The following is a 72,089-nucleotide window of genomic DNA, read 5'->3' as shown; positions in this document are numbered from 1 at the left end:
ACATCGCCGACACCTAACTTCAATTATTAACCCCTAATCTGCCGACCGAATCTCACCGCTACTCTAATAAATGGATTAACCCCTAAAGCTAAGTCTAACCCTAACACTAACACCCCCCTAAATTAAATATAATTTACATCTAACGAAATTAATTATCTCTTATTAAATAAATTATTCCTATTTAAAGCTAAATACTTACCTGTAAAATAAATCCTAATATAGCTACAATATAAATTATAATTATATTATAGCTATTTTAGGATTAATATTTATTTTACAGGCAACTTTGTAATTATTTTAACCATGTACAATAGCTATTAAATAGTTAAGAACTATTTAATAGTTACCTAGTTAAAATAATTACAAAATTACCTGTAAAATAAATCCTAACCTAAGTTACAATTAAACCTAACACTATACTATCATTAAATTAATTAAATAAAATACCTACAATTGCCTACAATTAAACCTAACACTACACTATCAATAAATAAATTAAATACAATTCCTACAAATAACTACAATGAAATAAACTAACTAAAGTACAAAAAATAAAAAAGAACTAAGTTACAAAAAATAAAAAAATATTTACAAACATAAGAAAAATATTACAACAATTTTAAACTAATTACACCTACTCTAAGCCCCCTAATAAAATAACAAAGACCCCCAAAATAAAAAATGCCCTACCCTATTCTAAATTACTAAAGTTCAAAGCTCTTTTACCTTACCAGCCCTGAACAGGGCCCTTTGCGGGGCATGCCCCAAGAAGTTCAGCTCTTTTGCCTGTAAAAAAAAACATACAATACCCCCCCCCAACATTACAACCCACCACCCACATACCCCTAATCTAACCCAAACCCCCCTTAAATAAACCTAACACTAAGCCCCTGAAGATCATCCTACCTTGTCTTCACCTCACCAGGTATCACCGATCCGTCCTGGCTCCAAAATCTTCATCCAACCCAAGCGGGGGCTGGCGATCCATCATCCGGTGGCTGAAGAGGTCCAGAAGAGGCTCCAAAGTCTTCATCCTATCCGGGAAGAAGAGGCGATCCGGACCGGCAACCATCTTGATCCAAGCGGCATCTTCTATCTTCATCCGATGACGACCGGCTCCATCCTGAAGACCTCCACCGCGGACCCATCTTCTTCCGGCGACGTCCAACTGAAGAATGACGGTTCCTTTAAGGGACGTCATCCAAGATGGCGTCCCTCGAATTCCGATTGGCTGATAGAATCCTATCAGCCAATCGGAATTAAGGTAGGAATATTCTGATTGGCTGATGGAATCAGCCAATCAGAATCAAGTTCAATCCGATTGGCTGATCCAATCAGCCAATCAGATTGAGCTCGCATTCTATTGGCTGTTCCAATCAGCCAATAGAATGCGAGCTCAATCTGATTGGCTGATTGGATCAGCCAATCGGATTGAACTTGATTCTGATTGGCTGATTCCATCAGCCAATCAGAATATTCCTACCTTAATTCCGATTGGCTGATAGAATCCTATCAGCCAATCGGAATTCGAGGGACGCCATCTTGGATGACGTCCCTTAAAGGAACCGTCATTCTTCAGTTGGACGTCGCCGGAAGAAGATGGGTCCGCGGTGGAGGTCTTCAGGATGGAGCCGGTCGTCATCGGATGAAGATAGAAGATGCCGCTTGGATCAAGATGGTTGCCGGTCCGGATCGCCTCTTCTTCCCGGATAGGATGAAGACTTTGGAGCCTCTTCTGGACCTCTTCAGCCACCGGATGATGGATCGCCAGCCCCCGCTTGGGTTGGATGAAGATTTTGGAGCCAGGACGGATCGGTGATACCTGGTGAGGTGAAGACAAGGTAGGATGATCTTCAGGGGCTTAGTGTTAGGTTTATTTAAGGGGGGTTTGGGTTAGATTAGGGGTATGTGGGTGGTGGGTTGTAATGTTGGAGGGGGGGTATTGTATGGTTTTTTTTACAGGCAAAAGAGCTGAACTTCTTGGGGCATGCCCCGCAAAGGGCCCTGTTCAGGGCTGGTAAGGTAAAAGAGCTTTGAACTTTAGTAATTTAGAATAGGGTAGGGCATTTTTTAGGTCTTTGTTATTTTATTAGGGGGCTTAGAGTAGGTGTAATTAGTTTAAAATTGTTGTAATATTTTTCTTATGTTTGTAAATATTTTTTTATTTTTTGTAACTTAGTTCTTTTTTATTTTTTGTACTTTAGTTAGTTTATTTCATTGTAGTTATTTGTAGGAATTGTATTTAATTTATTTATTGATAGTGTAGTGTTAGGTTTAATTGTAGGTAATTGTAGGTATTTTATTTAATTAATTTAATGATAGTATAGTGTTAGGTTTAATTGTAACTTAGGTTAGGATTTATTTTACAGGTAATTTTGTAATTATTTTAACTAGGTAACTATTAAATAATTCTTAACTATTTAATAGCTATTGTACATGGTTAAAATAATTACAAAGTTGCCTGTAAAATAAATATTAATCCTAAAATAGCTATAATATAATTATAATTTATATTGTACCTATATTAGGATTTATTTTACAGGTAAGTATTTAGCTTTAAATAGGAATAATTTATTTAATAAGAGATAATTAATTTCGTTAGATGTAAATTATATTTAATTTAGGGGGGTGTTAGTGTTAGGGTTAGACTTAGCTTTAGGGGTTAATCCATTTATTAGAGTAGCGGTGATATTCGGTCGGCAGATTAGGGGTTAATAATTGAAGTTAGGTGTCGGCGATGTTAGGGAGGGCAGATTAGGGGTTAATACTATTTATTATAGGGTTAGTGAGGCGGATTAGGGGTTAATAACTTTATTATAGTAGCGGTGCGGTCCGCTCGGCAGATTAGGGGTTAATAAGTGTAGGCAGATGGAGGCGACGTTGTGGGGGGCAGATTAGGGGTTAATAAATATAATATAGGGGTCGGAGGTGTTAGGGGCAGCAGATTAGGGGTACATAAGGATAACGTAGGTGGTGGTCGGCAGATTAGGGGTTAAAAAAATTTAATCGAGTGCCGGCGATGTAGGGGGACATCGGTTTAGGGGTACATAGGTAGTTTATGGGTGTTAGTGTACTTTAGAGTACAGTAGTTAAGAGCTTTATGAACCGGCGTTAGCCCAGAAAGCTCTTAACTACTGACTTTTTTCTGCGGCTGGAGTTTTGTCGTTAGATTTCTAACGCTCACTTCAGACACGACTCTAAATACCGGAGTTAGAAAAATCCCATTGAAAAGATAGGATACGCAATTGACGTAAGGGGATCTGCGGTATGGAAAAGTCGTGGCTGAAAAGTGAGCGTTAGACCCTATTTTGAGTGACTCCAAATACCGGAGGTAGCCTAAAACCAGCGTTAGGAGCCTCTAACGCTGGTTTTCACGGCTACCGCCCAACTCTAAATCTAGCCGTACCTGATTAATCCATTCACTGCTGGGAATAATAAAAGTGTGGTGCGCAGCTGCAATCAGTGGCCTTCTAATTACCAAAATGCAATATCAAAGCCACTATGTCTGCTATTTCTGAACCAAGGGGATCCAAGAGAAGCTTTTACAACCATTTGGGCCATGGTTGCACAAGCTGTATGTAAATAATTTCAGTGAGAAACCCAAAGTTTGTGAAAAAGATAATGATTTTTTTTTATTTGATCACATTTGGTGGTGAAATGGTGGCATGAAATATACCAAAATGGGCCTAGATCAATATTTTGGGTTGTAAATATATAGTTTTGATAGGTAAATCTTCTGTCATTTAAACTAAAAAAGAGAAGGTGTAAACCTGCACAATATACACGGCACTACACAACAGGCTGAATGCTGCTGTAAACACAATATAGTAACACATTTGTCTATGCTTAAAGGAACAGTCTACTCCAGAATTGTTATTGTTTAAAAGATAGATGATCCCTTTATTACCCATTCCCCAGTTTTGCATAACCAACACGGTTATATTAATATACTTTTTACCTCTGTAATTACCTTGTATCTAAGCCTCTGCAGATTGCCCCTTTATTTCAGTTATTTTGACAGACTTGTATTTTACAGAGATAAAGAGGGTGCCTCAAAGTGTAGTGTATCCCAAGTGGGTCTATAAACTTATATGGTAAATGAGCTTACCAGAATCAGATGCACCGTGCTGTGACCGGTGTCAGCAGGCAGGCTAGCACTCAACAGTGGCTAGTACACTGGTCAGGAAATCCCCAAAGTATTTGGCAACTGGATATCAGCACTACGCAAATCCCAGAAAGACTGTGGGCACTCTCTCTGTTTCCCGCTGAGGTCAGTGGAATAATAAAAGCAAGAGTACAACTTCCAAACGTTTAGCTTTCAACAAAGAATACCAAGAGAACAAGGCAGATTTGATGATAAAAGTAAATTTGAAAGTTACTAGTGAAGAGGAAGGTGCTGCTACAGTGATCATCCGCCAGGCACAGGAAGCAGAGCGGATCAAACCATGTATGAGCAAGGGAAATGGTGTGGAGCCAACCAAAGGGTAGCGGCGGACTACCGCAAAAAGTGCACAAAAAGAAGGAGTGGAAGGCTACTGAGCAACAGTAAAACGGTATGTTTATTTCCAATATTAAAAAATACACATGAAAGTGAACAGAGTCACAACAAACAGGGAAGGAGACAGCAGTCTTACATGTTTCACGCACACTTGCGCTTAATCATAGAAGGATCTATGATTAAGCGCAAGTGTGCGTGAAACATGTAAGACTGCTGTCTCCTTCACTGTTTGTTGTGACTCTGTTCACTTTCATGTGTATTTTTTAATATTGGAAATAAACACACCGTTTTACTGTTGCTCAGTAGCCTTCCACTCCTTCTTTTTGTAAATTTGAAAGTTGTTTAAAATTGCTGTCCTATCTGAATCATAAAAGTTTAATTTGAACTTTCCTGTCCTTTAAACTCTGAAAATTGTAGGTTTTCCAATCATCTATAGTATACTATAATCGCATTTGTAACGCGTCTGTCACCGTTGTCAGTTGTGCACACAGCCAAAAGAATGTAGGCTGCGTGCGCAGCCAAACAATGCGTTAACAAAAAAACACCTAACCCCTCCCACAAAATATTAACAAAAAACACCTAACCGCCAGCATCAAATAATAACAAAAAAACAACTAACCGCATGCACAAAATATTAACAAAAAAACACCTAACCCCTCGCACAAAATATTAACAAGAAACACCTAACCGCCAGCATAAAATAATAACAAAAAAACAACTAACCCCTCGCATGAAATATTAACAAAAAACAACTAACCCCTCGCATGAAATATTAACAAAAAAACACTAACCACTACATGAAATATTAACAAAAAAACACCTAACCGAACACACAAAATATTAATAAAAAAACACCTAACCGCTCGCACAAAATAATAAGAAAAATACACCTAACCCCTCGCATGAAATATTAACAAAAAAACACCTAACTGCCCGCACAAAATATTAACAAAAAAACACCTAACCCCTCGCATGAAATATTAACAAAAAAACACCTAACCGTCCGCATGAAATATTAACAAAAAAACACCTAACCCCTCGCATGAAATATTAACAAAAAAACACCTAAGCACCCGCAAGAAACATTAACAAACACCTAACGCATGCACAAAATATTAACAAAAAACACCTAACCGCTCGCATGAAATATTAATAAAAAAACACCTAACAGCTCGCATGAAATATTAACAAAAAAACACCTAAGCACCCGCAAGAAACATTAACAAACACCTAACGCATGCACAAAATATTAACAAAAAACACTTAACCGCCCGCATGAAATATTAAAGGGACATAATACTCATATGCTAAATCACTTGAAACTGATGCAGTATAACTGTAAAAAGCTGACAGGAAAATATCACCTGAGCATCTCTATGTAAAAAAGGAAGAGATTTTACCTCACAATTTCCTCAGCTCAGCAGAGTAAGTTCTGTGTAAAAAGTTATACTCAGCTGCTCCCAGCTGCAGGTAAAAAAATTAAAAAAAAAAAATGAAGAAATGAACAGCAGCCAATCAGCATCAGCAGTGCTGAGGTCATGAACTCTTACTGTGATCTCATGAGATTTGACTTAACTCTCATGAGATTTCATAGTAAGCTTCCTTTACCTGATTGGTGAAATAAGATGAGAGTGCACGATGCTCATCCCTTCAGATGTCCCAGGACAGACACACTAAAATGCTGCTTAGAAATCCTTTACAATGGGAGGTGGCTACTGAGGAACTTTTGAGGTAAAATATCTTTCTTTTTTACATAGAGATGTTCAGGTGATATTTTCTAATCAGCTTTTTACAGCTATGCTTCATCACTTTCAAGTGTTTAAACATTTGGGTATTATGGCCCTTTAACAAAAAACACCTAAGCACCCGCAAGAAATATTAACAAACACCTAACGCATGCACAAAATGTACCTCTAAACTGCCAACCCCCACATTGCAAAATAATAAAGTAATCAACCCCTAATCTGCAAATTAAACAACATTGCAAAAAACATAATTAAAATATTAACCCCTAAACCACCAACCCTCACAACGCAAATAATTAATCTAATCACTAACTTAACACCCCCTAATTTAACCCCAATTATATAAAATAGTTTTTTTTACAAAATTTTTAATTAAATTTAAAAAAAAATGTTACAAAAATGAAAACAATTTAACATAACAAAAACAAACACTAACATTACTAAAAATAAAAAAATCTCAAATTACAGAAAAAAAATAAACGTAATTCTATAAAATAAAAAAATGTAAACCTAAACTAATACCCCTATAAAAAAAAAACACAAATAAAAACAACCCTTAATCTAACACTAAACTACCAATAGCCCTTAATAGGGCACTTTGTAGGACATTGTCCTAAAGCAATCAGCTCTTTTACCTAAATAAAGTAGCTCTTTTAACCTAAATAAAGTACCAATTACACCCTAAAAATAACCCTACCCCCCCCCCACACACAAAACCCTACTAAAATAAAAAACCTAATCTAAAAAAAACCTAAGCTACCCAGTGCTCCTAAAGGGGCCTTTGTATGGGCATTGCCCTTAAAAGGGCAATAAGCCCTTTTACTGCCCATTAAAATAAAAAAGCCCTAATCTTAAAAAAAAAAAAAAAGTCTAACCCGAAATAGGCACTCACAGTTCCTGAAGTCTGGCGGGGAAGGTCTTCTTCCGGGCGGCTCCATCTTCACCCAGTGCAAGGACATCTATCTTCTTCCTGGAGGTGCAGAGCGATCTTCCCTGATGTGCGGATCCGGAGTGGCGGTCTTCAGCGGCGTGGAGGCTAGTCTTTATGTGATCATACGCTGCACACTGAAGATTGAATGCAAGGTAGCCTATTTGTATTGGATTAAATTTTTAAATCAGCCAATAGGATGAGAGCTACTGAAATCTTATTGGCTGATTAAAACAGCCAATAGGATTTCAGTATCTCTAATCCTATTGACTGATTTTAAAATTTCAGCCAATAGGAATGCAAGGTACCCCAATTTAAATGCGGTACCTTGCATTAAATTTTCAGTGTACGGTGGAGATCGTATGAAGAGGATCCTCCATGGTGGATGTCTGCACGGCCGCTGTTGCTGCTCAGCGGCAACCTCTGCTCCACACTGCCTTCACTACGGATGAAGATAGAAGATGTCCCCACGCTGGATGAAGATGGAGCCGCCTAGAAGAAGACCTTCACCGCCTGACTTCAGAAACAGTGAGTACCTATTTCGGGGTTAGACTTGGTTTATTTATTTTTTTGGGCTTTTTTTTATTTTTTAATGGGCATGTTTAGGGCAATGCCCATACAAATGGGTAGCTTAGGTTTTTTTAGACTTAGTTTTTTTTATTTTGGGGGGGTTGGTTTCGTGGGGGGGTTTACTGTTAGGGGGTAATTGATTAGGTAAAAGAGCCATTTAACTGTTTAACCCTTCACTGGCACAAAAAGCTGCACAGTGTGTATTAACCCTTCACTAGCACAGGGATCTGCACAGTGTATATTAATCCTTCACTGGCAGAGAGAGCAGCACATTGTGTATTAACTAGGGTTGCACCGATACTAGTATCGGTATCGGTACCGATACCAAGTACTTGCATGAGTACTTGTACTCGTGCAAATGCACCGATACTTAAACCGATACCTCCACTTACTACCCATATGCTATCTTGTGGTGTTTTTTTTAAACTGCATGTTCCCATTTCATTTAAAGCTGGAGTGGAGACTAAACTAAAAATTGCTTACTACTGTTCTGCCAATACAAATTGCTCTTATTTGTATTATTGTAGGAGAGATCACTTTATCTCGTTCAGACAAACCCCTGAAGTACTGGGCAGTTAATAAACTGAGATTTCCAGCTCTGGCTAAAATGGCACAAAAATATCTTTCTGCCCCATGAAGTAGTGTGGAAAGTTGAACCTCCTTACTGATAGCAAAAACAGACTTATAGCTGAACATGCAGAGATGCTTCTGTTCTGCTCCTTAAAAAGAACTTGCCACTAACTTTTGAAAAAAATATTCTAACTGCTAGATTGCCTTTTATACTGCTAGTTCTCATCTTGCACAATTATGTTCAAAACATACTGTACTCTGAGGAACATCTTAGCTTATATAATTGCAGGAAGACTACTCATAGGAAAAATTAAGTTAATCCCAATGAACACTCATCCTGCAATTATAGGACTAGATTTAGATTACATTTGATTGGTAAGCTTTACCAATGCTCTGTTCACATTTCCAACTCCATAGCCTTTAATGGAGTAGGACGTGTAATGAGAGCATTGGTAAAGCTTACCAATCAAATGTAATCTAGCCCATAGTGTTGTTCACCATGATTAAACAGTATTCTGTTCTATTTTTTACTGTATGGCACTTTTGGTTGGTTGCAATTTTAGATTTGTTATTTATTGTTGTTGTTAATATATTTTATTGTAATATTTTTATTTCTATACATGTTCTGTGAACTTTGTGACAAATAACACCTGTTTTATTATTTCATAATGTCTTTTGAGCTACAGTCCTTCATAATTATAAAGAAGGAATCTTAAATAATTAGTCTGTATTGTGCTTGGTAAACTGTCACATGACATAAAAAAAAGTATCGGTAATTGGTATTGGCGAGTATTTGAAAACAAGTATCGGTACTTGTACTCGGTCTTAAAAAAATGGTATCGGTGCAACCCTAGTATTAACCCTTCACTAGCACAGAGAGCAGCACAGTGTGTATTAACCCTTCACTAGCACAGAGAACAGCACAGTGTGTATTAACCCTTCACTAGCACAGAGAGCAGCACAGTGTGTATTAACCCTTCACTGGCACAGAGAACAGCACAGTGTGTATTAACCCTTCACTGGCACAGAGAGCAGCACAGTGTGTATTAACCCTTCACTGGCACAGAGAGCAGCACAGTGTGTATTAACCCTTCACTGGCACAGAGAGCAGCACAGTGTGTATTAACCCTTCACTGGCACAGAGAGCAGCACAGTGTGTATTAACCCTTCACTGGCACAGAGAGCAGCAGTGTGTATTAACCCTTCACTGGCACAGAGAGCAGCACAGTGTGTATTAACCCTTCACTAGCACAGAGAGCAGCACAGTGTGTATCAACCCCTCACTAGCACAGAGAGCAAAAGTGTATATTAACCCTGCACTAGCACAGAGAGCAACACAGTGTGTATTAACCCTTCACTAGCACAGAGAGCAGCACGTTGTGTATTAACCCTTCACTAGCACAGAGAGCACAGTGTGTATTAACCCTTCACTAGCACAGAGAGCAGTGTGTATTAACCCCTCACTAGCACAGAGAGCAAAAGTGTATATTAACCCTGCACTAGCACAGAGAGCAGCACAGTGTGTATTAACCCCTCACTAGCACAGAGAGCAGCACAGTGTGTATTAACCCCTCACTAGCACAGAGAGCAGCACAGTGTGTATTAACCCTTCACTAGCACACAGAGAGCAACAGTGTATATTAACCCTGCACTAGCACAGAGAGCTACAGTGTGTATTAACCCTTCACTAGCACAGAGAGCAGCACAGTGTGTATTAACCCTTCACTAGCATAGAGAGCAGCACAGTGTGTATTAACCCCTTCACTAGCACAGAGAGCAGCACAGTGTGTATTAACCCCTTCCCTAGCACAGAGAGCAGCAGTGTGTATTAACTCTTCACTAGTACAGAGAGCAGCACAGTGTGTATTAACCCTTCACTAGCACAGGGAGCAGCACAGTGTGTATTAACCCTTCACTAGTACAGAGAACAGCACAGTGTGTATTAACCCTTCACTAGCACAGAGAGCAGCACAGTGTGTATTAATCCTTCACTAGCACAGAGAGCAGCACAGTGTGTATTAACCCTTCACTAGCACAGAGAGCAGCACAGTGTGTATTAACCCTTCACTAGCACAGAGAGCAGCACAGTGTGTATTAACCCTTCACTAGCACAGAGAGCAGCACAGTGTGTATTAACCCTTCACTAACACAGAGAACAGCACAGTGTGTATTAACCCTTCACTAGCACAGAGAGCAGCACAGTGTGTATTAACCCTTCACTAGCACAGAGAGCAGCACAGTGTGTATTAACCCTTCACTAACACAGAGAACAGCACAGTGTGTATTAACCCTTCACTAACACAGAGAACAGCACAGTGTGTATTAACCCTTCACTAGCACAGAGAGCAGCACAGTGTGTATTAACCCCTTCACTAACACAAAGGGTTGAACAACACTTAGTATCCCAATAAGATGCATTAAAAGATTTATAACAATTATAAAACTATTTAAGAAGACTAGAAAATGACTAAAACGTTTTATCACACAATACACACAGCCTGACTCACTCACCCAGTAGCAGCTGCACAGGAAGTAAATGGAGGGGAACAAAGCTCAGTTCAATACTGAACTACATCTCCCAGAACACACGCAGAGAAGTCACATGTTAAGCAGCAGCCAATCAGACAAAAGAAAAAAATACAAACACTTCAAAGACAAATTGGATACTTTTTAACATTGTTTAAATGCTGCAACTTAATATAATTAGTGACTGAGCCCATTGTCACTGTCATATCCTCTACTAGTGCATTACAGCTACACTATATACATAAAGCTACACAATATATATTAGCACTTTCACTAGCACTGAGCACATTGTCACTGTCATATCCTCTACTAGTGCATTACAGCTACACTATATACATAAAGCTACACAATATATATTAGCACTTTCACTAGCACTGAGCACATTGTCACTGTCATATCCTCTACTAGTGCATTACAGCTACACTATATACATAAAGCTACACTATATATATTAGCACTCTCACTAGCACTGAGCCCATTGTCACTGTCATATCCTCTACTAGTGCATTACAGCTACACTATATACATAAAGCTACACAATATATATTAGCACTTTCACTAGCACTGAGCACATTGTCACTGTCATATCCTCTACTAGTGCATTACAGCTACACTATATACATAAAGCTACACAATATATATTGGCACTTTCACTAGCACTGAGCACATTGTCACTGTCATATCCTCTACTAGTGCATTACAGCTACACTATATACATAAAGCTACACTATATATATTAGCACTCTCACTAGCACTGAGCACATTGTCACTGTCATATCCTCTACTAGTGCATTACAGCTACACTATATACATAAAGCCACACAATATATATTAGCACTTTCACTAGCACTGAGCCCATTGTCACTGTCATATCCTCTACTAGTGCATTACAGCTACACTATATACATAAAGCTACACAATATATATTAGCACTTTCACTAGCACTGAGCACATTGTCACTGTCATATCCTCTACTAGTGCATTACAGCTACACTATATACATAAAGCTACACTATATATATTAGCACTTTCACTAGCACTGAGCACATTGTCACTGTCATATCCTCTACTAGTGCATTACAGCTACACTATATACATAAAGCTACACAATATATATTAGCACTTTCACTAGCACTGAGCCCATTGTCACTGTCATATCCTCTACTAGTGCATTACAGCTACACTATATACATAAAGCTACACAATATATATTAGCACTTTCACTAGCACTGAGCACATTGTCACTGTCATATCCTCTACTAGTGCATTACAGCTACACTATATACATAAAGCTACACAATATATATTGGCACTTTCACTAGCACTGAGCACATTGTCACTGTCATATCCTCTACTAGTGCATTACAGCTACACTATATACATAAAGCTACACAATATATATTAGCACTTTCACTAGCACTGAGCCCATTGTCACTGTCATATCCTCTACTAGTGCATTACAGCTACACTATATACATAAAGCTAAACAATATATATTAGCACTTTCACTAGCACTGAGCCCATTGTCGCTGTCATATCCTCTACTAGTGCATTACAGCTACACTATATACATAAAGCTACACAATATATATTAGCACTTTCACTAGCACTGAGTACATTGTCACTGTCATATCCTCTACTAGTGCATAACAGCTACACTATATACATAAAGCTACACAATATATATTAGCACTTTCACTAGCACTGAGCCCATTGTCACTGTCATATCCTCTACTAGTGCATTACAGCTGCACTATATACATAAAGCTACACAATATATATTAGCACTTTCACTAGCACTGAGCACATTGTCACTGTCATATCCTCTACTAGTGCATTACAGCTACACTATATACATAAAGCTACACAATATATATTAGCACTTTCACTAGCACTGAGCACATTGTCACTGTCATATCCTCTACTAGTGCATTACAGCTACACTATATACATAAAGCTACACAATATATATTAGCACTTTCACTAGCACTGAGCCCATTGTCACTGTCATATCCTCTACTAGTGCATTACAGCTACACTATATACATAAAGCTACACAATACAGGTGGCCCTCGTTTTACAACGGTTCAATTTACACCGTTTCAGAATAACAGCCTTTTTTTTCAGTCATGTGACTGCTATTGAAAAGCATTGAGAAGCAGTGCATTTATTAAAATAGCCAGTAGGTGGATCTCTCCGCTTGTGTTGCAGCAAAGCCAAGCAAGCTGAAATTAATCAGTTTAACCAGACCTGAGATATCGAGCAGATTTCGAAGGAACAAGATCTTCCTGTCTATAAATCAGTCCAGTTTGGAATGCATAGAAAGAACTGTTTGCAGAAAAATGCAAGTGAAGTCTGTGTTGTGTGATTATTTTATTAGGTTTATAATGCTGTTTAGCATTTAAAGTCTTCCTTTCAAAGCTTTAAAAATAATGTATTAGGTGTTACTTATGACAATTTTGAGAGGGGCCTGGAACCTATCTCCCTCACTTCCCACTGACTTACATTATAAACTGGGTTTCAATTTACAACGGTTTCGATTTACAACCATTCCTTCTGGAACCTAACCCGGCGTAAACTGAGGGCTACCTATATATATTAGCACTTTCACTAGCACTGAGCACATTGTCACTGTCATATCCTCTACTAGTGCATTACAGCTGCACTATATACATAAAGCTACACAATATATATTAGCACTTTCACTAGCACTGAGCACATTGTCACTGTCATATCCTCTACTAGTGCATTACAGCTACACTATATACATAAAGCTACACAATATATATTAGCCCTTTCACTAGCACTGAGCACATTGTCACTGTCATATCCTCTACTAGTGCATTACAGCTACACTATATACATAAAGCTACTCAATATATATTAGCACTTTCACTAGCAATGAGAAGAGCTGCACAGTGGTATTAACCCTTCACTTTCACTAGAGCAGCACAGTGAGTATTAACCCTTCACTAGCACAGAGAGCAGAACAGTGTGTATTAACCCTTCACTAGCACAGAGAGCAGAACAGTCTGTATTAACCCTTCACTAGCACAGAGAGCAGAACAGTGTGTATTAACCCTTCACTAGCACAGAGAGCAGCACAGTGTGTATTAACCCTTCACTAGCACAGAGAGCAGCAGTGTGTATTAACCCCTTCACTAGCATATAGAGCAGCACAGTGTGTATTAACCCTTCGCTAGCACAAAGAGCAGCACAGTGTGTATTAACCCCTTCGCTAGCACAAAGAGCCGCACAGTGTGTATTAACCTTTCACTAGCACAGAGAGCAGCACAGTGTGTATTAAGACCTTCACTAGCACAGAGAGCAGCACAGTGTGTATTAACCCCTTCACTAGCACACTGTGTATTAACCCTGCACTAGCACAGAGAGCAGCACAGTGTGTATTAACCCTTCACTAGCACAGAGAGCAGCACAGTGTGTATTAACCCTTCACTAGCACAGAGAGCAGCACAGTGTGTATTAACCCCTTCACTAGCACAGAGAGCAGCAGTGTGTATTAACCCCTTCACTAGCACAGAGAGCAGCACAGTGTGTATTAACCCTTCACTAGCACAGAGAGCAGCACAGTGTGTATTAACCCTTCACTAGCACAGAGAGCAGCACAGTGTGTATTAACCCCTTCACTGGTACAGAGAGCAGCACAGTGTGTATTAACCCTTCACTAGCACAGACAGGAGCACAGTGTGTATTAACCGTTCACTAGCACAGAGAGCAGCACAGTGTGTATTAACCTTTCACTAGCACAGAAAGCAGCACAGTGTGTATTAACCCTTCACTAGCACAGAGAGCAGTACAGTGTGTGTGTTAGACCTCCGTTAGCACAGAAACCAGCATAGTGTATTAACCCTTCACTAGCACAGAGAGCTGCACAGTGTGTATTAACCCTTCACTAGCACAAAGAGCAGCATAGTGTGTATTAACCCTTCACTAGCTCAGACAGGAGCACAGTGTGTATTAACCCTTCACTAGCACAAAGAGCAGCATAGTGTGTATTAACCCTTCACTAGCTCAGACAGGAGCACAGTGTGTATTAATCCTTCACTAGTACAGAAAGCAGCACAGTGTGTATTAACCCGTCACTAGCACAGAGAGCTGCACTGTGTGTATTAACCCTTCACTAGCACAGAGAGCAACACAGTGTGTATTAACCTTTCACTAGCACAGAGAGCAGTACAGTGTGTGTGTTGTAGACCTTCGATAGCACAGATAGCAGCACAGTGTGTATTAACCCTTCACTAGCACAGAGAGCTGCATAGTGTGTATTAACCCATCACTAGCACAGAGAACAACAGTGTGTATTAACCCTTCACTAGCACAGAGAGCAGCACAGTGTGTATTAACCCTTCACTAGCACAGAGAGCAGCACAGTGTGTATTAACCCCTTCACTAGCACAGAGAGCAGCACAGTGTGTATTAACCCTTCACTAGCACAGACAGAAGCACAGTGTGTATTAACCCTTCACAGATAGTAGCACAGTGTGTATTAACCCTTCACTAACACAGAGAGCAGCACAGTGTGTATTAACCCTACACTAGCACAGAGAGCAGCACAGTGTGTATTAACCCTTCACTAGCACAGAGAGCAGCACAGTGTGTATTAACCCTTCACTAGCACAGAGAGCAGCACAGTGTGTATTAACCCTTCACTAGCACAGAGAGCAGCACAGTGTGTATTAACCCTTCACTAGCACAGAGAGCAGCACAGTGTGTATTAACCCTTCACTAGCACAGAGAACAGCACAGTGTGTATTAACCCTTCACTAGCACAGAGAGCAGCACAGTGTGTATTAACCCTTCCTTAGCACAGAGAGCAGCACAGTGTGTATTAACCCTTCACTAGCACAGAGAGCAGCACAGTGTGTATTAACCCTTCCCTAGCACAGAGAGCAGCAGAGTCTATTAACCCTTCACTAGCACAGAGAGCTGCACAGTGTGTATTAACCCTTCCCTAGCACAGAGAACAGCACAGTGTGTTTTAACCCTTCACTAGCACGGAGAACAGCACAGTGTGTATTAACCCTTCACTAGTACAGAGAGCAGCACAGTGTGTATTAACCCTTCACTAGTACAGAGAGCAGCACAGTGTGTATTAACCCTTCACTAGTACAGAGAGCAGCACAGTGTATATTAACCCTTTACTAGTGCAGAGAGCAGCACAATGTGTAATAACCCTTCACTATCACAGAGAGCAGCACAGTGTGTATTAACCCTTCACTAGCACAGAGAGCAGCACCATGTGTATTAACCCTTCACTAGCACAGAGAGCAGTACAGTGTGTATTAATCCTTCACTAGCACAGGGAGCAGCACAGTGTGTATTAACCCTTCACTAGCACAGAGAGCAGCACAGTGTGTATTAACCCTTCCCTAGCACAGAGAGCAGCATAGTGCGTATTAACCCTTCATTAGCACAGAGAGAAGCACAGTGTGTATTAACCCTTCACTAGCACAGAGAGCAGCACAGTGTGTATTAACCGTTCCCTAGCACAGAGAGCAGAACAGTGTGTATTAACCCTTCACTAGCACAGAGAGCAGCACAGTGTGTATTAACCCTTCACTAGCACAGAGAGCAGCACAGTGAGTATTAACCCTTCACTAGCACAAAAGCAGCACAGTATATATTAACCCTTCACTAGCACAGAGAGCAGCACAGTGTGTATTAACCCTTCACTAGTACAGAGAGCAGCACAGTGTGTATTAACCCTTCACTAGCAAGAGAGCAGCACAGTGTGTATTAACCCTTCACTAGCACAGAGAGCAGCACAGTGTGTATTAACCCTTCACTAGCACAGAGAGCTGCACAGTGTGTATTAACCCTTCACTAGCAAGAGAGCAGCACAGTGTGTATTAACCCTTCACTAGCACAGAGAGCAGCACAGTGTGAATTAACCCCTTCACTAGCACAGAGAGCAGCACAGTGTGTATTAACCCCTTGACTAGCACAGAGAGCAGCACAGTGTGTATTAACCCTTCACTAGCACAGAGAGCAGCACAGTGTGTATTAACCCTTCACTAGCACAGAGAGCAGCACAGTGTGTATTAACCCCTTCACTAGCACAGAGAGCAGCACAGTGTGTATTAACCCCTCACCAGCACAGAGAGCAGCACAGTGTGTATTAACCCTTCACTAGCACAGAGAGCTGCACAGGGTGTATTAACCCTTCACTAGCACAGAGAGCAACACAGTGTGTATTAACCCTTCACTAGCACAGAGAGCAGCACAGTGTGTATTAACCCTTCACTAACACAGAGAGCAGTACAGTGTGTGTGTTGTAGACCTTCGATAGCACAGATAGCAGCACAGTGTGTATTAACCCTTCACTAGCACAGAGAGCTGCATAGTGTGTATTAACCCTTCACTGGCACAGAGAGCAGCACAGTGTGTATTAACCCTTCACTAGCACAGAGAGCAGCAGTGTGTATTAACCCTTCACTAGCACAGAGAGCAGCACAGTGTGTATTAACCCTTCACTAACACAGAGAGCTGCACAGTGTGTATTAACCCTTCACTAACACAGAGAGCAGCAGTGTGTATTAACCCTTCACTAGCACAGAGAGCAGCAGTGTGTATTAACCCTTCACTAGCACAGAGAGCAGCAGTGTGTATTAACCCTTCACTAACACAGAGAGCAGCAGTGTGTATTAACCCTTCACTAGCACAGAGAGCAGCAGTGTGTATTAACCCTTCACTAGCACAGAGAGCAGCAGTGTGGGTATTAACCCTTCACTAGCACAGATAGCAGCACAGTGTGTATTAACCCTTTACTAGCACAGAGAGCTGCACAGTGTGTATTAACCTTTCACTAGCACAGAGAGCAGCACAGTGTGTATTAACCCTTCACTGGCAAAGAGAGCTGCACCGTGTGTATTAACCCTTCACTGGCACAGAGAGTGATGTGCAATGTGGTGTATTACAGTCTTTTTAACAATAAAAAAAATACAAAAATAAAATTCCAATTTTTTTTTCATCAAAGAGGTGACCCCCCCTACCCCCCACCCACTCCACCAAATTCAGTCAGTAGTGTATTTACTTTTATGTTCAAAAAATCCCGTAGTATTAAGTAATTACATTCATATTGCGCAAGAAAGTAGAGGCCAGCTACCCTTCCATTGCGCAATAAGAATGTATTTTGTTGTATGGGCCGCTAGAGACTGCCATCCAGTGGCGAATATGATCAATTGCAGTCTCTTTTGTGTCCCACACTGCTCCCACCGGAGGCTTGTCTCTTCAAGCCTCTGGAGCCCTCAGCCCTGCCTGCCCACCCCTCAGCCAATCAGACATGAGCAGTCTGACTCTGGGATGCCGGGCGGGAATACTGAGGCGCTGGATTGAGCGTCTGGTCACGTATGTGCCGTGTCTCGCGGCTGCTCTCAGTGCAACGGTCGGTGTGCTGTGTCTGTCAGAGGATTCAGTGGTGCCTGTGTGTGGTCACGGTGACGGTGGCCAAGAAGAGAGCAAAAGTGTGAGAGGGCTTCAAAGGGAAAGCCTGCATTCACAAGGAGCAGCCCCTGCTTTCCATGCACAATCCTACCCACATGCTGCACTGCATTATTCAATATGTGGGTAGGATTGTGCATGGAAAGCAGGGGCTGCTCCTTGTATTAGGGGACTGCGCTGATCATGTGTGGGGACTAGGATCTATGCAACAGACCACGGGCTTCACTTTCTGCCTCCGGACCTTGAGGGACACAGTCACAGTGGGGCATTAGAGGTAAGTGAATGTATTGGGGAATATCAGTTACATGAACTCAGCTGCTAGACAAGGCTGAATGCTGATTGATCCCAACACGTTTTGGCAATGGAATGGTTAATAGCCCATAAAGGGCAGCGTAAATGGATTGTAGCTGTAGAGCTTGTTACTAAAAATGAAAATATATTACATAGGAAACAGAGAACGGGTTAACCCTGTGCCTGCCGTGTAGGTCTGCAGAGCATTTTTGTTTCAGTGTAGGACTTAATACTAAAATATAATATATTCTTCAAATCTATTTGAAAATATGATATGTTGCAAGGATGATCTATGTGTGATCTTATAGAGAATTCCCTCTGGGACCTAAATACAATGTAAAAATGAACAGATTAGTCTGTAATAGCCCTCACTTTAAAGCAGAAACAGATGTTTTACGTATAAAGACCAGAGATGTTTGATGTCACAAACACGCGTGTACATAAAACATGTGTGGACTGTGGATTGGAAATGGGGCTAAGTCCATCAGTGGTCAGTTAGCAATTAGGTAAAGTTTATTTGTTCTGCTAACAGAAAAGTCCTTATCCATTCAAAAGAGCGTTTTCTGAGAAATTAAGCAAATTAGATTTGTATTTTATAGAGTATTATAAATATGTATGCAAATATACTCAGCAACTTCCTAAATAAATATACATTTTAATAAATGAAAATACTGAGATGGATATGCTACTCGATCCTTTTAATCAGTAATAGTTTATCTATGTGTCAAATATTTGTAGTAATAAAACAAATTTTCTCTAGTATTTTTTGTATGTTTCTACTGTTGTGATGTGTATAATATACACATTACAGGGCCTGTGCATGTAGAACCGATAATACAGAGCTTTCAGCAATATTTACAGCTCTTCCTCTAATACACACCAGATGGTTTGCACTGTGTCACCACAGCCAGTTAGCTCCTAGGGCGCGATCCGATATACGGCGTAGTTTTCGGCGCAAGCAAGGGAACCCGCGCCACCCGTAGTTTCACCTCGCACATAGGGGTATTACATATACCCCGCCGGCAGTTGCTAAAGTGCCGTAAGTCGGACAAACTAGCGATGTCCAGAAATGAGCGTAACTACAAATTTCTGGAGTTGCCAGTGACTTATGGCACTTTAGAAACTGCCTGCGCCTAAAAAAACTAACTAAAGTATTAAATCTCCAGTAACTGTCTAACCTGCCTCCCAAAAATAAGCCCGACACTTATACCCCTATATCCGCAATCCCCCCTCTCACTCCTAATAATAAATGTATTAACCCCTAGACCGACAACCCCCCACAAGGCAAAAAGCCTAATTATTAACCCCTAAACAGCCATAGCCCACACCGCAATAAACCTATCCTAGTATTAACCCCTAAAATGCCGCTTCCAGAGCCCACCGCCACCTATATTATATGTATTAACTCTTAAACCACCGCTCCCGGACCCCGCCGCAACTAAATAAAGTGTTTAACCCCTAAACCGCCGCTCCCGGACCCTGCCGCCACCTACATTAAATTTATTAACCCCTAATCTGACCCCCTACACCGCCGCCACCTACATTAAATATATTACCCCCTAAACCTAAGTCTAACCCTAACACCCCCTAACTTAATTATTTTTTAAATAAATAATATTAATATTATTAACTAAATTATTCCTATTTAAAACTAAATACTTACCTATAAAATAAACCCTAAGATAGCTACAATATAATTAATAATTACATTGTAGCTATTTTAGTATTTATATTTATTTTACAGGTAACTTTGTATTTATTTTAGTTAGGTACAATAGCTATTAAATAGTTAATAACTATTTAATAGCTACCTAGTTAACATAATTACAAAATTACCTGTAAAATAAATCCTAACCTAAGTTACAAATACACCTAACACTACACTATCAATAAATTAATTAAATAAATTAACTACAATTATCTAAAATAAAATACAATTAAATAAACTAAACTACAGGTGGCCCTCGGTTTACGCCGGTTCAATTTGCGCCGTTTCAGAATAACAACCTTTTTTTTCAGCAATGTGACTGCTATTGAAAAGCTTTGGAAAGCAAAGTGCACTAATTAAAATAGCCAGTAGGTGGAGCTGTCCGCTTGTTTTGCAGCAAAGTTATGCTACTTAAAGGGACATAATACTCATATGCTAAATCACTTGAAACTGATGCAGTATAACTGTAAAAAGCTGACAGGAAAATATCACCTGAGCATCTCTATGTAAAAAAGGAAGATATTTTACCTCACAATTTCCTCAGCTCAGCAGAGTAAGTTCTGTGTAAAAAGGTATACTCAGCTGCTCCCAGCTGCAGGTAAAAAAATTAAAAAAAATGAAGAAATGAACAGCAGCCAATCAGCATCAGCAGTGCTGAGGTCATGAACTCTTACTGTGATCTCATGAGATTTGACTTAACTCTCATGAGATTTCATAGTAAGCTTCCTTTACCTGATTGGTGAAATAATATGAGAGTGCACGATGCTAGTCCCTTCAGATGTCCCAGGACAAACACACTAAAATGCTGCTTAGAAATCCTTTACAATGGGAGGTGGCTACTGAGGAACTTTTGAGGTAAAATATCTTTCTTTTTTACATAGAGATGTTCAAGTGATATTTTCTAATCAGCTTTTTACAGCTATGCTGCATCACTTTCAAGTGTTTAAACATTTGGGTATTATGGCCCTTTAACAGCCTGAAATTGCTCTGTGTACACAGAGCAGACATTAGCTATCGAGCAAGATTTAGCAGCCACTTCCCTATTATCTTCCTGTCCTGCTGCTTGAGGTGAAGGTGCCTAACTGTCTGTTAATCACTGCAGATTGAAATGCTTAGATTAGGTGCAGACCCAATATTATCTAACATGCTAACAATGCAGAGAACTGATTGCAGAAAAATGCAAGTAAAAAAACGTTTTTGTTCATTAAACTTAGTTTGATGATGATGCAGTCTGTTGTGTAATTATTTTATTAGGTGATGTTTAGCAAATGTTTTTGTTCATTAAACTTAGTTTGATGATGATACAATCTATATTAGGCTTATAAAGCTGTTTAAAGCTTTAAAAATAATGTATTAGGTGTTACTTATGACAATTTTGAGAGGGGCCTGGAACCTAACCCCCTCACTTCCCACTCACTTACATTATAAACTGGGTTTCAATTTACAACGGTTTCGATTTACAACCATTCCTCCTGGAACCTAACCCCGGCGTAAACTGAGGGCTACCTGTATATTACAAAAAAACCACTAAATTACAAAAAATAAAAAAATATTACAAGAAGTTTAATCTAATTACACCTAATCTAAGCCCCCTAATAAAATAAAAAAAGCCTCCAAATAAAATTCCCTATCGTAAACTAAATTACAAATAGCCCTTAAAAGGGCCTTTTGCGGGGTATTGCCCCAAAGTAATCAGCTCTTGCGCTGGATATTGGATACCAAATTGCGCGGGTTTTATATGTTAGTCTATGGGGAAAAAAACTACACCCGACGGGTGCAATATCCGTGCCGCATTTATATGCGGTGCTGTATATAGGATACCAACCCGCGCAAAAACCGGCGTTGCTGGCTTTTGCGGGCGACGCTGCAGATCAGATGGGGCCCCTAGGTTTTAGTCAGCAGCATTTTGTTGCAATTATACACCATGCTGAGACCAATTTTATTGGTTACCTATTTTTCATAATTGAAGATTTTTTTTAATTAACCACTTTTCACCTAAAATGTAATGCAGCCCTATTTCACAGAGCAGGGGTTAAACTCTGACCTCTTTGTAAAAGGTAAGGGTAAAAAACTCCCAGTTGAAGTCATGAACTGTCAAGGTTGATTAGAAAGGTATACACTATACTACAGTCTTATTAACACATTCTGAGCTTGGTTTATTGAATAAACCAAGCTCAGAATGTGTTAATGACTGTAGTACTGTATACCTTTCTAATATCATTTTGAATATGCTTTTGTCAGACAAAAGCATATTCAAAATGATATTAGAAAGGTATACACTATACTACAGTCATTATTAACACATTTTGAGCTTGGTTTATTCAATAAACCAAGCTCAGAATGTGTTAATAATGACTGTAGTATAGTGTACCTTTCTAATCAACCTTGACAGTTCATGTCTTCAAATGGGAGGTTTTTTTTTAATGTTTTTATATTTACTGAATAATGAAGGAATCTATAAGCATAATTTGCAGCATTAACGTAAAAAGTATGTTTAAAACATATTTTAATGGGCCTGGATTTCTAGATCTCATAATCAGAGCAAGCATTTTGTTATCTTGCAAGAGTTTCTGTTACAATCCTTTAGACTAAAATCAGATGTTTACAAAGTTGACCAGTTTTCCAAGACACCATTTAAAGGGACATGAAACCCATATGTTTTCTTTCATGATTTAGAAAGAGCATGCAATTTTAAATAACTTTCCAATTTAAATCTAATATCTAATTTTCTTCATTCTTTTGATATCCTTTGTTGAAAATCATATCTAAATATGCTTAGTAGCTGCTGATTGGTGGCTGCACATAGATACCTCATGTGATTGGCTCACCCATGTGCGTTGTTATTTCTTCAATAAAGGATATCTAAAGAATGAAGGCGTATCCTAGCCACTGCCTCACCAGCCTCTGATGTTACCGCACGTCACATAACAGCTACACAATATATGTTATTAACACTAGCACATAACAGCTACACAATATATATTATTAACACTAGAACATAATTACACAATATATATTTTTAACACTAGCACATAACAGCTACACAATATATATTATTAACACTAGCACATAACAGCTACACAATATAAATTATTAACACTAGCACATTACAGCTGCACAATATATATTATTGACACTTGCATATAACAGCTACACCATATATAGTATTAACACTAGCATAATACAACTACACAATATATATTATTAACACTAGCACATAACAGCTACACCATATATAGTATTAACACTAGCATATATCAACTACACAATATATATTATTAACACTAGCATATAACAACTACACAATATATATTATTAACACTAGCATATAACAACTACACAATATATATTATTAACACTAGCACATAACAGCTACACAATATATAGTATTAACACTAGTGCATAACAGTTACACAATATATATTAACACTAGGACATTACAGCTACACAATATATATTATTGACACTAACATATAACAGCTACACCATATATAGTATTAACACTAGCATATAACAACTACACAATATATATTATTAACACTAGCACATAACAGCTACACAATATATAGTATTAACACTAGCGCATAACAGCTACACAATATGTATTATTAACATTAGCACATAACAGCTACACATCACATATTATTAACACTAGCACATAACAGCTACACAATATATTGTCAGGACAATTGTCCAGTATAATTCACCATTTTGATATTGCATATTAATCACATATGTCTGTGCTATATAATATAGGGGTACAATTGATAATGTGTATTTACTTATATATTCAGGTACACATACACATATATATTATTTTTCAGTATTAATATGTAGCTATTAGCTAGTGCTAATACACTGGAGTGTTTTAGCAAATTGTAATCCCATTATACAAGAATTTAGAGTAAATCCTATGCCTGCGTATAAAAGGGGCATCAACACCCAGACTATATGGTGAAAACAGATGTAGGCTCCAAGTTCAAAAATAATAAACGCTATGCTACATCAAAAAATGTGGGTTATTTCCCGTGTCAAGGGTGCTCATGTTGTTATAATGTCATTAAAGGTTCAGTGTTTCATCATCCCCATACTGGTAAGAAATATAATATTAAAGGATATTTTACCTGTTTAACCACATATATTATGATTAAATGCCCATGTGGTAGAGTTTATGTTGGCGAATCGACAAGGAGTGCAAAAGACCGTATTATTGATCACAAAAGCAATATTCGCACAGGTAATTTAAAAGCCCCATTAGCCAATATTTTTTTGAAAACAGGTCATTCCATTAGTCTACTTAAGTTTCAAATCATAGATCATATAGAAAAACCTTGCAGAGGAGGTGACAGATTCTCAAGGGAATCCTATGGATATTTGAATTAGGTACTCTTGAACCTAGAGGTTTAAATAAAGAATGGGATTTATCAGTTTTTTTGTAAATAGTAAATACTGGAGTATGCTCACTAGACATATTACCATATTATTGTATTTATATCTAAGTATCCCAATGTTAAATAGGGATTTTTTTGCTGTTCACTTTTTAATGAATTTATACATTGGTATTTTTGTACACTTGGTGCTATTTGTAAATATATGTATGTATTTATGGTAAATATATATGAAATGGTTAATTACTCTATAGTGCCACCTAGTGGTATATGTATATATAAAGAAGTAATGTTTGTTTGTCAGGCATGGCATGAGGAAGGGATAAGATCCTGAAACGTTGCCTGTCTGTTCTTGCCTTTGATTATAACCAAATAAATAATTTTTCTGCTGTTACCTTGCTAATCAAAAGCTTTAACCAAGATGCCAAAAAATGGCAGAGGCTTTCTGACCTTTCCTAGGACCAGAAAAAACAACAAATAGACTAGAAGTCTTCCTGAAATCTTTAGTAGCTTTGACATAATATTTCAAAGCTCTTACAACATCCAAAGAATGTAAAGATCTTTCAAGAGTATTCTTAGGATTAGGACACAAGGAAGGAACAACAATTTCCCTACGAATGTTGTTTGAATTCACAACCTTGGGAAGAAATTTAAACAAAGTCTGCAAAACAGCCTTATCCTGATGGAAAATCAGAAAAGGAGACTCACAAGAGAGCAGACAATTCAGAAACTCTTCTAGCTGAAGAGATAGCCAAAAGAAACAACACTTTCCAAGAAAGTAGTTTAATATTAAAAGAATGCATAGGCTCAAAAGTAGGAGCCTGCAAAGCCTTCAAAACCAAATTAAGACTCCAAGGAGGAGAGATTGATTTAATAACAGACTTGATATGAATCAAAGCCTGAACAAAGCAGTGAATATCAGGAAGCTTAGCAATCTTTCTATGAAATAAAAAATAAAAGAAAAGTGATTTGTCTCCTCAAAGTACTTACAGACAAACCTTTATCCAAACCATCCAGAAGAAACTGTAAAATTCTAGGAATTCTAAAAGAATGCCAAGAGAATTTATGAAAAAAACACCATGAAATATTGGCTTTCCAATCTCGATAATAAATCTTCCTTGAAACAGACTTAGGAGCCTGTAGCATAGTATTAATCTCTGAGTCAGAGAAACATCTATGACTAAGCACTAAGCGTTCAATTTCCATACCTTCAAATTTAGTGATTTGAGATCCTGATGAAAAAATGGCCCTTGAGACAGAAGGTCTAAACTTAAAGGAAGTGGCCAAGGTTGGCAACTTGACATCTGGACAAGTTCCGCAAGCCAAAAACTGTGAGGCCATGCTGGTGCTATCAGAAACACATGTGATTGGTCCATTATGATCTTGGAGATCACCCTTGGAAGAAGAACTAGAGGCAGAAAGATGTAAAGGTTGGTATGGCCAAGGAAATTCTAACACATCTACCATCTCCGCCTGAGGATCCCTGGACCTGGAAAGATACTAGGGAAGTTTCTTGCTTAGATGGGACGCCATGAGATCTATGTCTGGAAGACCCCACATCTGTACAATCTGACAAAATGCATCTGGATGGAGAGACCACTCCCATGGATGTAAAGTCTGATGGCTGAGATAATCCGCTTCCCAATTATCTACACCCAGGATATGTATTACAGAAATTAGACAGGAGTTGAATTCTGCCCAAGAAAGTATTTGAGATACTTCTTTCATTGCTAAAGGACTGCGAGTCCCACCCTGATGATTGGCATATGCCACAGTTGTGATATTGTCTGTCTGAAAACTAATGAATGATTCTCTATTTAGTAGAGCCGAAGCCTGAAGAGCCCTGAAAATAGCACAGAGTTCTAAAATATTGATTGGTAACCTCGCCTCTTGAGGATTCCAAATCCCTTGTGCTGTCAGAGACCCCAGACAGCTCCCCAACTGGTGACACTTGCATCTGTAGAAATCACAGTCCAGGAAGGATGAACGAAAGAGGCCCCTTGAACAATAAGGTGATCGTTTAACCACCAAGTCAGTGAGAGTTGAGTGTTGGGATTTAAGAATATCAATTGTGATATCCGAGTATAATCCCAGCACCATTGATTCAGCATAGAAAGCTGAAGAGATCTCATATGAAAACAAGCAAAGGGGATCGCGTCCGATGCTACAGTCATCAGACCTAAAACTTCCATGCACCTAGCCACTGAAGGAAATGATCGAGACTGAAGGTTTTGACAGGCAGAAACCAATTTCATTTGTCTCTTGTCTGTTAAAGACAGAGTCATGGACACTGAATCTATCTGGAAACCTAAAAAGGTGACCCTTGTCTGAGGAATCAAGAACCTCTTTGGTAAATTGATCCTACAAACAGGTCTTTGAAGAAACAACACAAGTTTATTTGTGTGAAATTCTGCTAAATGAAAAGATTGAGCCAGTACCAACATATCGTCCAAATAAGGAAACACAGCAATACCCTGATCTCTGATTACAGATAGAAGGGGACCTACAACCTTGGAAAAGATTCTTGAAACTGTTGCTAGGCCAAATGGAAGAGCAACAAATTGGTAATGCTTGTCTAGAAAAGAGAATCTCAGAAACCGATAGTGGTCTGGATGAATCAGAATGTGAAGATATGCATCCTTTAAGTATATTGTGGACATATAATGACCTCGCTGAACAAAAGGCGGAATAGTCCTTATAGTCACCATCTTGAAAGTTGGGACCCTTACAAAACGATTCAAAAATTTCAGATCCAGAACTGGTCTGAATACATTTTCCTTCTTCGGGACAATGAATAGAATTGAATAAAAACCCAAACCCTGTTCCAGAAGTGGAACTGGTACAATTACCCCTAAAAGCTCCATATCTGAAACTCACTTCAGAAAGGCCTGAGCTTTCACAGGATTTTTTGTAATGTGAGAGAGAAAAAACCTTCTCACAAGAGGACTTATTCTGAAACCTATTCGATACCCCTGAGAAACAATATTCTGAATCCAATGATTCTAAACGGAACCTGCCCAAATGTCTTAAAATAATACCAATCTGCGCGCCACCAGTAGAACTGGATTGAGGGCCGCACCGTCATGCAGTCTTGGAGGCTGGCTTTGGTTTCTTATAAGGCTTGGATTTATTCAAACTTGAAGATGGCTTCCAATTGGAGCCAGAATCCTTAGGGAAAGGAGTGGTTTTCTGTTCTCTAATCTGACGAAAGGAACAAAACCGATTAGAAGCTTTAGATTTACCCTTAGACTTTTTTTTATCTTGGGGCAAAAAAACTACCTTCCCCCAGGAATAGTGGAAATAATAGAATCCAACTGGGAATCAAATAAATTATTACCCTGGAATGATAGAGATAGCAACCTAGATTTAGATACCATGTCAGCATTCCATGATTTGAGCCATAAATCTCTTCTAGCTAAAATAGCCAAAGACATAAATTTAACGTCAATCTTGACGATATCAAAAATAGCATCACAGATAAAATGATTAGCATGTTGAAGCAAATGAACAATGCTATGCAAATCAGAGTCTTTTTCCCGTTGTGCTAAGCTATCCAACCAAAAAGTTGATGCAGCCGCAACATCAGCCATAGAAATGGCAGGTCTGAGAATACAGCCAGAATGTAAATAAGCTTTCCTTAGATAAGATTCAATTTTTCTATCTAAAGGATCCTTAAAAGAAGTACTATCTTCCATAGGAATAGTAGTACGTTTAGCAAGAGTAGAAATAACCCCAACAACCTTAGGGACTTTTTCCCAAAACTCAAGATTTAGCCACTGGCAAAGGATACAACTTTTTAAACCTTGAAGAAGGAACAAAAGAAGTACCAGGCGTAGACCATTCCTTAGCAATCACATCAGAAATAGCATTAGGAACAGGAAAAACCTCAGGAGTAGTCACAGGAGGTTTATAGACAGAATTTAAACATTTACTGGATTTATTATCAAGAGGACCAGACTCCTCAATATCCAAAGTTATCAACACTTCTTTTAACAAAGAACGAATATACTCAATCTTAAAAAGATAAGATGGTTTATCAGTGTCAATGTCTGAAGTAGGATCTTCTGAGTCAGAGAGATCCTCATCAGAGCAGAATATATCAGTAGGTTGTCGGTCATTACAAATTTCATCAGAAGTATGGGAAGTTTTAAAAGACCTTTTACGTTTATTTAAAGGCGGAATAGCAGACATATCCTTCTGTATCTCATTAGCAATATAATTATTCATAACAGGGATATCATGTACTTTAGATGTTGAGGGAACAACAGATACTGTATTAGCACTAATAGAAACCTTTTCTGCATGCAGAAGCTTATCATGACAACTGTTACATACTACAGCTGGAGATATAATCTCCACTAGTTTACAACAGATACACTAGCTTTGGTAGAACATGCAACATGGTTCCTACAGCAGCTTCTGAGACAGGATCAGATTGAGACATCTAGTAAAATGTAAAAGAAAAAATAACATTTAAACAAAAAAATCTTATTTCCACATATAGCAGTTTCCGGAATGGGAAAAAATGCAAATGCTAAAATTGACAAAAAATCAAATAGCATAGCCCTCTGAGCATAAGAAGGCAAGGAGCATATAGGAAGTGGGGTAAAATAAAAATATTTTTTTTGGCGCCAAGTATGACACACAACCCAAAAGAAAGCATATACATTTTTTGGTGCCAACAAATATCCGGAAATGACGCAACTCGCCTCATAACAAACAAAACTTTGTTCCAAACAACCTGGCGTCAACTAAGACGCAGGAAATGACGAACTTGCGTCATCATAGACGCACATTCGTGCCAAAAATATCTTGTGCCAAGAATGACACAATAAATAAGAGCATTTTGATCCCTCACAAGCCTAATTTGCCCGCAAATTTTTTTAAAAGAAAAACAAGTGAAATTTGAAAAAAAGACCCCAGGTAAGACAAAAACTTCCTAAAACTCATGACTCATGCAAATATAAGTAAATACATATATTTAGAACTTTATATAATTACATAAAGCGCCAACCATAGCTAAGAGTGTCTTAAAATAATGATACATACTTACCAAAAGACACCCATCCACATATAGCAGATAGCCAAACCAGTACTGAATACTATCAGCAGTGGTAATGGTATATAAGAGTATATTGTCAACCTGAAAAGGCAGGTAGATGATGAAGCCCTACGACCGATAACAGAGAACCCTTGAAATTATTTCCCATGAGGGAAACCATAAAAAACATAAGGCAATACTCTCTTCACATCCCACTAACAAACAATGTACTCTGAGAGAAATTGAACTTCAGAATGCTTAGAAGCGCTTATCATAGAAAAAAATCATAAAAATCCAGAACAAACTTACTTCACCGCCTCCATAGGAGGCAAAGTATGTAAAACTGAATTGTGCGTGTGGTGAGGGGTGTATTTATAGGCATTTTGAGGTTTGGGAAACTTTGCCCCTCCTGGTATGATTGTATATCCCATACATCACTAGCTCATGGACTCTTGCCAATTACACGAAAGAAATACATTTTTTATAGTTTAGAATAACAGTGTTTCTCCAAAATTTCTTAAATGAGCTCTATAAATAATATTCATCTTATGAGGCCAGATATTATGGCTAAGTATAGCATTAGCCAAGCATGTAATTAGCTCACTTATATTTATTCACCAGTAACGCATATACTCATGAGACTTTCTACATGGTTATGTCGCTTTATAATATTGAAGTTGGTTTACTCTGAGGCATGACGCCATAGCTTATCTTGTCCTTCTATGGAGGCACGTCTTTTCTTTACCCCTCTAAGTATATGTTGCCTATCACAGCTACATATCCTCCTCCCCCGCCACCCTTAACAATAAACCTCCTAGACTAGGAGAGTTAACTACGCGGCTTATCTAGCCTATGCCGCACTTCCACTGTCCCCCTTTTTTTTTTTTTTACAAACCTACCCTGATTTGCCTTTTATGTTTGCTTTGTTATTCTTAATCCATCCTGTATTGTGAAATGGAGATTTTACCACACATGCTTCTTTACATATATATTCCCTACCCATCTGATCTTTTTTTTTTATATATATATATATTTTTATTGAGGTTGTGCGAAAACAATACAACTTATATGGAACACTATATCATTAAAACAAACATAAATGGCACATTTCAATTTAACAACTTCCGTATAGATAGAAAGATAAAATACTCCATATGAATAATCTTATAGGAAAAACTGGAACCTCTTTTTCTATTTTATTTTTGTTATGAACTAAAATTAGCAACTTGAGCGGTCACTTTTGGACCTGTAAGCTTAGCGCAGTTTAGCAATTGGTATTGTAAATAATAGCAAGAGTGAAAATATCATTTTGCTGTGTAAATAATATGGTAGGATATGTAGGTATAAATAGTTAGGCTATGGCATAGACAAGATAAGCCGTATAGTTAACCCTCCTAAATTAGGAGGTTTATTATGGGGGGGAGAAGTCAAGTTGAATATGATGAGTAAGACGTAGCTTAGGAGGCTTTTTTTTTATTTTTTTAAATGTAGAATGAACATATTGGCACTTAGATGTTACATCCATGTTATGACCTTAAAACATTCTATGGCAATATCTATAGCTGTAATGAATGGAAGGAAGAGGAGTTCCAAGTGTAATGCGTATGACAAGGCAATGGCAATATAGAAAGTGCAAATAAGGCTATTCCTATGGATAAGCTTATGGGGGAAAAGATATATGTGAAGTATTGACTCCCAGAATGTGGACAACCCTTCATGTAACATTTAACTATAAGAGTTAGCTAGTATTGAGTAAGCTCACCCTATACAATCTCGGTATTATAGAAAGTATACATAACTATTGGCGTATAGTCAAGACAGTGAGTAGGTAACAATAACAATAGTTTGGTTTAAAGCTTGGAATATCGGCAACCAATTTATATAGAGCGCAAGGGCATAGAAGAGATCTCGCAACAGGAGAATAAAATAATATTTTAACAAATCAAGATGGAACTGGTAACAGAGCGTGTCTACCTAAATGCGGGAGAACCGGTGGTAATCAAGTATATACTGTGTGGGAACAAGAGTGTATCACTTAGGAGTAAACCGGACCTTGGCTAGTAGAAGGCTAAAACATACAAATTTGCATATAGATGTATAGATCCCTAAATATTGGTTATCTGAGCAGAAATTCGAAACAAGGGCCAGCCTCATTTTATATACCAAAACATAGCAACCTCTCAGAGATAAATAGGGAGTCTAAAAAAATCTAGAGCATAGGTACATGGGTTTTAGATGCATAACCACGTCAGTCCCAATCAGGCACTATCTATAAGAATTAGGCATAGAGGTTACCCAGCAATAATCATACAATTGTTATTCACATTTAGCAGGACAAATTATTAATGTATGCATTGTAGAGATAGTGTGCCTGAATAGGTGGTGCTGCTATTACTGTAGTGTGTACCCCAGTCTTGTACCAGGTTAGGTGTTATAGTTAGGTTTACGTTTTAGTTACTGAACTGCTAGCAGTCCTGCCACTATCTATATATTTATGCCATTTTACTATTAAAGTACCATACAAGCTCAAGGTAATAGCACAGAGAAATTGTGTTTATGCAAAGGGCTCAATATGCTAGGATGCGAACAGTTTACAAGATTAATTAGATGTTTAGGGGATAAGTGAATACAAAGCTCAGCAAACATTTAAGCAGAACAAAACATATATTAACCAATAACGTTTTCATCAAACATCAATGATGTCCTTATAAGCCTAGATATCTATAGTGGTACCAATACATATTTTGAGTTCCATATAAGAGACTCCCAAGAATGTTGAGAAGTTATTTCCCATTTACTTTAAAAATTCCCGTTGCTTTAACCAACGCCAACAGCATGGTGGAAACAGAGGAAGGAATAATCAGGATACTGCGGGTATAGCCATGCTTGTTGATCACTTACAGGAATCACCACAGGGCCAATCGTGCAAATTTCAGCGCCAGTGAACTGCCGTGGATCATCCCCAACGCTCATACTTCCCCCAAACAAAGCCGTTAAGGAAGAACCTCTCTTCAGTGCGAGTCCCTCAGGCGCTCTCAAGCAAACAGCGTGCAAAAGAGGCATCATACAGAAAAACGAAGTAGCCGCATCCCAGCCGATCGAAATAGCCACATCACCCCCAGCCAGGTAGGAAGCCTACGAGTCCTGTTTCTTGCTTTCATCCGGTACCTGCTTGAAATGATCAGGCTCTAGCTCAGACGTAGATTCACTCCCGTGAAGTTGAGGGCTCACGTAGTCTGCTGTGGGATCTGTGCTATCTTTACAAGGGTTAAGCTGGCCCCTTCCGTAGATTGAGCTTTAGTTATGGGAGTTAGAGTATCAAAGTTGTGATTTATCTTCTCCCTAAATTCACTAAGCAGTGCTTGCATCTTTATGTAGAAGTCCTTCATGTTTACTTGTATAAAAGAGAGTTCCGTTTACATCAGGTTGCATCTACAAGGCCATCTGTCATGGGTCTCTATAGAGACTGCTTAGCCTGTTTGTGACTATAGATCAGAAACTTTTTTAGGATCAAGTAAATATATCCCCATATCGAGTAATTTTTCCTGGAGCTCATGTACTGTGCATCTTGTCTCTTCTGTGGCTAGCTCCACCCCCCTACCCATCTGATCTTGATATTACTATTCCCAAATAATTAAATTTTCCTTGTTACTGGTCCAGGAGTGACTGCCTGTCGAATTGGGAAATAGTCTGCTATAATTAAAAAAAAGAGGTTAGCCATTGATTGTAGAGGTAGACTACTCTTATACACTTGTGCATACGTCTAAAGAATATTTCAACCGTCTTTACAATGTATTATATTCAAGGTACACTGTCGAAATCCTCAACCATTATGCTGTCCAACCTCAAAATCATTGTGCCTAATGTTGATTTGAATGATGGATTTTACTGACAATACTGATCATATGTTGACACTTGCTTATGTCTATAACTGCACTGTAACCTGGCTTTTGTAAATCATTTTCAAACCTCAATAAAAACATAAATGTAAAAAAGAAAAAGAAAAAAAAGGTTTATTTTAGGATTTACAAAAACAAAAATATATTCAAATTTTAAAGCGAAATAAACATTTTTACAATGAACAAGTAAAATGTTTGCTCTCTCAGTCACATCCTCGTGCACTGGGGCCGAATTATCAAGCTCCGAATGTTGCTTGATGCCCGTTTACTCTATAACAAAGGATACCATAAGAACAAAGCAAATTAGATAGTAGAAGTAAATTGGAAAGGTGGGTAAAATTGCTGCTCTATCTGATTTATCAGCGTTTAACTTTCACTGTCAGATTTGGCTTCTCTCTTTGATGATGTTTTCCTTTTTATTCTGTGATATTTAGTTTTTAATTAGACAAAAAAACACAAAATACTGGTCTGGATTACAATCACTTTTTATTTGCATGAAAAAACATTGTATATCATTATATAGTAAACAGCAGCATTACATGAGATATGCACACAATGGTATAAATATACCTAACACTTGTGCTCTTGATACAAAGGGATTTATCAGACATATAATGTTCCCTTTATATATACAGTATGTGCTATTATCAGTTCTTGTGGCTTCTAACTAACATGAAAACATCTAACAGACATAATATCAAGTTACAGAACATGACACACATATTACATACCCAGTATACGTGTAGGTTATAGTAGCCATTTAAATTAAACTGATTATGATCACATGACACATATTACATACCCAGTATACATGTAGGTTATAGTAGCCATTTAAATTATACTGATTATGATCACATGACACACATATTACATACCCAGTATACATGTAGGTTATAGTAGCCATTTAAATCAAACTGATTATGATCACATGACACACATATTACATACCCAGTATACATGTAGGTTATAGTAGCCATTTAAATTAAACTGATTATGATCACATGACACACATATTACATACCCAGTATACATGTAGCTTATAGTAGCCATTTAAATTAAACTGATTATGATCATGACACACATATTACATACCCAGTATACATGTAGGTTATAGTAGCCATTTAAATTAAACTGATTATGATCACATGACACACATATTACATACCCAGTATACATGTAGGTTATAGTAGCCATTTAAATTAAACTGATTATGATTGCCAGCTCTGGATAAATGCCTAATTGGGAAGGGCATTTGACCCCAGAGCAGGGCAAGTGTGTAAGATGGGGTGAGAGAGAGGTTAAGGGGTGGGCCATAGGGGAGTCCTTAAGAGACAGTGAAAATGAAGTAGGCTCATCTTCTATCCGGACCTGACGGTGAGTAGAAGCTTTGGCATCTTTTCACCTCATAAAGCCTGGAGAGAACGTTAGGGTACTTACCTGTCACCATGTCCAACTTCCAGGAGCTGTTTACTGCAGCTGCCGCCAGGGTGAGAGGTCCTCAGTGGCTGCTGGTGCAGCTGCAGGCTGCTGGGGCCTTACCCGGAGGTGGCGTGGATACGGAGGAGACAGCGGGGAAGGAGCCATCCACTAGGGCCAGGCCAGTGCGGCAGTCACAGCCACCAGAGCACCTCAGTCCTGAGGCGGACCCACAAAGAGGATGGCTGGTGAGGACCACAGCTGGAGCCTGCAGGAGAGGGAGCCAAGGATGGCCAGCTGGGCGGAGGAGTGGCCCGAATAGGAGAGGACAACTGGAGCCGGCAGCATGGGAAGGGGACGTGGATGTTGTGATGCACCTGGCTGGATCGGTCCTGGAGGCGTCTTCAGAGGAGGCGGCAACGGCTGCTCCTGTAGTGATGCGGGCGCCCACCCCAGAGGGAGGTTGAAGGGATGAACTCAACAGGACCAGGGAGATGGACAGGGATTCCCTCATCATTGAGGATATCCCAAGTGACTTCAACGGTGAAGGGCTGCAAGATGCGAGCGATCCGGAGCAGTTGACAGCTGGCCAGGTGGGGGAGCTAGATGCCTTGGCACAGCTATTGGGGTATATTTCCCTGCCTAGGGGTTTCGGGAACAGGGGGATGGACAGGCACAATGCCAGAGAGGTGGTTGGAGGAGTGGGTAAGGGGGCTGTGGATGATGTCTTCGGTATGCCTTTGAAGGTAGGGAGTGCCCAGAGGAGGGAGTGGACTCCTAGTGGTCGACTGGAGGCAGGTCAGAGGCCGGAGAGGTCCCAATTACCTATCAGGAGCAGACCCAGCAGGGAAAGGAGGATGTCGCCCACTTGGGCGCGCATTGGGCAAGCGGACAGAGGACGGAGTGGGGATAGGAGGAGAGAGCCCAGATTCAGGAGGAGATCCCCAGAAAGGTGCCGAAGGTCGCCACTGAGAGAAAGGAGATGGTCAAACTGGGCTGAAACTACAAGGGATTCAGGAGTGGAGATGGCGTGCAGGACGTCAGCAGAGGCACCAAGAGGTACGGGTTCAAGTCTTACACAGAGTGGGAGTATGCTTGAGGGGCAGAATGTGATGCTGAAAGGTTTGAAAGAGTTGATCCTGAGGGTAGAGCAGTCTTGTGGGAGCCCGGGAGGGGGCATGGGGAGCTAGCGCCCCAGGCATCGGTGTCCTGGGGGTCAGGGCCGCAGTGGCAGCGGCTCCAGGGCCGGGTCCAGTTGGGACCTCGTGGGCAGGGGCTGGAGAGGGACCTGGAGGAGCAGTTGTTGGGGACGTGGCTATAGGGGTAGCGGGAGCATGCGGTGCTGCAGGGAGTTCGGGGGTGGTGATGCTTAAAGTGTCAGACGAAGCCCAGCGTAGGCCGTGCTTATGTTCCATAGGCCCCTTAAGGTTGCATTTGGTGGCCGAGGTTAAGGAGAGGATATGGAAGAGGGAGTTCTCAGAATTGTTTTCCCTCCTCCCCCTGGATCAGTTTGTTGAAGTTAAAGAGGACCCAAAAGGGCAGCAGGGGAAAAAGGAGGAGGATGAATAGAAGAAGCAGTATTGGAAGATCCCGAAGACCTTTGCTAATTGGTCTAGGGCCTTCTGTATTTTGGCTAGCGTGATTACGCAGAAGTTTCCTGAACAAGGTTCAGCCCTGTTTTGCTACTTTGATGAGGTCTCCTCTGCCTACCGTACATATGGGGGTATGGCATGGTGGAGATATGAAGAGCAGTTTCGTCAAAGGATAGCAGTTCGTCCTGAAATGAGGTGGGATGACAGGGACATGGGGATTTGGCTGGAGATAATAACTCCACTACACGGTGGCCAGTCCTTTTGGTCGGGGGGGGGTGGGAACGGCTGGTAATGGTTCAGCAGTGGCCCTCCGAAAAGGCCTCTGCTTCAAGTTTGACGGGCAATGCCGGTTCGGGGCATCGTGCAAGTATAAACACGAATGTTCGGGATGTGAAGGAGTCCATCCTTTTGCCGAATGCTTCAGAAAAAGGAAAGGCCAGAGGTAGACTCAGGGAGGTGGGTGTTCAGGGCCTAGGTGCCGGTGGAAATCAGAAGGATGGTCCCATGGCTAAGGCGGTACGCTAGGGTCAAGAGAAAACGGGGGGATGCTGAGCTGCTCTTAACGGGGTTTAGCTCGGGTTTCTCCATTCCCTTTCGAAAGGGAACTTGAAGTCCGCCAGGGAATTTCCGGGAGTGGTACGGGAAAAATTGGAGAAGGAAGTTGGGGCAAATGGCGGGTACATTTGCGGCTTTTCCGTTGCCTAACTTGAGGCTGTCTCCCCTGGGAGTGGTCCCAAAGAAGGCACAGGGTCAGTTTCGGATGATCCACCACCTGTTGTACCCGAAGGGTTCTTCGGTGAACGATGGTATCAACCCAGGACTGGCTGCGGTTCGATACGCATCATTTGATGATGCAGTGGCTTTGGTCAGGCAGGTTGACATTGAGGCAGCTTTGCAGAAACTTTTTTTTTTTATTTATGTTTACCAATGGGTTGTTCGATCTCATGCTCCTATTTTGAGAAATTTAGCTGTTTCGTGGAATGGGTTGTTAAGCGTGTTTCGTGGTTGAGTTCAGTGGTCCATTATTTGGATGACTTCCTGTTTGTGGGCCCTCCTGGCAGCGATGCATGCCAGTGGTTAATGAATGCATGTGAAGCAGTATCGAGGGATTTCGATATCCTAGTTGCGGGGGACATATCGGAGGGCCCTTGTGTTGCACTGAGTTTTTTAGGAATACACATTGATTCTGTGAACATGGAATGTAGCCTGCCTCAGGACAAGGTGACCGACTTGTGTGGTGCATTACGGCGGGCCTTGGGGCAGAGGAAATTGACTCTGAGGGGGATGCAATCGTTGCTGGGGAAGCTGAATTTTGTTTGCAGAATCATCCCGTGGGGAGGGTGTTCTGCCGGAAGTTATCTCTGGCTACGGTTGGGGTAAAGGAGCCTATCCACTATGTGCGCTCTACTAAAGCGTTGAAGGAGGATCTGATGATCTGGTTGAGATTCCTAGAGGAATTTAATGGGAGGTCCTTAATCCAACAGGTGGGGTGGGAGAATCCGTATGTACACTTGTTTACAGATGCGTTGGGAGCTCATGGTTTTGGAGCATACCTTGGGGGGGGGGAGTGGTGCTCGGATTCGTGGCCAGAGGGGTGGCAGGCGGGAGGCCTGACTAAGAACTTACGCCTAGATTTAGAGTTTGGCGTTAGCCATCAAAAGCAGCGTTAAGGGGTCCTAACGCTGCTTTTTACCGCCCGCTGGCATTTAGAGTCAGCCAGGAAAGGGTCTAACGCTCACTTCCCTACCGCGATTCCAGGCTACCACAGATCCCCTTATGCCAATTGCGTATCCTATCTTTTCAATGGGATCTGCCTAACGCCGGTATTTGGAGTCTTGGGAGAAGTGAGCGGTAGAGCCTCTACCGACAAGACTCCTACCGCCAAAAAAAGTCAGTAGTTAAGAGCTTTATGGGCTAACGCCGGAATATAAAGCTCTTAATTACTGTGCTCTAAAGTACACTAACACCCATAAACTACCTATGTACCCCTAAACCGAGCCCCCCCCCCCACATCGCCGCCACTCTAATAAAATTTTTTAACCCCTAATCTGCCGACCGGACACCACTGCCACCTACATTATACCTATGAACCCCTAATCTGCTGCCCCTAACATCGTCGACCCCTATATTATATTTATTAACCCCTAATCTGCCCTCCCTAACATCGCCGCAACCTACCTACAATTATTAACCCCTAATCTCCCGCCCGCACCGTCGCTGCTACTATAATAAAGTTATTAACCCCTAAACCTAACTCTAACGCTAACCCTAACACCCCCCTAACATAAATATAATTTAAATGAAACGAAATAATATTCCTAAAATTAACTAAATTAATCCTATTTAAAACGAAATACTTACCTATCAAATAAACCCTAATATAGCTACAATATAACTAATAATTACATTGTAGCTATTTTAGAATTTATATTTATTTTACAGGCAACTTTGTATTTATTTTAACTAGGTACAATAGCTATTAAATAGTTAATAACTATTTAATAGCTACCTAGTTAAAATAAATACAAAATGACCTGTAAAATAAATCCTAACCTAAGTTACAAATACACCTAACACTACACTATCATTAAATTAATTAAATAAATTACCTACAATTACCTAAAATAAAATACAATAAAATAAACTATTCTATAATACAAAAAACAAACACTAAATTACAAAAAATAAAAAAGAATTACAAGCATTTTAAACTAATTACACCTAATCTAAGCCCCTAATAAAATAAAAAAGCCCCCCAAAATAAAAAATTCCCTACCCTATTCTAAAATACAAAAGTAATCAGCTCTTTTACCAGCCCTTAAAAGGGCTTTTTGCGGGGCATTGCCCCAAAGTAATCAGCTCTTTTACCTGAAAATAAAAATACAATACCCCCCCAACATTACAACCCACCACCCACATACCCCTACTCTAACCCACCTAAACCCCCCTTAAATAAACCTATCGCTAACCCCCTGAAGATCATCCTACCTTGAGTTGTCTTCACTCAGCCGAGCCGAATTCTTCATCCAAGGTGCGCAGAGGAGGTCCTTCATCCGGTAGAAGTCTTCATCTAAGCGGGGCAAGAAGAGGTCCTCCATCCGGTAGAAGTGTTCATCCAGGCGGCGTCTTCAATCTTCATCCATCTGGAGCGGAGCGGAGACATCTTCAAAGGAGCCGACGTGGAGCCATCCTCTTCAACCGACGGACTAACGACAAATAAAGGTTCCTTTAAGGGACGTCATCCAAGATGGCGTCCCTTCAATTCTGATTGGCTGATAGAATTCTATCAGCCAATCGGAATTAAGGTAGAAAAAATCTGATTGGCTGATGCAATTAGCCAATCAGATTCAAGTTCAATCCGATTGGCTGATCCAATCAGCCAATCGTATTGAACTCGCATTCTATTGGCTGATCGGAACAGCCAATAGAATGCGAGCTCAATCTGATTGGCTGATTGGATCAGCCAATCGGATTGAACTTGAATCTGATCGGCTGATTGGATCAGCCAATCAGATTTTTCCTACCTTAATTACGATTGGCTGATAGATTCCTATCAACCAATCGGAATTCGAGGGACGCCATTTTGGATGATGTCACTTAAAGGAATATTCATTCGGGGAGTAGGCGTCGGTGGATGAAGATGGCTCTGCGTCGGCTGCTTTGAAGATGGCTCCGCTCCGGATGGATGAAGATTGAAGACGCCACCTGGATGAAGACTTCTATCGGATGGAAGACCTCTTCAGCGCCCCTTGGATGAAGACTTCGACCGCTGCGGATGTCCTCTTCTGTTCCATCGGTGGTCGGCTGGCTGAAGACGGCTAAAGGTAGGATGATCTTCAGGGGGGGTAGTGTTAGGTTTATTTAAGGGGGGTTTGGGTTAGAGTAGGGGTATGTGGGTGGTGGGTTGTAATGTTGGGGGGTGGTATTGTGTTTTTTTTTTACAGGCAAAAGAGCTGATTTCTTTGGGGCATGCCCCACAAAAGGCCCTTTTAAGGGCGGGTAAGGTAATAGAGCTGTTATCTTTTGTAATTTAGAATAGGGTAGGGCATTTTTTTTATTTTGGGGGCTTTGTTATTTTATTAGGGGGCTTAGATTAGGTGTAATTAGCTTAAAAATCTTGTAATATTTTTTTATTTTTTGTAACTTAGTTTTTTTTAATTTTTTTGTACTTTAGTTAGTTTATTTAATTGTATTTAATTGTAGGTATTTGTAGATAATTAATTTAATTTATTTATTGATAGTGTAGTGTTAGGTTTAATTGTAACTTAGGTTAGGATTTATTTTACAGGTAATTTTGTATTTATTTTAGCTAGGAAGTTATTAAATAGTTAATAACTATTTAATAACTATTCTACCTAGTTAAAATAAATACAAAGTTACCTGTAAAATAAATATAAATCCTAAAATAGCTACAATGTAATTATTAATTACATTGTAGCTATCGTAGGGTTTATTTTACAGGTAAGTATTTAGTTTTAAATAGGAATAATTTATTTAATTATAGTGTAGTGTTAGGTGTAATTGTAACTTAGGTAAGTTTTTATTTTACAGGTAAATTTGTCTTTATTTTAACTAGTGCCTAGTTAAAATAAATTGAAATTTGCCTGTAAAATAAAAATAAATCCTAAAATAGCTACAATATAATTATTAGTTATATTGTAGCTATATTAGGGTTTATTTTATAGGTAAGTATTTAGTTTTAAATAGGATTAATTTAGTTAATAAGAGTAATATTTATTTAGATTTATTTAATTAATATTTAAGTTAGGGGGGTGTTAGGGTTAGACTTAGGTTTAGGGGTTAATAATTTTATTATAGGTTGCGGCGGTATAGGGGGGGCAGGATAGGGGTTAATAAATTTTATTATAGGTGGCGACGGTTTGGGGGGGCAGATTAGGGGTTAATAAGTTTAATATAGGTTGCGGCGGGGTCCGGGAGTGGCGGTTTAGGGGTTAAACAATTTATTTAGTTGCGGCGGGGTAAGGGATCGGCAGGATAGGGGATAATAAATTTATTATAGGTGGCGGCGGTATATGGGGGCAGGATAGGGGTTAATAGGTATTATGTAGGTGGCGGCGGGGTCCGGAAGCGGCGGTTTATGGGTTAATCAGTTTATTAGAGTGGCGGTGGGCTCTGGGAGCAGCGTTTTAGGGGTTAATACATTTATTATAGTTGTGGCGGGGTCTAGGAGTGGCGGTTTAGGGGTTAATAACTTTATTTAGTTGTAGGGGGCTCCGGGGGTGCCGGTATAGGGGGTAGAACAGTGTAGTTTATTGTGGGTGCTTAGTGACAGGGGTATCAATAAAGCTGGGAAAAAGCCGAAGAGCAGCGCGATCGTATGAGTGATAACTATCACAGTCTGCTGCTCATCGCCCCGTACTTGGTGCGCGGCTTTTTGACAGCTTTTTTGATAACTTTGGCGAGCCGAATATGTACCAAATTCAACCTCTGTAAGTATATATCTGCTATTTTAAGAGCCCCCCTAACCTTATAGATGGTTATTTACCACTGCATATAGATATTAAAGATATTTTTATTATAGAATGAAGTCCAGGCTTACTTTGGTGAGGGGCCCCTTGCATTGGTGGAACCAACAAAGATAAATATCCCACCTTGGTGAAATTGGCAAAACCCTATTTATGCATCTCAAGCACCTCAACACCATCTGAGCGACTCTTCTCTGCTGCAGGCAAAAAACAGAGCCAGCCTCAGGCAGGATCATATGGACGTGTTGAGATTTTTGCATTTCTATGCAAAGTTTCTGAAAGAGTGAATAACAGAACGTTATTAACAGTGATAGTCTAACACTTTCTAGTTCTACCTCTTTTCAAACAGTTTGTGGTTTTGTTTTGCTTAATTATAAAAAATTGTTCTGCTAAAGTTGTGTTAATGTAATAGTTGGAAGTTTATATTTATAACACTCAGTATATGGATTTTATTTTAAATATAGGAAAAAATGAATTCATTTTTTATCAGATTAGTCGATTAATCGAAAAAATAATCCACCAATTAATCGATTATGAAAATAATCGTTAGTTGCAGCCCTAATATATATAAGCTAGTGATCTTTGTACCAGTAAAACAGTGTAAAAGGCTTCATGTTAGATTAGATGTTTAATATTTCACTTGTGTTTAATGGAAATTTAGATAAAACTCACTTAAAATACTATTGTTTGTAGCTGTTACTAATAAAACAAATAAAGCTGCTTTTTTAATTTATAGTTACATTGGCACCAGATCTAATTTCAGTTGTCATTGCTTTATTTTATAATGCTCAAAATAGAGGTCACAGCTTAAGAGTCATTTTTTATAACAGTCAAAAAAATGGAAGTATTTTGAAATAGGTAAATATTATAATCTTATATAACATTTAATACTATCTCTCTATTTCCCTCGCTCTCTTTCACTTGCTCTATACTTTACTTCATCTCTCTACATCTATCTCTCCTTTTCTTATTTCCAATTGATCCTTTTCTCTCTCTCTTTCACCCTCTATCCCACTTTCACTGTCTCTTTCCCCTCTCTATCTGCCTCTCTCCCTTCTGACCTCTTTCTTCTCTCTCTTTCTCCTACTGTCCCTAACCCCCTGTCATTCTGGCAAACTACTTTTCTCCCTCTTTTTTTCTCTCATTTTCTTCTCTACTTCCACTGTCTCTCTCTTTCTTTCTGCCTCTCTCTCCTCCTGCGACATTGCTTGGTATGTCACATGAACAGTAGCTGCACTTCTAACAGGAGTGCAAAGTTTAGGAAACAAATGTCTTGCATGATCCTCTTGTGAGACACATCACCTGTATGTGTAAGTATGAGACAGCACCTGTGTGTTGTGTGACTGACAAAGCGTGTGTGTGAGACTGTGACATCACCTGTATGTGTAAGTATGAGACAGCACCTGTGTGTTGTGTGACTGACAAAGCGTGTGTGTGAGACTGTGACATCACCTGTATGTGTAAGTATGAGACAGCACCTGTGTGTTGTGTGACTGACAAAGCGTGTGTGTGAGACTGTGACATCACCGGTATGTGTAAGTATGAGACAGCACCTGTGTGTTGTGTGACTGACAAAGCGTGTGTGTGAGACTGTGACATCACCGGTATGTGTAAGTATGAGACAGCACCTGTGTGTTGTGTGACTGACAAAGCGTGTGTGTGAGACTGTGACATCACCTGTATGTGTAAGTATGAGACAGCACCTGTGTGTTGTGTGACTGACAAAGCGTGTGTGTGAGACTGTGACATCACCGGTATGTGTAAGTATGAGACAGCACCTGTGTGTTGTGTGACTGACAAAGCGTGTGTGTGAGACTGTGACATCACCGGTATGTGTAAGTATGAGTCAGCACCTGTGTGTTGTGTGACTGACAAAGCGTGTGTGTGCGAGACTGTGACATCACCTGTGTGTAAGTATGAGACAGCACCTGTGTGTTGTGTGACTGACAAAGCGTGTGTGTGCGAGACTGTGACATCACCTGTGTGTAAGTATGAGACAGCACCTGTGTGTTGTGTGACTGACAAAGCGTGTGTGTGAGACTGTGACATCACCTGTATGTGTAAGTATGAGACAGCACCTGTGTGTTGTGTGACTGACAAAGCGTGTGTGTGAGACTGTGACATCACCTGTATGTGTAAGTATGAGACAGCACCTGTGTGTTGTGTGACTGACAAAGTGTGTGTGTGACTGGCGAGACTGTGACATCACCGGTATGTGTAAGTATGAGACAGCACCTGTGTGTTGTGTGACTGACAAAGCGTTTGTGTGAGACTGTGACATCACCGGTATGTGTAAGTATGAGACAGCACCTGTGTGTTGTGTGACTGACAAAGCGTGTGTGTGTGACTGTGACATCACCGGTATGTGTAAGTATGAGACAGCACCTGTGTGTTGTGTGACTGACAAAGCGTTTGTGTGAGACTGTGACATCACCTGTATGTGTAAGTATGAGACAGCACCTGTGTGTTGTGTGACTGACAAAGCATTTGTGTGAGACTGTGACATCACCGGTATGTGTAAGTATGAGACAGCACCTGTGTGTTGTGTGACTGACAAAGCGTTTGTGTGAGACTGTGACATCACCTGTATGTGTAAGTATGAGACAGCACCTGTGTGTTGTGTGACTGACAAAGCGTTTGTGTGAGACTGTGACATCACCTGTATGTGTAAGTATGAGACAGCACCTGTGTGTTGTGTGACTGACAAAGCATTTGTGTGAGACTGTGACATCACCTGTATGTGTAAGTATGAGACAGCACCTGTGTGTTGTGTGACTGACAAAGCATTTGTGTGAGACTGTGACATCACCTGTATGTGTAAGTATGAGACAGCACCTGTGTGTTGAGTGACTGACAAAGCATTTGTGTGAGACTGTGACATCACCTGTATGTGTAAGTATGAGACAGCACCTGTGTGTTGTGTGACTGACAAAGCGTGTGTGTGTGTGTGTGTGTGTGCGAGACTGTGACATCACCAGTATGTGTAAGTATGAGACAGCACCTGTGTGTTGTGTGACTGACAAAGCGTGTGTGTGAGACTGTGACATCACCAGTATGTGTAAGTATGAGACAGCACCTGTGTGTTGTGTGACTGACAAAGCGTGTGTGTGTGTGTGTGTGTGTGCGAGACTGTGACATCACCGGTATGTGTAAGTATGAGACAGCACCTGTGTGTTGTGTGACTGACAAAGCGTGTGTGTGAGGCTGTGACATCACCAGTATGTGTAAGTATGAGACAGCACCTGTGTGTAAGTATGAGACAGCACCTGTGTGTAAGTATGAGACAGCACCTGTGTGTTGTGTGACTGACAAAGCTTGTGTGTGTGTGTGCGAGACTGTGACATCACCTGTGTGTGTAAGTATGAAGAAACAGAAATGTTCCAGCTGGTGCACAAAAGACTTTTTATTGTGCAAACAGGGATACGATAAAGCAACGTTTCAGGCCCACAATTGGCCCTTTCTAAAGCTTGACCATAGATCAGTGAACAAACATTTAAATAGCCATAATGGCGCCAAATATTGTGATTAAAAGTGATACACTGTTGCCCTCTAGTGAAGAGCAATAATATAACATACAAATGTGTATTAAAGTGCATTTTGATGGCTAACAATATCGCCACCTAGTGAATAATCATCATATTGTCTAACAAATATATATTTTTTATCATATGTGAAACATTTATGTATTAAAACATTAAAAAATAATAACTGTGAATGAATTTATCAATATATAAATGACAAAAATTATATTAACAAAAGTTAAAAATACATTGAAAATTCAATTAATCATTGTTATGATAACCACAATATATCAAATTAAAAACATAGGCCAAGTGTATCAAACCACAGATAGACAAATTATTTCTATTTTAATTTTATTTTATCAATCAATTTGATTTTATAATATCTTAATTCACTGTCTATCACATCAGTCAATTGAATCAGTAGACTGACACACTTGCATATTGGTCAATATTGGATATTCAACATTATGTGCACACACTCACACACTCCCAGTGACACTAGGTCTCATGTTAATGCGTGTATATGGGCACACATACGTACATATAAAATTTGTAAAGTACAATACCTGTAAAAAGAGACTTTTAATATCATTCACATTTTATTGAGTTACCAAAAGGCAGTCCAATTGCATTCCCTATTCAAGCCTCTCGACCACAAAGTGCATAATTCATTTATCCAAAATGTTTCTCTCCTAGTCAGTATATTTTCCTTATCTCCCCCTCTTCTAGGTGTATTAACCCTTTCAATGATTTGAAAACGCAGTTGACTTATCCTGTGGCCTGCCTCTAAAAAGTGACCAGCCACTGGAGCATCCTTCTTCCCACAACGAATATTGGACTTGTGTTCTGAGATTCTTTCTCGTGCCTCCCTGGTCGATTGACCAATATACATCAAGGAGCATGGACATTTAATTGCGTAAATAATATACTCAGACCTACAAGTCAAATATTCATTGATAGAATATTTCTTGCCCGTATAAGGGTGACAAAAAGTGTCACCCTTAATCATAGAATTGCAATTGATGCAAGATGGACATGGGTAACATCCCTTTCGTTTTTGGCCAGTTATTGTGCTCTGCATCTTTTTCTTAACACCAATATCAGCTCTCACTAATTTATCCTTAATATTAGGACCACATTTATAAGCCAACATAGGTGGTACTGAAAAGGCCCCTATATCTGGGTGACATTTGGATAAAATAAGCTCCTTGTATTGTACTGAGATATAAATTTAATCCTCTCCAGATTTTTAGAACCATTTTTGTTTTTTTCTCACTGTTTTAGATCTATCTCTGGTTGCACTCACATTTTGTTTTATGTCTTTAATTAATGATTTAGGATAACCCCTAGAGATAAATTTGTCTGACATCTCCTCCAGATGTACTTCCTTAATGGCAGGATCTGACACGATCCGATCAACCCTAAGGAGTTGACTCTTTGGGACAGCCTTAAAGGTAGTGGGTGGGTGGAAACTCTCAAACCACAAGGTATTATTTTTATCCGTAGGTTTGGAATAAATATCAATTTTCAAACCATCCTCACCCTTATAGACTCTAGTATCCAAAAACTGGATTGATCATTCATCATATGTCAAAATAAATTTAATGCCATTAACTGAACAATTAAGATCTTCTACAAATGCCAATAGGGATCCAATGTCGCCATACCATATGCCAAACACATCATCAATAAAACGCCACCAAGTGGCACCATATTGTTTGAATAAATGATGTTCATAAACAAATAATTCTTCAAAATTAATCATAAATATGTTGGCATATGTTGGGGCGACATTGGACCCCATGGCTGTCCCCTTCCTTTGGAAATAAAAAGTGTCCTTAAACAGAAAATAATTGGCCTATAAGATAACCTCCAATAAATCTACAAAAAATTGTATCTGAGCCAAACTGTATTTTTTGTCATTAGACAGCATCTTAACTACAGCAGCTATCCCACTTGTGTGCTTAATTGATGTGTACAAGCTAGATACATCTAAAGTAAATAAAATAATCTTCTGATATGGTAAATCAAGGTTTTCTAATTTGCTCAAAAAATCATAAGTATCCCTGATATATGAAGATGACTTAACCACATAGGTCTGTAAGATCTTGTCTAAAAAGATAGAAATATTAGAAAATATGGACCCTGTACCGGCCACAATGGGTCTGCCCGGTGGTAGATCTTTATTTTTATGGATCTTAGGTAAGCAATATATTACAGGTCTTATTGGATGTTTAATTTGTAAATATTCACTCAGATCTTTAGAAATTAGACCATTCCTTACAGCATTAGATAGAATATTGGTAATTTCACTCTGTATTTTATATGTCGGATCAAAACCGACTTCTGCATATACTGACCCATCATTTAATTGCTGCATAATCTCAGCCACATATGTTTCCTGCTTCATCAAAACTAGAGCACCGCCCTTGTCTGCACCCTTAATTGTTAACCCTTTCCTTTCACGAATTGCCCTCAGTGAGGCCAAGTCTGCATCAAAGTTAGCTTTATTCTTATTGAAAACATAATCTGGTTTCAGAAACAGTTTCTCTACCTCACCAAGAACCAACTCAAAAAAGGTATTAACACTTTTATCAGTAACACTGGGGTTAAAACTACTAACTTTTTTCAAACCAACTGATATGCAAGTTAATATATCCTTATCTCCAGTAGAAACAACAGTGCCACCAATATCAGCGTTCCTATCAAAGAATACTTTTAACGTGATAGATCTAAAAAAACCTGTGTAGCTCTTGTTTGATTTGAAACAAATTACCTTAATTAACTGGACAATATGATAGATCCTTATTCAGAAAGGACACTTCTATGTCACAAAAATCTATCCCTGAGATATTATGTACAATACCATCATTTCTGATAATGACACAATCTTTAAGTGCCACATCAGAGACTTTCTCAATTGATTGTCCATCTTGAACATTAATGTCCATAATTTTCACATTATCAACAATATCGCAGTGAGTATTCATATGCATTTTCTTAATGTCCCCATTATAGATAATTTTTTTCTTCATTTTCGCTTGCTTTACTGTGGAGTCAAACGACTCACTCACCACATCCTGTGCAGTTCTTATTGCATCTGTCGGCCCCTTCCACGGCTGTTCCAGCGAGTCTGCTTGGCCTTTTTCACGCTCTGTACGGGGGAAAAATTGCTTGCGATGTTTCCTGCCACCCCTCCGGCGTCGCCATCCGACTCCTCTGTTAAAAAACATGCCGATGTTTCTGACTCACTTTGGGTGTCATCCGGTGTGCGCCGATTGTCGCGCCTCTGTCGTGGAAAGCGGATCCTTGGGACTCCACCCATTTCCATCCGCTGTGCCCACCTGTAAACATTGCCTTGTAAGTAGTCTTGCTCATCGCGCAAGAATTTTGTGCGTTTCTTCTCCTCTAACGATTTTTTGTAATCACCCACAGACTTAGAAATTTTCTCTACCAGGGTTTTATATTCTTCCAATGGTAAACTCTGTTGCAGTGCCACTTTTGATTTCTCCACTTCATCTTTAAATGCAGCAATTTGCCTTTGCGCAAATTCCACCGTCCAGGTGATTAAATCAAAGGAGCACTTGTTTAAAATGCTTTCAAAGCACAATATTCCGGTTTATCCGAAAACAGAGTGGGTCTAGTAGACATACGTAAGCCTCTTGGGATGCGTTGCAGTTTGAAATATTCTGTTAAAGTTACAGCATGCAGCTGCAGCACCATTTGTTTGACACTATCCTTTTCAAGCTTTTCACTCGATCTCTCTTTAGGGGGTACATTCAAGAAATCACTCGATCCCAATACTGAAGAGAATACCATCTGTGCATCCTCCGTTGAATAACCAAAAGTGTTAGATCCCTTAGTAGTATTTGCCATTATTGCACTTTGTGGCCGAGAGGCTTGAATAGGGAATGCAATTGGACTGCCTTTTGGTAACTCAATAAAATGTGAATGATATTAAAAGTCTCTTTTTACAGGTATTGTACTTTACAAATTTTATATGTACGTATGTGTGCCCATATACACGCATTAACATGAGACCTAGTGTCACTGGGAGTGTGTGAGTGTGTGCACATAATGTTGAATATCCAATATTGACCAATATGCAAGTGTGTCAGTCTACTGATTCAATTGACTGATGTGATAGACAGTGAATTAAGATATTATAAAATCAAATTGATTGATAAAATAAAATTAAAATAGAAATAATTTGTCTATCTGTGGTTTGATACACTTGGCCTATGTTTTTAATTTGATATATTGTGGTTATCATAACAATGATTAATTGAATTTTCAATGTATTTTTAACTTTTGTTAATATAATTTTTGTCATTTATATATTGATAAATTCATTCACAGTTATTATTTTTTAATGTTTTAATACATAAATTTTTCACATATGATAAAAAATATATATTTGTTAGACAATATGATGATTATTCACTAGGTGGCGATATTGTTAGCCATCAAACTTTAATACACATTTGTATGTTATATTATTGCTCTTCACTAGAGGGCAACAGTGTATCACTTTTAATCACAATATTTGGCGCCATTATGGCTATTTAAATGTTTGTTCACTGATCTATGGTTAAGCTTGAGAAAGGGCCAATTGTGGGCCTGAAACGTTGCTTTATCGTATCTTTGTTTGCACAATAAAAAGTCTTTTTTGCACCAGCTGGAACATTTCTGTTTCTTCATACTGATGCTGGGTTTGGTGAACCTGTTCCTGGCTGTGCAGTGAGTGCTGTGTTTCATGTTACATTGATGTGTAAGTATGAGACAGCACCTGTGTGTTGTGTGACTGACAAAGCGTGTGTGCGAGACTGTGACATCACCTGTGTGTAAGTATGGGACAGCACCTATGTGTTGTGTGACTGACAAAGCGTGTGTGTGAGGCTGTGACATCACCTGTATGTGTAAGTATGAGACAGCACCTGTGTGTTGTGTGACTGACAAAGTGTGTGTGTGTGTGTGTGTGTGAGGCTGTGACATCACCTGTATGTGTAAGTATGAGACAGCACCTGTGTGTTGTGTGACTGACAAAGCGTGTGTGCGAGACTGTGACATCACCGGTATGTGTAAGTATGAGACAGCACCTGTGTGTTGTGTGACTGACAAAGCGTGTGTGTGAGACTGTGACATCACCGGTATGTGTAAGTATGAGACAGCACCTGTGTGTTGTGTGACTGACAAAGCGTGTGTGTGTGTGTGTGAGACTGTGACATCACCGGTATGTGTAAGTATGAGACAGCACCTGTGTGTTGTGTGACTGACAAAGCGTGTGTGTGTGTGTGTGTGAGACTGTGACATCACCAGTATGTGTAAGTATGGGACAGCACCTGTGTGTTGTGTGACTGACAAAGCGTGTGTGTGTGTGTGTGTGAGACTGTGACATCACCGGTATGTGTAAGTATGAGACAGCACCTGTGTGTTGTGTGACTGACAAAGCGTGTGTGTGTGAGACTGTGACATCACCTGTATGTGTAAGTATGAGACAGCACCTGTGTGTTGTGTGACTGACAAAGCGTGTGTGTGTGTGTGAGACTGTGACATCACCTGTATGTGTAAGTATGAGATAGCACCTGTGTGTTGTGTGAGTGGCAAAGCATGTGTGTGTGTGTGTGTGCGAGACTGTGACATCACCGGTATGTGTAAGTATGAGACAGCACCTGTGTGTTGTGTGACTGACAAAGCGTGTGTGTGTGTGTGTGTGTGTGAGACTGTGACATCACCTGTATGTGTAAGTATGAGACAGCACCTGTGTGTTGTGTGACTGACAAAGCGTTTGTGTGAGACTGTGACATCACCTGTATGTGTAAGTATGAGACAGCACCTGTGTGTTGTGTGAGTGACAAAGCGTTTGTGTGTGTGTGAGACTGTGACATCACCTGTATGTGTAAGTATGAGACAGCACCTGTGTGTTGTGTGAGTGACAAAGCGTGTGTGTGTGTGCGAGACTGTGACATCACTGGTATGTGTAAGTATGAGACAGCACCTGTGTGTTGTGTGACTGACAAAGTGTGTGTGAGACTGTGACATCACCGGTATGTGTAAGTATGAGACAGCACCTGTGTGTTGTGTGACTGACAAAGCGTGTGTGTGTGTGCGAGACTGTGACATCACTGGTATGTGTAAGTATGAGACAGCACCTGTGTGTTGTGTGACTGACAAAGTGTGTGTGAGACTGTGACATCACCTCTGTGTAAGTATGGGACAGCACCTGTGTGTTGTGTGACTGACAAAGCGTGTGTGTGAGACTGTGACATCACCTGTATGTGTAAGTATGGGACAGCACCTGTGTGTTGTGTGACTGACAAAGCTTGTGTGTGTGTGCGAGACTGTGACATCACCGGTATGTGTAAGTATGAGACAGCACCTGTGTGTTGTGTGAGTGGCAAAGCGTGTGTGCGAGACTGTGACATCACCAGTATGTGTAAGTATGAGACAGCACCTGTGTGTTGTGTGACTGACAAAGCGTGTGTGTGTGAGAGAGATCTTTTTGTGTAAGTATCAGAGAATGTGTGTTAGTGTGAGTGACAAAGCCTGTGAATGTGTGTGTGTGTGAGAGAGAGAGATCATCTGTATGTGTAAGTATCAGAGCATGTATTTGTGTGAGTGACACAGCATGTGTGTGTGAAAGAGATCTTCTGGAAGTGTAAGTATGAGAGTGTGTGTGTTTGTGTGAGTGACAAAGCATGTGTGTGTGAGAGAGATCTTCTGGAAGTGTAAGTATGAGAGTGTGTGTGTGAGAGAGATCTTCTGGAAGTGTAAGTATGAGAGTGTGTGTGTTTGTGTGAGTGACAAAGCATGTGTGTGTGAGAGAGATCTTCTGGAAGTGTAAGTATGAGAGTGTGTATTTGTGTGACTGACAAAGCATGTGTGTGTGAGAGAGATCTTCTGGAAGTGTAAGTATGAGAGTGTGTGTGTTTGTGTGAGTGACAAAGCATGTGTGTGTGAGAGAGAGATCTGTATGTGCATGTGTAATTATGAGAGAGCATATGTGTGTGCATATTGTGTTTCTTGGGCATATAATAGCCATTGCCTCACCAGCCTCTGACCTCACTGCACGTCACTGGTACAGACGCACACACACAAACGCATACACAAACACACACACTCACAGACTACACACATGCACCCACCCATACATGCAGACACATACATGTACAGACGCACACACACAAATGCATACACAAACACATTCACAGACTACACACATGCACCCACACATACAGACACATACATGTACAGACGCACACACACAAACGCATACACACACACTCACAGACTACACACATGCACCCACCCATACAGACACATACATGCACAGACGCACACATAAACACATACACACACTCACAGACTACACACATGCACCCACCTATACATACAGACACATACATGTACAGATGCACACACACAAACGCATGTACACACACATTCACAGACTACACACATGCACACACCCATACAGACACATACATGTACAGATGCACACACACAAACATTCACAGACTACACACATGCACCCATCCATACAGACAGACACATACATGTACAGACGCACACAATTATTCACAGACTACACACATGCACCCATCCATACATACAGACACATACATGTACAGATGCACACACACAAACGCATGTACACACACATTCAGAGACAACACACATGCACCCACCCATACAGACACATACATGTACAGACGCACACACACAAACGCATACACACACACATTCACAGACTACACAAATGCACCCACCCATACAGACACATACATGTACAGACGCACACACACAAACGCATACACACTCACAGACTACACACATGCACCCACCCATACATACAGACACATACATGTACAGAAGCACACACACAAACGCATACACACACACATTCACAGACTACACACATGCACCCACCCATACAGACACATACATGTACAGACGCACACACACACAAACGCATACACACACACATTCACAGACTACACACATGCACCCACCCATACAGACACATACATATACAGATGCACACACACAAATGCATATACACACACTCACAAACTACAGACAAGCACCCACCCATACAGACACATACATGTACAGATACACACACAAATGCATATACACACACACACTCACAGACTACACACATGCACCCACCCATACATACAGACACATTCATGTACAGACGCACACACACAAACGCATACACACACACACACACATTCACAGACTACACACATGCATCCACAAACGCATACACACACACACATACATCCACACATGCAGACACATACATGTACAGACGCACACACACACAAACGCATACACACACACATTCACAGACTACACACATGCACCCACCCATACAGACACATACATATACAGATGCACACACACAAATGCATATACACACACTCACAAACTACAGACAAGCACCCACCCATACAGACACATACATGTACAGATACACACACAAATGCATATACACACACACACTCACAGACTACAGACATGCACCCACCCATACATACAGACACATTCATGTACAGACGCACACACACAAACGCATACACACACACACACATTCACAGACTACACACATGCATCCACACATACAGACACATACATGTACAGCTGCACACACACAAACACATACACACACACACATACTCACTCACAGACTACAGACAAGCACCCATCCACACATACAGACACATACATGTACAGACGCACACACACAAACACATACACATGCACCCACACATACAGACACATACATGTACAGACGCACACACACAAACACATACACATGCACCCACACATACAGACACATACATGTTCAGGCGCACAAACACATGCACACACATTCACAGACTACACACATGCACCCACCAATACAGACACATACATGTACAGATGCACACACACTCACAGACTACAGACAAGCACCCATCCACACATACAGACACATACATGTACAGACACACACACACAAACGCATACAGACACACACATACATCCACATATACAGACACATACATGTACAGATGCACACGCACAAACGCATACACACACACACATACATCCACACATACAGACACATACATGTACAGATGCACACACACAAACGCATACACACACACACACATACATCCACACATGCAGACACATACATGTACAGACGCACACAAACAAACGCATACACACACACACATACATCCACACATACAGACACATACAGATGCACACACAGACAAGCACCCATCCACACATACAGACACATAAATTTACAGACGCACACACACAAACGCATACACACACACATTCACAGACTACACACATGCACCCACCCATACAGACACATACATGTATAGATGCACACACACAAACGCATACACACACACACACAAACTACACATATGCACCCACCCATACAGACACATACATGTACAGATGCACACACACAAACGCATACACACACACTCACAGACTACAGACAAGCACCCACCCACACATACAGACACATACATGTACAGGCGCGCACACACACAAACGCATACACACACATGCACCCACACATACAAACACATACATGTACAGACGCACAAACACATACACACACACATGCACCCACACATGCAGACACATACATGTACAGACGCGCACACACACAAACGCATACCCACACATACAAACACATACATGTACAGACGCACAAACACATACACACACATTCACAGACTACAGACAAGCACACACACATACATTTACACACACACACATGTAAAATGTACAGATAAACACACAAATACACAGACAGATACATACACTATTCAAACACTGACACACACACATTCACAGTCCCACACACATACATACACACACATGCATATTCATACATGTTAAAGACTAGCAATAGAATGGTATGCAATTGGGTGGGGGTGGTCTGTGTGTCCAAAAATCCTAGCACAGGCCCTGGGCTCCCTCCTCTAGTCTTTCACCCGGTGCACTCTGAGTGGTGGCCACAATCCTCCCAGACCCAGTCACAGTCCCACCACATTACTAATAATAATAATGAAAAAAGATTCCCTTATGGCACAGCTCAGAACAGCCACAGGGTGAGTAATAAAATGCCTAAACAGCAGCATTTTAATTTGAAAAATTTGGGTCCTCAAATATTAGTGCCAATAGTCCTTGCAGCTGCCCATTATATCCCCAACCTTATGTCTCTGCACCCTAAACCTATAGACTGTGAGCTCTCTGGAGCAGGGCCCTCTTCCTCCTGTGCTAGATTTGTTTAGTTTTATTATGTTTTGTATTTTATCACAAATCTTTGTCATTGTATACTATTATAATTGTACCCAGCGCTATGGAATTTGGCGGCGCTATACAAATAAATGATGATAATAATAATAATAATGTGAGAAGTTGAGCTGTTTTGAGGTGCATGAATATTAGTGCCAACTGTAGTCCTTGCTGCTCATTATAAGTTTCATTTGGGTCCATATATGTGTTTCTCAGGCGTATCATAGCCAGTGCCTCACCAGCCGCTGACCTCACCGAACGTCACTGGTATACAAACACATACACACACACACATACACACATACATACACATACACACACACATACATACACATACACACACACATATACACACACATACATACATACATATACACACACATACACACACACATATATATACACATACATACACATACACAAATTGACATACATACACACTGTAACATACACTGAATACACCACACACCATATTCACTCATACACAATTTGTGAAGATCTGACAACTGCAGTGTGCAATACACAAAAGACAAACAAAGTGGTTATTCATCACACACACATATACACACACAGATATATAAATATAAATATATATATATATATATATATATATATATATATATATATATATATATATATATATATATATATACACATACAGGGAGTGCAGAATTATTAGGCAAGTTGTATTTTTGAGGATTAATTTTATTATTGAACAACAACCATGTTCTCAATGAACCCAAAAAACTCATTAATATCAAAGCTGAATAGTTTTGGAAGTAGTTTTTAGTTTGTTTTTAGTTATAGCTATTTTAGGGGGATATCTGTGTGTGCAGGTGACTATTACTGTGCATAATTATTAGGCAACTTAACAAAAAACAAATATATACCCATTTCAATTATTTATTTTTACCAGTGAAACCAATATAATATCTCAACATTCACAAATATACATTTCTGACATTCAAAAACAAATCAGTGACCAATATAGCCACCTTTCTTTGCAAGGACACTCAAAAGCCTCTCATCCATGGATTCTGTCAGTGTTTTGATCTGTTCACCATCAACATTGCGTGAAGCAGCAACCACAGCCTCCCAGACACTGTTCAGAGAGGTGTACTGTTTTCCCTCCTTGTAAATCTCACATTTGATGATGGACCACAGGTTCTCAATGGGGTTCAGATCAGGTGAACAAGGAGGCCATGTCATTAGATTTTCTTCTTTTATACCCTTTCTTGCCAGCCACGCTGTGGAGTACTTGGACGCGTGTGATGGAGCATTGTCCTGCATGAAAATCATGTTTTTCTTGAAGGATGCAGACTTCTTCCTGTACCACTGCTTGAAGAAGGTGTCTTCCAGAAACTGGCAGTAGGACTGGGAGTTGAGCTTGACTCCATCCTCAACCCGAAAAGGCCCCACAAGCTCATCTTTGATGATACCAGCCCAAACCAGTACTCCACCTCCACCTTGCTGGCGTCTGAGTCGGACTGGAGCTCTCTGCCCTTTACCAATCCAGCCACGGGCCCATCCATCTGGCCCATCAAGACTCACTCTCATTTCATCAGTCCATAAAACCTTAGAAAAATCAGTCTTGAGATATTTCTTGGCCCAGTCTTGACGTTTCAGCTTGTGTGTCTTGTTCAGTGGTGGTCGTCTTTCAGCCTTTCTTACCTTGGCCATGTCTCTGAGTATTGTACACCTTGTGCTTTTGGGCACTCCAGTGATGTTGCAGCTCTGAAATATGGCCAAACTGGTGGCAAGTGGCATCTTGGCAGCTGCACGCTTGACTTTTCTCAGTTCATGGGCAGTTATTTTGCGCCTTGGTTTTTCCACACGCTTCTTGCGACCCTGTTGACTATTTTGAATGAAACGCTTGATTGTTCGATGATCACGCTTCAGAAGCTTTGCAATTTTAAGAGTGCTGCATCCCTCTGCAAGGTATCTCACTATTTTTGACTTTTCTGAGCCTGTCAATCCTTCTTTTGACCCATTTTGCCAAAGGAAAGGAAGTTGCCTAATAATTATGCACACCTGATATAGGGTGTTGATGTCATTAGACCACACCCCTTCTCATTACAGAGATGCACATCACCTAATATGCTTAAAGGACCAGTCAACACAGTACATTTGCATAATCAACAAATGCAAGATAATAAGACAATGCAATAGCACTTAGTCTGAACTTCAAATGAATAGTAGATTTTTTTTTCTGACAATTTTAAAAGTTATGTCTTTTTCCACTCCCCCTGTACTATGTGACAGCCACCAGCCAATCACAAATGCATACACGTACCATGTGACAGCCATCAGCCATTCACAAATGCATACACACTTATTCTTGCACATGCTCAGTAGGAGCTGGTGACTCATAAAGTTTAAATATAAAAAGAATGTGCACATTTTGTTAATGGAAGTGAATTGGAAAGTTGTTTTAAATTGCATGCTCTATCTGAATAATGAAAGTTTAATTTTGATTGAGTGTCCCTTTAATTGGTAGTAGGCTTTCGAGCCTATACAGCTTGGAGTAAGACAACATGCATAAAGAGGATGATGTGGTCAAAATACTCATTTGCCTAATAATTCTGCACTCCCTGTAAACACACACACATATACATACACACACACACACATATATATACACACATACACACTGTAACATACACTGAATACTCCAATACACAAAAGACAAACAAAGTGCTTATTCATCACACACATATACACACACACACACACATATATATATATATATATATATATATATATATATATATATATATATATACGCACACACACACAAATATTCACAGACACGCACACATAAATCTACTTGTACTAACTACAATACTGATTGAACCTGGTACTTGTCCATCTTGAAAATACCTCAGTCAGAACGATTAAAAGTCTATATATTCTGTATATTATTATGACTGTAGGATATGAATGGCCACAAGATAGACGTCAGTACGTGGCGCATATAGACGCAGGTGTTCATATTATACTTTGTAATAACCATGGAATGTACATGTTTTTGTATAAGTTATTAAACAGTGTGCAGTCAGCCTCCTCTCCCCCTCCATATACACCTTCCTACGCACCAGATCTCATCCCTCCCCCTCTATATACACCTTCCTACCGACCGGACCTCATCCCTCCCTCTCCATTTACACCTTCCTACCCACCGGACCTCATCCCTCCCCCTCCATATACACCTACATACCCACCGGACCTCATCCCTCCCCTTCCATATACACCTTCCTACCCACCGACCTCATCCCTCCCCCTCCATATACACCTTCATACCCACCGGACCTCATCCCTCCCTCTCCATATACACCTTCCTACCCACCTGACCTCATCCCTCCCCTTCCATATACACCTTCCTACCCACCGACCTCATCCCTCCCCCTATATATACACCTTCCTACCCACCGGACCTCATCCCTCCCGCTCCATATTCACCTTCCTACCCACTGACCTCATCCCTTCCCCTCCATATACACCTTCCTACAAACCTGACCTCATCCCTCCCCTTCCATATACACCTTCCTACCCACCGGACCTCATCCCTCCCTCTCCATATACACCTTCCTACCGACCGGACCTCATTCCTCCCTCTCCATTTACACCTTCCTACCCACCGGACCTCATCCCTCCCCCTCCATATACACCTTCCTACACACCTGACCTCATCCCTCCCCTTCCATATACACCTTCATACCCACCGGACCTCATCCCTCCCTCTCCATATACACCTTCCTACCGACCGGACCTCATTCCTCCCTCTCCATTTACACCTTCCTACCCACCGGACCTCATCCCTCCCCCTCCATATACACCTTCATACCCACCGGACCTCATCCCTCCCTCTCCATATACACCTTTCTACCCACCTGACCTCATCCCTCCCCTTCCATATACACCTTCCTACCCACCGACCTCATCCCTCCCCCTCCATATACACCTTCATACCCACCGGACCTCATCCCTCCCGCTCCATATTCACCTTCCTACCCACTGACCTCATCCCTTCCCCTCCATATACACCTTCCTACACACCTGACCTCATCCCTCCCCCTCCATATACACCTTCCTACCCACCGGACCTCATCCCTCCCCCTCCATATACACCTTCCTACCCACCGGACCTCATCCCTCCCCCTCCATATACACCTTCCTACCCAACGGACCTCATCCCTCCCAACCATATACACCTTCTTACCCACCGACCTAATCCCTTCCCCTACATAGACACCTTCCTACCAACCGACCTCATCCCTCCCTCTCCATATTCACCTTCCTACCCACTGACCTCATCCCTCCTCCTCCATATTCAACTTCTTACCCACCGGACCTTATCCCTCCCCTCCATATACACCTTCCTACCCATCAGACCTCATCCCTCCCCCTCCATATACATGGTACAGACGCACACACACAAACGCATACACAAACACACACACTCACAGACTACACACATGCACCCACCCATACATGCAGACACATAAATGTACAGACGCACACACACAAATGCATACACAAACACATTCACAGACTACACACATGCACCCACACATACAGACACATACATGTACAGACGCACACACACAAACACATACACACACACTCACAGACTACACACATGCACCCACCCATACAGACACATACATGCACAGACGCACACATAAACACATACACACACTCACAGACTACACACATGCACCCACCCAAACATACAGACACATACATGTACAGATGCACACACACAAACGCATACACACACACATTTACAGACTACACACATGCACACACCCATACAGACACATACATGTACAGATGCACACACACAAACGCATACACACAAACATTCACAGACTACACACATGCACCCATCCATACAGACAGACACATACATGTACAGACACACACAAACATTCACAGACTACACACATGCACCCATCCATACAGACAGACACATACATGTACAGACGCACACAAACATTCACAGACTACACACATGCACCCACCCATACATACAGACACACACATGTACAGATGCACGCATACACACACATTCACAGACTACACACATGCACCCACCCATACAGACACATACAAGTACAGATGCACACACACACAAACGCATACACACACACACATTCACAGACAACACACATGCACCCACCCATACAGACACATGCATGTACAGACGCACACACACAAACACATACACACACATTCACAGACTACACACATGCAGCCACCCATACAGACACATACATGTACAGACCCACACATACAAATGCACACACACACATTCACAGACTACACAAATGCACCCACCCATACAGACACATACATGTACAGACGCACACACACAAACGCATACACACACACATTCACAGACTACACACATGCACCCACCCATACAGACACATACATGTACAGACGCACACGCCTAAATGCATACACACACATTCACAGACTACACACATGCACCCACCCATACAGACACATACATGTACAGATGCACACACACAAATGCATACACACAAACACTCACAAACTACAGACAAGCACCCACCCATACAGACACATACAAGTACAGATGCACACACACTCACAGACTACACACATGCACCCATCCATACATACAGACACATTCATGTACAGATGCACACACACAAACGCATACACACACACATTCACAGACTACACACATGCATGTGTGTAGTGTATATATATACACATAAACACACACACATATACATACACACACACATATATATATACACACATACACACTGTAACATACACTGAATACTCCATACATTATATTCACTCATACACAATTTGTGAAGATCTGACAGCTGCAGTGTGCAATACACAAAAGACAAACAAAGTGCTTATTCATCACACACATATACACACACACATATATATATATATATACACGCACACACACAAATATTCACAGACACGCACACATAAATCTACTTGTACTAACTACAATACTTATTGAACCTGGTACTTGTCCATCTTGAAAATACCTCAGTCAGAACGATTAAAAGTCTATATATTCTGTATATAATTATGACTGTAGGATATGAATGGCCACAAGATAGACGTCAGTACGTAGACGCAGGTGTTCATATTATTCTTTGTAATAACCATTGAACGTACATGTTTTGTATAAGTTATTAAAAAGTGTAGTGTGCAGTCAGCCTCCCCTCCCCCTCCATATACACCTTCCTACCGACCGGACCTCATCCCTCCCTCTCCATTTACACCTTCCTACCCACCGGACCTCATCCCTCCCCCTCCATATACACCTTCCTACCCACCGGACCTCATCCCTCCCCCTCCATATACACCTTCCTACCCACCGGACCTCATCCCTCCCACTCCATATTCACCTTCCTACCCACCGACCTCATCCCTTCCCCTCCATATACACCTTCCTACCCACCAACCTCATCCCTTCCCCTCCATATACACCTTCCTACCCACCGACCTCATCCCTTCCCCTCCATATACACCTTCCTACCCACCGGACCTCATCCCTCCCCCTCCATATACACCTTCCTACCCACCGGACCTCATCCCTCCCCCTCCATATACACCTTCCTACCCACCGGACCTCATCCCTCCCCCTCCATATACACCTTCCTACCCACCAGACCTCATCCCTCCCATCCATATACACCTTCTTACCCACCGACCTAATCCCTTCCCCTCCATATACACCTTCCTACCCACGACCTCATCCCTCCCCCTCCATATACACCTTCCTACCCACCGACCTCATCCCTCCCTCTCCATATTCACCTTCCTACCCACCGACCTCATCCCTCCCCCTCCATATTCAACTTCTTACCCAACGGACCTTATCCCTCCCCTCCATATACACCTTCCTACCCACCGACCTCATCCCTCCCCCTCCATATACACCTTCCTACCCACCAGACCTCATCACTCCTCCTCCATATACACCTTCCTACCCACCGACCTCATCCCTCCCCCTCCATATACACCTTCCTATCCACTGGACCTCATCCCTCCCCCTCCATATACACCTTCCTACCCACCAGACCTCATCCCTCCCCCTCCATATTCACCTTCCTACCCACCAAACCTCATCCCTCCTCCTCCATATACACCTTCTTACCCACCGGACCTCATACCTCCCCCTCCATATACACCTTCCTACCCACCGGACCTCATCCCTCCCCCTCCATATACACCTTCCTACCCACCGGACCTCATCCCTCCCCCTCCATATACACCTTCCTACCCACCAGACCTCATCACTCCCCCTCCATATACACCTTCCTACCCACCAGACCTCATCACTCCCCCTCCATATACACCTTCCTACCCACCGGATCTCATCCCTCCCCCTCAATATACAGCTTCCTACCCACCGGATCTCATCCCTCCCCCTCAATATACACCTTCCTACACACTGGACCTCATCCCTCCCCCTCCATATACACCTTCCTACCCACCAGACCTCATCCCTCCCCCTCCACCGGATCTCATCCCTCCCCCTCAATATACACCTTCCTACACACTGGACCTCATCCCTCCCCCTCCATATACACCTTCCTACCCACCGGACCTCATCCCTCCCCCTCCATATACACCTTCCTATCCACCGGACCTCATCCCTCCTCCTCTATATACACCTTCCATTCCTACCCACTGGACCTCATCCCTACCCCTCCATATAAACCTTCCTACCCACTGGACCTCATCCTTCCCCCTCCATATACACCTTCCTACCCACCAACCTCATCCCTCCCCCTCCATATACACCTTCCTATCCACCGGACCTCATCCCTACCCCTCCATATACACCTTCCGTTCCTACCCACTGGACTTCATCCCTCCCCCTCCATATACACCTTCCTACCCACCAGACCTCATCACTCCCCTTCCATATACACCTTCCTACCCATCAACCTCATCCCTCCCCCTCCATATACACCTTCCTACCCACCAGACCTCATCACTCCCCCTCCATATACACCTTCCTACCCAACGGACCTCATCCCTCCCAACCATATACACCTTCTTACCCACCGACCTAATCCCTTCCCCTACATAGACACCTTCCTACCAACCGACCTCATCCCTCCCTCTCCATATTCACCTTCCTACCCACTGACCTCATCCCTCCTCCTCCATATTCAACTTCTTACCCACCGGACCTTATCCCTCCCCTCCATATACACCTTCCTACCCATCAGACCTCATCCCTCCCCCTCCATATACATGGTACAGACGCACACACACAAACGCATACACAAACACACACACTCACAGACTACACACATGCACCCACCCATACATGCAGACACATAAATGTACAGACGCACACACACAAATGCATACACAAACACATTCACAGACTACACACATGCACCCACACATACAGACACATACATGTACAGACGCACACACACAAACACATACACACACACTCACAGACTACACACATGCACCCACCCATACAGACACATACATGCACAGACGCACACATAAACACATACACACACTCACAGACTACACACATGCACCCACCCAAACATACAGACACATACATGTACAGATGCACACACACAAACGCATACACACACACATTTACAGACTACACACATGCACACACCCATACAGACACATACATGTACAGACGCACACACACAAACGCATACACACAAACATTCACAGACTACACACATGCACCCATCCATACAGACAGACACATACATGTACAGACACACACAAACATTCACAGACTACACACATGCACCCATCCATACAGACAGACACATACATGTACAGACGCACACAAACATTCACAGACTACACACATGCACCCACCCATACAGACAGACACACACATGTACAGATGCACGCATACACACACATTCACAGACTACACACATGCACCCACCCATACAGACACATACAAGTACAGACGCACACACACACAAACGCATACACACACACACATTCACAGACAACACACATGCACCCACCCATACAGACACATGCATGTACAGACGCACACACACAAACACATACACACACATTCACAGACTACACACATGCAGCCACCCATACAGACACATACATGTACAGACCCACACATACAAATGCACACACACACATTCACAGACTACACAAATGCACCCACCCATACAGACACATACATGTACAGACGCACACACACAAACGCATACACACACACATTCACAGACTACACACATGCACCCACCCATACAGACACATACATGTACAGACGCACACGCCTAAATGCATACACACACATTCACAGACTACACACATGCACCCACCCATACAGACACATACATGTACAGATGCACACACACAAATGCATACACACAAACACTCACAAACTACAGACAAGCACCCACCCATACAGACACATACAAGTACAGATGCACACACACTCACAGACTACACACATGCACCCATCCATACATACAGACACATTCATGTACAGATGCACACACACAAACGCATACACACACACATTCACAGACTACACACATGCATGTGTGTAGTGTATATATATACACATAAACACACACACATATACATACACACACACATATATATATACACACATACACACTGTAACATACACTGAATACTCCATACATTATATTCACTCATACACAATTTGTGAAGATCTGACAGCTGCAGTGTGCAATACACAAAAGACAAACAAAGTGCTTATTCATCACACACATATACACACACACATATATATATATATATACACGCACACACACAAATATTCACAGACACGCACACATAAATCTACTTGTACTAACTACAATACTTATTGAACCTGGTACTTGTCCATCTTGAAAATACCTCAGTCAGAACGATTAAAAGTCTATATATTCTGTATATAATTATGACTGTAGGATATGAATGGCCACAAGATAGACGTCAGTACGTAGACGCAGGTGTTCATATTATTCTTTGTAATAACCATTGAACGTACATGTTTTGTATAAGTTATTAAAAAGTGTAGTGTGCAGTCAGCCTCCCCTCCCCCTCCATATACACCTTCCTACCGACCGGACCTCATCCCTCCCTCTCCATTTACACCTTCCTACCCACCGGACCTCATCCCTCCCCTTCCATATACACCTTCCTACCCACCGGACCTCATCCCTCCCCCTCCATATACACCTTCCTACCCACCGGACCTCATCCCTCCCACTCCATATTCACCTTCCTACCCACCGACCTCATCCCTTCCCCTCCATATACACCTTCCTACCCACCAACCTCATCCCTTCCCCTCCATATACACCTTCCTACCCACCGACCTCATCCCTCCCCCTCCATATACACCTTCCTACACACCTGACCTCATCCCTCCCCCTCCATATACACCTTCCTACCCACCGGACCTCATCCCTCCCCCTCCATATACACCTTCCTACCCACCGGACCTCATCCCTCCCCCTCCATATACACCTTCCTACCCACCAGACCTCATCCCTCCCATCCATATACACCTTCTTACCCACCGACCTAATCCCTTCCCCTCCATATACACCTTCCTACCCACGACCTCATCCCTCCCCCTCCATATACACCTTCCTACCCACCGACCTCATCCCTCCCTCTCCATATTCACCTTCCTACCCACCGACCTCATCCCTCCCCCTCCATATTCAACTTCTTACCCAACGGACCTTATCCCTCCCCTCCATATACACCTTCCTACCCACCGACCTCATCCCTCCCCCTCCATATACACCTTCCTACCCACCAGACCTCATCACTCCTCCTCCATATACACCTTCCTACCCACCGACCTCATCCCTCCCCCTCCATATACACCTTCCTATCCACTGGACCTCATCCCTCCCCCTCCATATACACCTTCCTACCCACCAGACCTCATCCCTCCCCCTCCATATACACCTTCCTACCCACCAGACCTCATCCCTCCTCCTCCATATACACCTTCTTACCCACCGGACCTCATACCTCCCCCTCCATATACACCTTCCTACCCACCGGACCTCATCCCTCCCCCTCCATATACACCTTCCTACCCACCGGACCTCATCCCTCCCCCTCCATATACACCTTCCTACCCACCAGACCTCATCACTCCCCCTCCATATACACCTTCCTACCCACCAGACCTCATCACTCCCCCTCCATATACACCTTCCTACCCACCGGATCTCATCCCTCCCCCTCAATATACACCTTCCTACCCACCGGATCTCATCCCTCCCCCTCAATATACACCTTCCTACACACTGGACCTCATCCCTCCCCCTCCATATACACCTTCCTACCCACCAGACCTCATCCCTCCCCCTCCACCGGATCTCATCCCTCCCCCTCAATATACACCTTCCTACACACTGGACCTCATCCCTCCCCCTCCTTATAAACCTTCCTACCCACCAAACCTCATCCCTCCCCCTCCATATACACCTTCCTATCCACCGGACCTCATCCCTCCTCCTCTATATACACCTTCCATTCCTACCCACTGGACCTCATCCCTACCCCTCCATATAAACCTTCCTACCCACTGGACCTCATCCTTCCCCCTCCATATACACCTTCCTACCCACCGACCTCATCCCTCCCCCTCCATATACACCTTCCTATCCACCGGACCTCATCCCTACCCCTCCATATACACCTTCCGTTCCTACCCACTGGACTTCATCCCTCCCCCTCCATATACACCTTCCTACCCACCAGACCTCATCACTCCCCTTCCATATACACCTTCCTACCCATCAACCTCATCCCTCCCCCTCCATATACACCTTCCTACCCACCAGACCTCATCACTCCCCCTCCATATACACCTTCCTACCCAACGGACCTCATCCCTCCCAACCATATACACCTTCTTACCCACCGACCTAATCCCTTCCCCTACATAGACACCTTCCTACCAACCGACCTCATCCCTCCCTCTCCATATTCACCTTCCTACCCACTGACCTCATCCCTCCTCCTCCATATTCAACTTCTTACCCACCGGACCTTATCCCTCCCCTCCATATACACCTTCCTACCCATCAGACCTCATCCCTCCCCCTCCATATACATGGTACAGACGCACACACACAAACGCATACACAAACACACACACTCACAGACTACACACATGCACCCACCCATACATGCAGACACATAAATGTACAGACGCACACACACAAATGCATACACAAACACATTCACAGACTACACACATGCACCCACACATACAGACACATACATGTACAGACGCACACACACAAACACATACACACACACTCACAGACTACACACATGCACCCACCCATACAGACACATACATGCACAGACGCACACATAAACACATACACACACTCACAGACTACACACATGCACCCACCCAAACATACAGACACATACATGTACAGATGCACACACACAAACGCATACACACACACATTTACAGACTACACACATGCACACACCCATACAGACACATACATGTACAGATGCACACACACAAACGCATACACACAAACATTCACAGACTACACACATGCACCCATCCATACAGACAGACACATACATGTACAGACACACACAAACATTCACAGACTACACACATGCACCCATCCATACAGACAGACACATACATGTACAGACGCACACAAACATTCACAGACTACACACATGCACCCACCCATACATACAGACACACACATGTACAGATGCACGCATACACACACATTCACAGACTACACACATGCACCCACCCATACAGACACATACAAGTACAGATGCACACACACACAAACGCATACACACACACACATTCACAGACAACACACATGCACCCACCCATACAGACACATGCATGTACAGACGCACACACACAAACACATACACACACATTCACAGACTACACACATGCAGCCACCCATACAGACACATACATGTACAGACCCACACATACAAATGCACACACACACATTCACAGACTACACAAATGCACCCACCCATACAGACACATACATGTACAGACGCACACACACAAACGCATACACACACACATTCACAGACTACACACATGCACCCACCCATACAGACACATACATGTACAGACGCACACGCCTAAATGCATACACACACATTCACAGACTACACACATGCACCCACCCATACAGACACATACATGTACAGATGCACACACACAAATGCATACACACAAACACTCACAAACTACAGACAAGCACCCACCCATACAGACACATACAAGTACAGATGCACACACACTCACAGACTACACACATGCACCCATCCATACATACAGACACATTCATGTACAGATGCACACACACAAACGCATACACACACACATTCACAGACTACACACATGCATGTGTGTAGTGTATATATATACACATAAACACACACACATATACATACACACACACATATATATATACACACATACACACTGTAACATACACTGAATACTCCATACATTATATTCACTCATACACAATTTGTGAAGATCTGACAGCTGCAGTGTGCAATACACAAAAGACAAACAAAGTGCTTATTCATCACACACATATACACACACACATATATATATATATACACGCACACACACAAATATTCACAGACACGCACACATAAATCTACTTGTACTAACTACAATACTTATTGAACCTGGTACTTGTCCATCTTGAAAATACCTCAGTCAGAACGATTAAAAGTCTATATATTCTGTATATAATTATGACTGTAGGATATGAATGGCCACAAGATAGACGTCAGTACGTAGACGCAGGTGTTCATATTATTCTTTGTAATAACCATTGAACGTACATGTTTTGTATAAGTTATTAAAAAGTGTAGTGTGCAGTCAGCCTCCCCTCCCCCTCCATATACACCTTCCTACCGACCGGACCTCATCCCTCCCTCTCCATTTACACCTTCCTACCCACCGGACCTCATCCCTCCCCTTCCATATACACCTTCCTACCCACCGGACCTCATCCCTCCCCCTCCATATACACCTTCCTACCCACCAGACCTCATCCCTCCCACTCCATATTCACCTTCCTACCCACCGACCTCATCCCTTCCCCTCCATATACACCTTCCTACCCACCAACCTCATCCCTTCCCCTCCATATACACCTTCCTACCCACCGACCTCATCCCTTCCCCTCCATATACACCTTCCTACACACCTGACCTCATCCCTCCCCCTCCATATACACCTTCCTACCCACCGGACCTCATCCCTCCCCCTCCATATACACCTTCCTACCCACCGGACCTCATCCCTCCCCCTCCATATACACCTTCCTACCCACCAGACCTCATCCCTCCCATCCATATACACCTTCTTACCCACCGACCTAATCCCTTCCCCTCCATATACACCTTCCTACCCACGACCTCATCCCTCCCCCTCCATATACACCTTCCTACCCACCGACCTCATCCCTCCCCCTCCATATTCACCTTCCTACCCACCGACCTCATCCCTCCCCCTCCATATTCAACTTCTTACCCAACGGACCTTATCCCTCCCCTCCATATACACCTTCCTACCCACCGACCTCATCCCTCCCCCTCCATATACACCTTCCTACCCACCAGACCTCATCACTCCTCCTCCATATACACCTTCCTACCCACCGACCTCATCCCTCCCCCTCCATATACACCTTCCTATCCACTGGACCTCATCCCTCCCCCTCCATATACACCTTCCTACCCACCTGACCTCATCCCTCCCCCTCCATATACACCTTCCTACCCACCGGACCTCATCCCTCCTCCTCCATATACACCTTCTTACCCACCGGACCTCATCCCTCCCCCTCCATATACACCTTCCTACCCACCGGACCTCATCCCTCCCCCTCCATATACACCTTCCTACCCACCGGACCTCATCCCTCCCCCTCCATATACACCTTCCTACCCACCAGACCTCATCACTCCCCCTCCATATACACCTTCCTACCCACCAGACCTCATCACTCCCCCTCCATATACACCTTCCTACCCACCGGATCTCATCCCTCCCCCTCAATATACAGCTTCCTACCCACCGGATCTCATCCCTCCCCCTCAATATACACCTTCCTACACACTGGACCTCATCCCTCCCCCTCCATATACACCTTCCTACCCACCAGACCTCATCCCTCCCCCTCCACCGGATCTCATCCCTCCCCCTCAATATACACCTTCCTACACACTGGACCTCATCCCTCCCCCTCCATATACACCTTCCTACCCACCGGACCTCATCCCTCCCCCTCCATATACACCTTCCTATCCACCGGACCTCATCCCTCCTCCTCTATATACACCTTCCATTCCTACCCACTGGACCTCATCCCTACCCCTCCATATAAACCTTCCTACCCACTGGACCTCATCCTTCCCCCTCCATATACACCTTCCTACCCACCAACCTCATCCCTCCCCCTCCATATACACCTTCCTATCCACCGGACCTCATCCCTACCCCTCCATATACACCTTCCGTTCCTACCCACTGGACTTCATCCCTCCCCCTCCATATACACCTTCCTACCCACCAGACCTCATCACTCCCCTTCCATATACACCTTCCTACCCATCAACCTCATCCCTCCCCCTCCATATACACCTTCCTACCCACCAGACCTCATCACTCCCCCTCCATATACACCTTCCTACCCACCAGACCTCATCCCTCCCCCTCCATATTCACCTTCCTACCCACCGAACCTCATCCCTCCCCCTCCATATACACCTTCCTATCCACCAGACCTCATCCCTCCTCTCTATATACACCTTCCATTCCTACCCACTGGACCTCATCCCTACCCCTCCATATACACCTTCCTACCCACTGGACCTCATCCCTCCCCCTCCATATACACCTTCCTACCCACCAACCTCATCCCTCCCCCTCCATATACACCTTCCTATACACCGGACCTCATCCCTACCCCTCCATATACACCTTCCGTTCCTACCCACTGGACTTCATCCCTCCCCCTCCATATACACCTTCCTACCCACCAGACCTAATCACTCCCCTTCCATA

Source organism: Bombina bombina, chromosome 5 (genome assembly GCF_027579735.1).
Source record: "Bombina bombina isolate aBomBom1 chromosome 5, aBomBom1.pri, whole genome shotgun sequence".
Taxonomy (NCBI): domain Eukaryota; kingdom Metazoa; phylum Chordata; class Amphibia; order Anura; family Bombinatoridae; genus Bombina; species Bombina bombina.
Note: the sequence above shows the minus strand (reverse complement) of the source record.